Consider the following 72,089-nt stretch of genomic DNA (forward strand, 5'->3'; position numbering starts at 1 on the left):
TTAGTTTGTTTTTTGTATGTATACAAATTTTATAATCAAAGAAATGGTAATGTTATAAAAGCAGATTTGGTTCTTAATATCTTATAATAAAATAAAAATCTTAAATACGAGCAAATTTAAATTTGTTTCCATTCCCATTCTAAAAAAGTTGATTACTTTCCTTTTGTCCCCTACTACCTTAAAAACTTAACATTTAAGAAGTGCATTTATTAGGTAAGTTGTTGCTGCATCGTCTATACATATATATCTCAAGATATGCAGTAACTTCATACACAAATTATAAAGAAACCATCAGTGAAATATACCAGTATAGAAAATGGAGAAGGCATCAAGCATTGTGTTCCCTCTTATATTCTTGTTTTTGTTAGGTTAGGTTTTTCTCCTCTCTCCCTTTTTTCATTAAAGTGTCTTCTTTTTTTCTCTTCTTGTGCTGGTAAAAAATATATCCATAAATAGGAGGAGGTGATTTAAACCTCATATAGTAGCATGCATATCCAATTTCATGAATAAAAGACAAAAGAATAAATTTTTTAATTCTATTTATTCGAATTTGACAAGCTCATCTCAGAGCACAAGATATTGATAATAATAGAATGGACATTTTTGATAGATATAGTAGTTACTTGAAGAACATCTGCACATTTAATATTTATATGTTGCCAATGAATTTTATTGTTGATCACTTAACATTTTATATGGTTTCACAGGTTCACCATCATATATGGTACTGTAAAGACAAGTTCAGAAGTGTCAAACTACGAAAGATTGTACTCCTGCATCTTGCAAACGAGGAATTCTACTTTGTTTAGAAGGAACTTGTATATGCGATGAGCCACCAGCATACCTCGCAAGAGATAGTTTTTTAAGGACGGATGTTGGTCCTTGCAAGCAGAATAGTGATTGTACAGATAAATGTCCTCTTAAATGTCCAGGAGGTTGCTTTAGTGGAATTTGTATTTGTAGTTGTTAGAGCCAAAATTGAGACATGAAAGAGGAGTATATAAGAGACCATTTTATCTTATTGTAAATTTGTTTTTTTTTTCCCATTATTTATCATTTTCGTTTTCTTAATTTATAATTTTCATTTCTAGGAATTTACTCTTAAGAATTTGTTTATTATTTTATGATAGTTTCAAACAATTAATTTACACAAGATACATCATTTGAAATTTTTGCTTATAGTTTCTTTAATTATCATTATTATTTTATTTTACAATTTATGTTTTGTCATTATTTTCTAATAGTTAGGGATGGATTTAACTAATAGTGAATCATCATTTTCCTTGATCTTATTTAAAGCTAAGTCACCTAAACAATATCACGTTTGGTTAGAAAAATGGTTGAAATTTCTTCCCAAAAACTTTTTTCCAAGTTATGAAATCATGATTGTTTTTGCAAAAAGAAGACTACTTTTTTTTTTTACAAATTTGAAGATATTTTTTAAATTTTTATTGCATTATCAAGAAGAATATCGATGTCAACTAGAATTCTGGTCATGGCAGAGAAATCACATCGATGGAAGTGTCAAGACCCGAAACCCACTATAGGGGTCGTGATGGCACCCAGTCTCTAAAATTAGATAAGCTGATCACTTGTCAATATTTAAAGCAACAAAACATGATAGTGTCACGACCCGAAATCCCCACCGCGGGGCCGTGATGACGCCTAATACTGAATGCCAGTCAAGCTAACATAACAAATAATATAAAAAGGAAAGCAATAAATATCTAATAACTAACCGATGACATAACATAAATTATCCTAAGACCTTTGGTGTCACAAGTACATGAGTGTTTAGATCCAGCTAAATACAAGGTTTGAAATAAATACAACATTATCCGAAATGAGAGGAAACAATACAAAGAACTAGAAAATGACTCCAGGCTCTGCGAACAGAGTGCAGCTCTACCTCGAATCACGGACTGGTAGATGCTAAGTACCTCTCGGGACTCCGCTGGTACCAACATCAAAATTTGCACAAGAAGTGCAGAAGTGTAGTATGATTACAACCTACCCAATGTACTCACTAAGTGTCAAGTCTAACCCCGACGAGGTAGTGACGAGGGTAAGACAAGAAACCTACTAAAACCTAAGTAGATATATATATATATATATACACACACACACAGCAATTAAAAAACATGTAAGGCATTTATAAGAAATAATGAGGTAGGGGCATATAAAAGGGACAACAACCAAAACAAATAGTACGGAATCACCAAGTATGTCTCTTTCTGAAATAAGTAACGAAACCGTCAAATTAAATTCACAATTCAAGTATCAAGTAAAAGCAATGGAATCATCAAATTGTACGGCATCACCTTTCGTGCTTTTACTCTCATCCTCACCATATAATATAACAAATGCAACGGCACGACATCACCCTTCGTGCTTTTACTCTCTTCCTCACACAGTATCATTAATGCAATGGTACGACATCACCCTTCGTGCTTTTATACTTATCCTCACATGATATGATAAATGATAATGAAGTAATCAAGTGCACGACATCACCCTTCGTGCTTTAATCCTCACATTCACTAAATCAATAATGACAAAATGCAAATAAGGTACGGCAACACCCTTCGTGCTTTTTACTCTTCCTCACCAAGTAACAATAATAACCCAAAGTGTGAAGCAATGCGGGAAGCAATTTTTAACTTTAACCACGGTATTATGATAAGTAAACTCAACATCCAATTTCCAACAACTTCAAAATAAGCAATAAACACGAAAGTGAATAATTAAAGGAATAGCAATCTAACTAAGGCATGGAAGGCATAGTAAATAAAATAACACGGTACAATTAGATAATTTTCACCCGCATGCTTTATCATGACAATGTATATATACTCGTCACCGTGCATATACTCTGTCCCCACACATAATTCACGTAGAAAATAGACCAACAAGTTCTAGTTCCCTCAAGTCAAAGTTAAATATGACACTTACCTCGCTCCACAACTAAATCAACAATCAATTATGACTTTGCCTTTTGAACAAGCCTCTGAACTAACCGAATCTAGCCAATTATCGATCAAACAATTCAAAATAAGATTTAGAAGCTACCCAAAAATGAAAAAGGTTCAATTTTGATCCTTTTTTAAAAAGTCAACAAAAGTTAACCCCGTGCCCGCTAGGTCAAAATTCGAGATTTGGACCAAAACTCGATTACACATTCACCTCCGAGCTCGGTTATGTGATTTATTTCGAAATTCGACCTCAATTTGAGGTCTAAATCTCAATTCTATAAAATTTCTAAATTCTATCCAAAACCCCTAATTTCTACCATGGAATTCATATATTTGATGTTAAAAATGCATGAAACATAATAGGAAATTGATAGAAAATGAATTAGAGTTGCTTACCAATGAATTTGGGATGAAATGTTCTTCAAAAATCGCCTCTAGAGTGTTTGGGATTGAGAAATGGTGTAAAATGAGCTAAATCCCGACTTTTCCGTCTTTTATCCAGCTGCAGACGTCACATTTGCGTACTATTATTCGCAATTGCGATATCCGCATTTGCGAAACAGTGCATGAGATGTCGCAAATGCGACCAAATGTTCGCATATGCGAACTGCTTACCTATCGCAAATGTGGCCCCTCCGTCGCATTTGTGAGGACCTCTTGCCCCGACTTGAATTGCAAAAGCGATAGAAATATTGCAAAAGCGAAAACGCAGGATCGCATTTGCGACATGTTCTTCGCATTTGCGAAGAATACCACCCCCAGCCAAATATCGCATTTGCGAGTCTAACTTTGCAAAAGCGGGACTTATAATTATGAACAGGCTCTCACAATTGCGAGACCTGCAATCAGAAACCAGCAACGGTTGGGCACCAGCAGTTCCAAACCCATCTGTAACACCTCCAAAACTTACCCGAGTCCCTCGGGCTCCAAACCAAACATGCACAAGAGTGTAATAACATCCTACAAACTTGCTCGCTACCTCAAATCATCAAAATAACATCAAATTACAAGAATCAATCATTAAAACTCAAGAATTTCAACTTAAACTCAATTTTCATAATTCTTCACATAATGTGCTAAACTGCGCTCGGGTCATCCCGGACCCCCAACCAAACATGCGTGCGAGTCCAAAAATATCATACAAACCTACCAGAATCTTCAAAATACCGATCTGAGGTCGTTTACCATAAATGTTGACCGCGGTCAACTTTAGCCTCATTTTAAGTCAAAAAATCTCATTTTCTATAAAAGTTTACATAAAAAAATTCCAAAAAGAGACATGGACCATACACGCAAATCAAGAAACATCAAATAAAGCTATGGAAGGTCTCGGAATACTAAAATTAAGGCTACTACTCAAAATGACCTATCGGGTCGTTACATTATCCACCTCTAAAAGAAATGTCTGTCCTCGAACGGACTTAGAAAAGTACCTAGACGGGTAAAAAGATGGGGGTATCTACTCCACATATCGGATTCAGACTCCCACATAAGCTGACATCTCCATTTCACTTTCACAGAAGGAAAACTCTTGGATATCAACTTATGAACCTCTCGGTCTAGAATAGCCAGTGACTCTTCCTTATAGGCCAAGTTCTCATCAAGTTGAACCGTTTTGAAGTCCAAAACATGTGATATGTCCTCATGGTACTTCCGAATTATAGAGACATGAAATGCCAGATGTACCCCTGCTTGGCTAGGAGGCAAGGCAAGCCTATAAGAAACATCCTCAACTATCTCCAAGATCTCTAACAGGCCAATAAACCTCAGTCTCAACTTTCCCTTCTTCCCAAACCACATCACATCCTTCACAAGAGACACTCGAAGAAGAACCTTCTTACCCACCATGTAAGCCACATCTTGACCCTCCCGGTCCGCATAACTCTTCTGCCTGGACTGAGCTGTGCGAAGTCGCTCCTGAATCACCTTAACCTTCTCCATAGCATCACAGACAAAATCAGTGCCCAACAATCTAGCCTCTCCAGGCTCAAACCAACCAATCAACGAACGACATCCCCTCCCATATAAGGCCTCGTACGAAGCCAACTGGATGCTCGACTGATAGCTGTTGTTGTAGGCAAACTTCGCTAGATGTATAAACTGGTCCCATTGACCCTCAAAATCTATTGTACATGCCCCCATCATGTCCTCCAATATCTGAATAGTGCGCTCAGACTGTCCGTTCATCTGAGGATGAAATGCAGCTGTTACGACGGTAGGTCACCGGGAGTGAAGTAAACTCGGCTCCTGATGTAGCATTCATTCGGACCATTCGACGTTTGATTCTTTCTATCAGGGATACCGATGGCTCTGTGAGAGGGCAAAGCTACCAAGGTGCTTTCCCATGACGGGTTACCCGGTTCAAGGCTTTGTCTTACTAGATCATCTATTGGTAGCAATGATCCAGTACTCAGCTCAACTTACTTTCCCAACTCACGCTGCATGACTCTCCAAAAATGCGATGTGAACTACGTGCCTTGTTTAGAAATGATGGAAATAGGCATGACGTGCATGCGGATAATCTCCAGGGTGTAAATCTGAGCCAACCGCTCTGAAGAATAGGAAGTCATCACTGGGATAAACTGTGCATACTTAGTCAACCGGTCCACAATAACCCAGACTACGTCATATTTCCTTAAGGTTCATGGCAAGCCTACCACAAAATCCATAGTGATGTGCTTCCACTTCCACTTTGCTATCTCCAATCTCTGAGTCAACCCACCCGGTTTCTGATGCTCGTACTTCACCTGTTGACAGTTCAAACACCAAGAGACATAAGCAACAATATTTTTCTTCACTCTCCGTGACCAATAGTGTTATTTCAAGTCACGATACATCTTTGTGACACCTGGGTGAATGGAATAGCGCAAACTGTGAGCCTCTTCAAGGATCAACTATCTCAACCCATCAACATTTGGAACACAAATTTTGCTTTGAAGTTGCAGAATACCATCATCTTCAATCACAGCCTCCTTGGCACCACCCTGGTGCACCGTGTCCCTCAACACCAACAAGTAAGGATCATCAAATTGGCGATTATTGATATGCTCCAACAACGAGGATTGTGCCACAGCGCAAATAAGAACCCGGCTAGGCTCCGAAACATCCAACCTCTCTACTGGTGGTAAGTATGCCAAACTGCCCATGCTCTCAGCCCTCCTACTTAATGCATCAGCCACTATATTGTCCTTCCCCGGATGATATAATATAGCGATATCATAGTCTTTCAACAACTCTAACCATCTCCACTTACACAAATTAAGGTCCTTCTTCTTGAACAAGTGTTGGAGACTCCTAAGGTCGGTATAGACCTCACATAGAACGTCGTATTGATAGTGCCTTCAAATCTTCAACGCATGAACAATGGTTGCCAACTCTAAATCACGTACAGGGTAATTATTTTCATGAACCTTCAACTTATGAGATGCATAGGCAATCACCCTACCATCCTGCATCAACACTACGCCAAGTGCAATACCCAATACATCATAATACACGGTGTAGGATCCCGAACCTGTAGGCAACACCAACACTAGGGTTGTAGTCAATGTAGTCTTGAGCTTTTGAAAGCTCACTCACACTCATCATACCAACTGAAAAGAGTTGCGATGGATGAAAAACCATCCACGAAACTACGATAATAACCCACCAAATCCAAGAAACTTTGAATCTCTATAGCTGATACAGGTCTAATCCAGTTCTGAACTGCCTCAATCTTTTTTCGGATCCACTTTAATTCCCTCATTGGACACCATGTGGCCCAAGAATTCCACTTAATCGAGCCAAAACTCGCACTTGGAGAATTTAGCATATACTTTCTTCTCCCTCAAGGTCTGGAGCACGATCCTCAAGTGCTACTCATGATCCTCCAAGTTGCGAGAGTACACCAATATGTCATCAATGAACACGATGAGGAAGGAATCAAGGTATGGCTAGAACACGTTGTTAATCAAGTGCATAAAGGCTATTGGGGCATTGGTCAACCCAAAAGGCATCACCAGAAACTCATAGTGGCCATAGCGGTCCTAAAAGCCATTTTCGGAAAGTGTGAAGCTCAGATCATCAACTGATGATATCCCGATCTCAGGTCAATCTTCGAGAACACCTTAGTACCCTGAAGCTGGTCAAACAAATCATCAATATGCGATAGTGGGTACTTGTTCTTGATTGTAACCTTGATCAGCTGTCTGTAGTCAATACACATCCTCACGGAGCCATATTTATCTTCACAAATAAAATTAGAGCACCCCAACACGAAACGCTCGGTCTGATGAAACGCTTATCAAGCAACTCTTGAAGCTATTCCTTTAATTCTTCCAAACCAACTCCACTGGTGCTATGCGACATGGTGGAATAGAGGTGGGTTGAGTGCCCAACACCAAGTCAATACAAAAATCGTTATCCCTAACTGGCAGCATGCCCGATAGGTCTGCTGGGAACACATCTTGGGAGTCTTTCACTACTGAAACTGACTCAACGGTAGGAGTATCAACACTGGCATCCCTCACAAAGTCTAAGTATGCTAAGCACCCCTTGTAAACCATCCATTGTTCCTTCAAATAAGACACTACCTTATTAGGCACATAACTCAATAAACCCCTCCACTCCAGTCTCAGCAATCCCGGCATCACCAACGTCACCATCTTAGCATGACAATCTAGAATAGCGTGATATGGTGAAAACATGTCCATGCCCAAGATCACGTCAAAATCTACCATAATAAGTAATAGAAGGTCTACCCTAGTCTCATAACCCCCGATAGAGACCACACATGAGTGATAAACACAATCTACCATAATAGAATCTCATACAGGTGTAGACACATAAATAGAGGCACTCAAGGAATCACAACACATATCCAAATATGAAGCAAAATAGGATGACACATACGAATAAGTGGAACCCGGATCAAATAAAACTGAGGTATCTCTATGGCAAACCAGAACAACACCTGTGATGACCAAATCAGATGATTCTGCTTCAGGTCTAGCTGGAAATGCATAGAAACATGGATGAGCCCCACCAGTATGACCTCCACCTCAATTACGGCCTCTACCTGGTTGGACTTCTCCTCTAATGGTCTAACCACCACCCCGGGATGCCTGCCCCGGCCTCTAGCTGGATGATCGGACGGTGGAGAAACTAGTGTCGGAACCATGACACGAGTACCCTGGTGTGGCATACTGCTCTGTTACCTGGGCAAAACCTCGCGACATGCTTCGAATCTCCACAAGTATAACAAGTACTTGGCTACCGTGACTGCTAACCTTGGAACTGACCCTGTCGACCTGAATAACCACCCTGGTAACTGTGAATCAGAGGTGCACTAACCGGAGCTGAAGGTGTGATGTATTCTAGTTGTTCAGGATGAGACCCATAAAAACCACAACTGCCCAAAGCACTATGTGATACCTGAAGTGCTAACTGAATCAGCCTGCAGGGATAGCCTCTACCAAATGAACCCCTGCCTCTAGATGAGGCACCACTGAACCCACCAAAATAATGAGGCCTCTTCTCAAATGTTGCCTCTCTACCTTGACCACGAATCCTCTCGATCTGTCTAGCAATCTCCACAATCCGAGTAAAAGAAATATCATCCTCAGTCTCTCCGGCCATCAGAAGCCGAATACCATAAGTAAGGCCATCAATAAATCTTTGCACCCTCTCCCTCTCAGTATGGATCAAAATAACTGCATGGCATGATAGATCTACAAATCTGGTCTCGTACTGGGTAATGGTCATGCTACCCTGCTAGAGGCGCTCAAACTGGCTGTGGTAGTCCTCTCTCAGAATAAAGGGGAAGAACTTCTCCAAGAATAGCTATGAGAATTGATACTAGGTGAGTGGAGGTGAACCTGTTGGTCTGCCTCGAACATACTCCTGCCACCACCTCTTGTCCGAGCCATGCATATGAAATACTGCGAAGTCAATTCTATTGGACTCCACTATGCCCATATTGCGCAATACCTCATGGAAACAGTCTAAGAAATCCTCTAGGTCATCTGAAGGTGTTCCACCAAATCGAATAGGAAATATCTTGGTGAACTTATCCAACCTCTTCAGCCCAAGACAGACTAGAGCGTCCTGAAGTACCAGGGTAGCAATAAACCCCTCCTAGACCTTAGCTGGTCCAAATGGCACATTCCGAACAGGGTCTCCTCCTGTTGCTCAATCTGAGGCTCTGCAATAGGTGTTGTTGCGCGTGCTATAGGCTGAGCTCTGGCCCTACCTCGGCCCTGACCTCTACTCCTGGTAGTGGCAGCAACCTGGATCTCCGGATCCTGATCGGTTGTGGATATTATGTGTGTCCTCACCATTAGTGAGACAACAAGAATAGAATAATTCAAACTTCAGTGATAGAATAAAGTCGCACGACAGAGTAAGAAAGAAGTGAAATTTCCTAAAGCCTTATAGCCAGTAAAAGATAAGTACAAACGTCTCTGTACCGATCCTCTAGACTCAACTAAGCTTTCTCATGAATCGTGAGACCTAGGAAACCTAGTGATCAGGTACCAACTATCACGACCCGAAATTCCCACAGTGGGGCCGTGATGGCGCCTAACACCGAATGCTAGGCAAGCCAACATAACAAATAATATAAAAAGGAAAGCAATAGATATCTAATAATTGACCGATGACATAACATAAACTATCCCAAGACCTTTGGTGTCACAAGTACATGAGCGTCTTCATCCAACTAAATACAAGGTTTGAACTAAATATAACACTGTCCGAAATGAGAGGAAACAATATAAAGAAATAGAAAATGACTCTAGGGTCTGGGAACGGAGTGCAACTCTACCTCGAATCACGTACTGGTAGCTGCTAAGTACATCTCGGGGACTCCACTGGAACCAACGTCAAAAACTTTACAAGAAGTGCAGAAGTGTAGTATGAGTAGAACCGACCTAATATACTCAGTAAGTGTCGAGCCTAATCCCGACGAGGTAGTGACGAGGCTAAGACAAGACACCTACTTAAAAGCTGTGCATGTATATATATAATGAAATGTAAAAAAAATAATTAAGGCATTTGTATAAGTAATGGTGTAGGGGCATATAAAAGGGACAACAACCGGAACAAATAGTACGAAATCACCAAGCATGTCTCTTTCCGAAATAAGCAACGAAACCGCCAAATTAAATTCACAAGTCAGGTATTAAGTAAAAGCAATGGAATCATCAAATTGCATGATATCACCCTTTGTGCTTTTACTCTCACCCTCACCATATAATATAAAAAATGCAATGGCACGGCATCACCCTTCGGTCTTTTACTCTCTTCCTCACATGATATGATAAATGCAATGGCACGACATCACCATTTGTGCATTTACTCTCATCCTCACATTATATGATAAATGATAATAAAGCAATCAAGTGCATGGCATTACCCTTCATGCATTAATCCTCACATTCACTAAATCAATGATAACAATAGGCAAATAAGGCACGACAACACCCTTCGTGCTTTTCACTCCTGCTCACCAAGCTACACTACTAACCCAAAGTGTCAAAGAAGTTTGGGAAGAAAATTTCAACTTCAACCATGGTGTCATGATAAGTAAACTCAACATCCAAAATCCCAACAACCTCAAAATAAGCAATAAACATGAAAGCGAACAATTAAAGGAATATCAATCTAACTAAGGCACGGAAGGTATAGTAAATGAAACAAAACGGTACAATGAGATAATTTCCACCCGCATGCTTTAACCCATGACACCGTACATATACTCGTCGCCTTGCATATACTCCGTCCCCATACAAAATTCATGTAGTAAATAGACCAACAAGTCATAATTCCTTCAAATCAAAATTAAACAAGACACTTACTTCGCTCCACAACCAAATCAATATTCAATCGCAGCTTTGCCTTATGAACAAGCCTCCAAACAAACCGAGTCTAGCCAATTATCAATCAAACAATTCAAAATAAGCTTTGGAAGCTACCCACAAATGAAAAAGGTTCTGTCAAGACCCAAACCGATGGGCCATGACGAGTGCCCGAGTCCTACCTGTCGAACACCCCTAAGCATGCGTCTAAGATATAAACATGAATTAAGGGTAGGTCATGAATAACACCTGTCAATAAACTGCTGAATCACGTGAATAACATACGTGAGGAAAAGATGTCCAAAAGACATGTATACATATACATGTGGAATACGGTAGGGCGAGCCGACAAGGCTGCTATAGACAACTATATATCCAAAACTAGAAGCTGACAAGGCCACATACTATCCAACTATACATGACTGTCTATAGACCTCTGATAGAGTATACAACTGTATGAAGGATGGGACTGAGCCCCGTCGTACCCATATCTACATACAAAAATAGCGTACCAAAATTAATAACAGCTCCAGATCAAGTGGAGCACACCAACTCTCACTGATCAAGGATCCTAAAAAGGGGGATCGCCAGCCTGTCTACCTGCACATGCGGGCATGAAATGCAGGCCCCAGGAAATAAGGCGTCAGTACGAATAATGTACCAAGTATGTAAGGCATGAAAATCAGTACATAAAATACATAAAAGAAACATGGAGTAAAGGAATCCGCCTGTAAGTCTAAATAACTTTGTAAATCCTGAAATATTATAAAGTCATGCATGTGTGTATAAATGTCGTATCGTGCATAGTTATATGTGTACATAACATCATCAAGCCTCTACGGGCATTCCATCATATCATATCGGCCTCTGTGGGCGAAATCATCAACGTATACCAACTGATCAGATGGTGGTGCGTATATAATATCGTAACCTTTTCCCATATCCCATATACATATAATATACGTGTATATAATATCATCTGGTCATGGGTCAATATACATGTATAAATGAATGAAATGCATAAGAAGTAAGTTAATAAGATTTCTCGGAATGTCATAAGATCAATATGCTTACGGATAAATTTTATTAACCACATATTTTTCTGAGACCCATGAACAAAAGATATAATAATAAGACACATGGGAATTCAAGAACATAGGCACCCCTAGTGCTTCTATGAATAGAGACATTTATGAAAGTTGTGCGTTTGCTCGTTTCGTTTGTATCATATGGATCATTCCAAAAGGAAAGAAGGGATATCTTTAACATACCTTACTTGACGAATTTATCAAATACTTTTACTTGATCTTGCCAAGAACAACTTTTGCTCCTTCTAAATCTTTGAACAAAACTAAGCACTTCTTATAATCATGGCATACTTTATGTTGTTGAACATATGGAGTATCATGTGTGTACGTTTTTGGCTATGTTCTAAAGTAAGAGAATCCCCAACAATGGAAGTAAAAATTTCAACATCTTTTCTATATCTCAAATTGACAAAGAAGAATAACATGAAGGCTTAAGGGATATGCCTTGCACTTTCACATGTAAACAATGCACATCAAGTGCTATGACTCATCTATGCACATTGGTGCCAACCTTGGCCAACTTAATGCCATGTGGAAGCCCATTAAAAATCCTTATATACTTAATCCTATTTAATACCATAATTATTTCCTTATTTTCCCACATTATTCCCACAATTAATCAATTATTCACATAATTAATTCTAGCACGCAATTTACTTAAATACTAATACACTTCATATACCTTACTATCATGGTCATGTGATACTTTGTATGACACTAGTCTATAAATACGGGGTATTATAGCCTGGACCGTATTTTATCCCAAATTAACAAATTTCAACGAATACTCATTCTTTGATTTGTTTACCCTATAATCTTCATGAAACTCTCTTATCACTTGTTACAAATAACACAAATACTTATAACCTCAAAAATAATCTCATTCCCGAGCTTACGTCGATTAACTTACGGCGAAACTTTAACGTACGAAATGCGGGATATAACATCCTTCCTACCTTAGAAACATTCATCCTCGAATGTTTAACTCCCCGGGATCTATATAAATATTTGGCTCGATTATGTGATTTGTTTCGAAATCCGACCTCAATTTGAGGGTTAAATCGCAATTTTACAAAGTCCTTAAATTTAACCCAAAACCTCTAATTTCTACAGTGGAATTCATACATTTGATGTTAAGATATTCATGGAAAGTAATGGGGAATTGATAGAAAATAAATTAGAGTATCTTACTAATGAATTTTGGGAAGAAAAATCTTGTTCGCAATTGCGATATCCGCATTTACTATCAGTGCCACAATGCATGAGATATTGCAAATGTGACTAAATTTTTGCATATGCGAACTAGTTACCTATCGCAACTGCGGTCCCTCCATTGCATTTGCGAGGACCGCTAGCCCACCCCTGAATTGCAAAAGTGACAGAAATGTCGCAAAAGCGGAAAACTCAGGATCGCATTTGTGAGCTGTTCTTTGCATTTGTGAAGAATACCACCCCAACCAAATATCGCAATTGCGAGTCCAACATCGAAAAAGCGGGATTCGCAATTGCGAACAGGTTCTCGCAATTGTGAGACCTGCAATCAGAAACCAGCAACTGTTGGGCACCGGTAGTTCCAAACCCATTCATAACACCTCTTAAACTCACACGAGCCCCTCGGGCTCCAAACCGAACATGCACACGAGTGCAAAAATATCCTAGAAACTTGCTCGCTACCCCAAATCATCAAAATAACAACAAATGACAAGAATCTTTCATTAAAACTCAAGAATTTTAACTTAAACTCAATTTTCACAATTTTTCACATAATGCGCCGAAATGCACTTGGGTCACACCGGATCCCAACAAATATTCGTACGAGTTCAAAAATATCATATGAACCTACCAGAATTGTCAAAATACTGATTCCAGGTTGTTATCAAAAATGTTGATTGTGGTCATCTCTAGCCTTATTTTAAGTCAAAAATCTCATTTTCTTTGAAAGTTTACATAAAAACTTTCCGAAAAGCGACACGTACCATGCACTCAAATCAAGAAATATCAAAAGAAGCTATAGGAGGCCTCTGAACAATGAAATTAAGGCTAGTACTTAAAATAACCTATCGGGTCGTCACAAATAAAATAAAGCAGAGTTTAACATAAGCACAAAAATAAAGGTAATACAAGCTAAAATGGTGTTAATCAAATCATACCTCCAAAACTAGGTTGTATAGAGTCACAAGCTCTAACTGGTTACATGAGAATAACTCAAAATACAGTATTATTTGAAATACAACAAAATAGTAGAAATAAGGTAAGGAAGGTGACTCCGAGGCCTGCGAACAGAACATGCAGGGACACCTTGAAGTCTCCAATAAGAACAATGCATCCCTATCGATCACCTCGATCAGAAGTACCTGGATCTGTACAAAAATGAGCCGAAGCATAGTATGAGTACACCACAATCGGTACCCAGTAAGTACCAAGAATAACCTCGGTGGAGTAGTAACGAGGTTAAAGTCATGTGACACTCACTAGTCAAATAACATGTGCAATATGTCAAAATAACCGACACCGGAATGTATATTTGAAAACCATAACAACAATATCTTTCGAACCTGTGATAAAAACTCAATATAGTAAAACCCATCTTTGTCAACAAAGCATCATATAAGAGTGGAGCATGTGATAGCATGTCAAATACAGCCAATAACTCCTAGAGGTGCAGGACGGAAACTTTAAGAAACAAGTATATGATCAAAATATCAACCTCGTCTCAACATAAAAACAACATCAAGAAAGACACCCTGAAATATCACATAACTTCATCATGAGCCACCCTTATTTCACCACATGTTCATATAACAATGAAATGCCTCCCTTAGTTTGCCACACGTGCATATCACAACCCTTATTTCACCTCGTGGGCAGCCTGAGATAACCCGCCCTTATTTTGCCTGACGTGTACAACAATAGACACAATCGCACGACAAGACCTTGTGCTAACGCACCCAATAATTCCCCTAAATATATCCACAAATGCCACAATATCACAAAAATAATAATACCTACGTTTCATCAAGATATAAGCTCACATCTCATTAATAAAATTCACAAGAACATAACAATAACATAAGAGCGGAGAGGTGCTAAACAATTAAAGCATGACTATGGCTAAGTCAATATAGTGATCAAGATCGAGTAGTCACAAAGTGGTCTCAACATGTTTCATACAAAGTTTATTATCAAATTAAGGCATATTAATAGTCTACGGTCTAATCCAGTCAAAAGCCACACATAGCAGCCGTGTACATGCTCGTCATCGCATGTATATGTCACTTTTCACATAATAGAAATACAATTAAGGCTAAATTCTATAGGTTATTCCCCACACAAGGTGAGGCAAGATAGTTATCTTAAACAAGCCAAATCAGTACTCTAAAAATTCCTTCCCGCATGAATCAACCTCTGGACTGCTCGATTCTAGCCAAAATAACTTAATAATATAGATAAAAGTCATAGGAAATAACCCCAAACAATAAAGTTATGATCTTGTGTGACGACCCGATAGATTGATTTAAATACTAGCCTTAATTTCTATGTTCCAAGGCCTCTCATAGCTTCATTTGATGTTTCTTGATTTATGTACATGGTCTGTGTCGCTTTTCAAAAGCTTTTGTATGAAATATAAAAGAAAATATAATTTTTAAATTAAAATGAGGCTAGAGTTGACCACGGTCAACATTTTTTATAAACGACCTCAGATCGGTGTTTTGACGATTCTGGTAGGTTCATATGATATTTTTGGACTTGTACGTACATTTGGTGGGGGTCACGAGTGAGCCGAGCGCATTATGTGAAAGTTGAGTTTTAAGTTGAAATTTAGAGTTTTGGTAATCGATTCTCATTATTTGATGATTTGAGGTAGAGAGAAAGCTTGTATGATGTTATTACAGTTGTGTGCATGTTTGGTTTGGATCCCGAGGGGTTCGGGTGAGTTTTGGATACCTTACGGGCTGATTTGGAACTGCTAGTGCCCAGTAGTTGCTGGTGTCCAGTTGTAGGTCTTGCATTTATAAAACCCTGATCACAATTGCGAGCCTCACATTTGCGATGTCAGGTTCGCAAATGTGAAGTGGGAACGGGGGGTTGGGCTCACATTTGCAATCAATCTTTCACTTTTGCGATCTAGTATGGGATCGCTTTTGTGATCCTTGAGTCGCATTTGTGACACTTGGTTGAGTGTGGGAGCTTCGTTTTTGCGAAGTTTGGACCGCATTTGCGAGGGGGTGTCCTTCACAAATGTGAAGGTTATGTCGTATTTGTAATATTTGTGGCTCTGATGCACTGATCGCATTTGCGATCAATGTTTCGCATTTGCGGGCTTCGCAATTGCGAACAAGAATTCGCAATTGCGACGCCTGTGGCTGGGTAAAAGAGGGAAAAATCGGGACTTAGCTTATTTTACACCATTTCTCAACCCTAAACACTTTAGAGGTGATATTTGAAGAGCTTCTTCTCCCCAAATTAATTGGTAAGCACCTTTAACTAGTTTTATCAATTTTAAGTACTTTTTATGAATTTCTAACATCAAATATATGAATTCAAAGAAGAAATTATAGGCTTTAGATAGAATTTAAGGATTTTTAAAATTTAAATTTAGACCTCAAATTAAAGTCAGATTACGAAATAAATCACAAAATTGGGCTCGGGGGTGATGGTTAATCGGGATTTGGTCTGAATCTTGGGTTTTGACCAAGCAGGTTCGGGCTTTACTTTTGTTGACTTTTTCACTTTAGCTAAAGATTGAACCTTTTTCATCCTTGGGTAGTTTCTAAAGTTTATTTTGAATTGTTGGAATGATTATTGGTTAGATTCGGCTGGTTTGGAGGCTTGTTCGAAAGAAAACGCAGTGGTTGATTATTGATTTGATTGCATAAATAGGTAAGTGTCATGTTTAACTTTGATTTGAAGAAATTAGGATTTGTTTGGTTGATTTGTTATGTGAACTATGTGTGGAGACGACGTATATTCAAGGTAACGAGTGTATATGCGATGTCATGGGTCAAAGCATGCGGGTTGGGCTATTTACCTATATGTCATCATTTATTCCATGTTATAACTAGTTACATGCTTTGATTGCTATATTTGATTACTTGTTATTCATGCCTTACTTGTTATCTATCATTTAGTTGTTACCTATTTCGATTCATTCATTTCTCGTTCAATATCTGCTTACCTGCTATTTGATCCTACCTGTATTAATTGTATATCTTCATTATATCATGTCTTTACTTGCCTTTATTACCTTACATTAGTTGTTGCACTACTATGTTATATCCGATTGTATGAGTCCTTTAGCTATTCTTGTATTAATGAATTGTAGAGGTTTGTGGATATGAGGTATTGGTTTTTCTCTGTTAGTACTGGTAGTTCCTTGATGTTCTATACGCTTTAGTTTCTTTTGTGTCGAGTTTAAGAAATTTGGTTGTGATGAGTTGTGCATGTTAATGAGTTGATATTGGGAACGAGTTGCACACCAGAACAGTATTGAAATGAATTGATAACTCTTATTAGATGCTTGTGACTAGCTGTGACACCCGAGTTTTAGGAGAGCTTGTGAGACAGTTGTGGTCATGTAGACCTTGTTTGATATTTATGCACTTTTGATATTTGAGTTATGAAACAGTTAATGGCTTAATAAAATTGAAATCCTTTATTTATGTGAATGTTGGCTTACCTAGCAAGCGGGTTAGGCGGCACCACAGCCTTTGATTGGATTTTGGGTCGTGACAAGTTGGTATTAGAGCTCTAATTTCTAAGAGTCTCATAAATCACGAGCAAGCTTATTAGAGTCTTGTGGATCGATATAGAGACGATGCATCTGAAAGTAAAGGAAACTGTTTGGCAGAATTACGCGTTTCTGCGGTCCATTATGCGATCGCAGAATCATTCTACGGACCGCATAATAGCCGCAGAGTGAGGCAGTTATTAGGTCAGTCTGAGAGCAATTATGCGGTCGACTATGCGGCCCGCATAACTATTCTGCGATGCATTATGCGATCGCAGAACAGTTATGCGGGCCGCATAGTGACCGCATACACGGACAATTTTTTTGGCTGTTTGGTCACCGATTATGCGACCGATATGCGGTCCGCATATCGATTATGCGATCACAGAACCTGTTTCGGAGCTTTATTTTTGGGGTTTTAAACCCGACCTTATTTCGTTAAAACACACCCCATGGACCATTTTGAGCATATTTTCTAATATTTCTAGAGTGAGAGAGAGGGTCCTAGAGGGAGAAGTGATCTTCATCAAGTTGTTCTTCAATTCTCACTTAAAGCTTGAAGGTTATCAAGAGAGGAACCTAGGTCTTCTTCCTAAGAGGTAAGATTCTATCACCCAATCTCTTAATTTTAAAATGTAACTAGAATGGGCCATTAGTAAGGTAATTCATGGGGATGGGAGGGCTTACCTTGCATACATGTATCCTTGTAGTACGTGGGAAGATTGTGAGCTAAAATTGATAGTGAATGGGTTGAAAAAAATGGAATCTTCCACAAAAGAGCCTTAAAACATTGATGCACACCTAGTGTTTGATAGTATGCTCAAATGAGCTAAAACCAAGTTCATCTTCCTAATTTTAGTTCAATTTTGTTATATTGCTAAAGTAGATTGAAGTTGCTAATATTTCGGAACATCGTAGGGTTTTAAGAAGCTCAATTGAGGTATGTTGGCTAAACCCCCTTCTTTTTAGGATCGAATCCCATAGTGTCCACGTAATTGGAGTAAGCCTTTGATCGTTATAGAATTGGCGATTTTTAACGTATTTGTGTTGAAGGATGTAAGTTTAATATTTATTCTAAATGCTTCATCATGTTATCTTGTCATTGAGTATGTGTCTAAAAATGTGAAATATGTGTTGGAAATGTTGAGACTTCATGTCAAGATCGAAATAAAGGTTGTTATGCCAAATTGTATGAAAAGCTTCTATGTGCCTAAGATTCCCAAATTTCTCATACGCGAATTTAATGTCTTTAATGGGGAGCCTTATTGATTTTGATAATGATATTGAATGTGGAAAATGGGCTTGGAACTATGAAATACGGCCATGTGCCAAGAATTACTTTGTAATCGTAATCACTAGTGTCAATGAATCGAAAGTACAGGAAAGAAGTACGATGTGAGATGATTGACTGAAAAAGGTAATGTCTCAAATGAGATGGCCTAGCCGATCGGGCCGAGATCGGACTCCGTATAAGAACACGGTGGTATTGTGAATGGAATTGTGGTAATGTCTCAAATGAGATGGCCTAGCCGATCGGGCCGAGATCGGACTCTATGTAAGAACACAGTTGTATTATGAATGGAATTGTGGTAATGTCTCAAATGAGATGGCCTGGCCGATCAGGCCGAGATCAGACTCCATATAAGAACACAGAGGTATTGTGAATTGTAGAACATCGGTACTAAAAGTCACCTAACCTAGTAATATGAAAATTATCTTGAAAATGTATATGATCCTTAACTTGTTGTTTTATTATTTATTTGAAGCCCCTACTGAATTCTTGAATGTTTCTCTTGTATTATTATTCATTCTATTGAGTTGGTGTTTAGCTATACATACTAGTGCTATTCGACGGTACTAACGTCCCTTTTGCCGGGGACACTGCATCTTTAAATGGATGCAGGTGGTTACATAACAGACAATGCGGATCACAGATAGTGCTGCATCATCTTCTCAGCGGACTCGGTGAGCCCTATTTCATTTCGGGGTCATGTATTGTATATTTTGTTTATATTATGATCACTTTTTGAGGTATAGCCGGGGCCTTATTGCTGACACCATCTTTACTCTCTTTTGTATCTTTAGAGGCTCTGTAGACATTATGTGGGTTGTATATGAGTGTTGGGAATGTTAAACAAGATATGTTGTGTTCGATCACTTGTTCCACTTGAACTATAAGAAATGTGTATTTTGGGACTTAAAAGCGATATGACTAATGAAATGATCTAGGATTGTATGAATGAGACTCCTACTGTATAATTAATGAAATCTCATCTTCTCTTGATCATGGGTTAATTGGGTAGAAAGTATCTAACATGCTTGCTCGGCCGGGTTCACTCGGTTGAGCACCAGTCGCGCTTCCCGAGGATGGGGCGTGACAAAAGCCACGTGAAATTATCTGGTAGTATAATTACATAGTATGGTAACTACACTAACATGTTTGTTTGCCAAAACGTAACTACCATCACCATGTAATTCTCATTGTCATGTTTGATTGGTGTAATTACTTACACACACACACACACACACACACACACACACACACACACACACACACAAATATATATATATATATATATATATATATATATATATATATATATATATATATATATAAATTAATAAGTCTTCCATAAAAATAATTGGTATCTTCCAATTAAGCAATATTGCTGCCAATTCATGTGAATATAAAAGTTAAATCTGAGCTTAGAAAGTATTTTTTATGATAAAGATTATATTAATATTTACAAAAATAAAACTAGTAAAATACTTTGAATTGGAATTGGTGTAATTACTAGGGTAGTTTGCTAAGTCACCTAGTACGCTGTAGTTGGAATTGGTGTAATTACTAGGGTAGTAATTATACAATATAGTAATTACGATAACCTGTTTGTTTGTCATAACGTAATTACAGTGTAATTACAAGCGTACTGTTTGGTTGCACAAGTATAATTATACAGTTAAATTAAATTTTAAATAAAATAATTATCAAAACTTAAAAGTTAATATAATAAATATATGCCTATAAATGATATTTTATAAGTATAAATGATATTAGATTTTGTATTTAAGATGCATATTTTTTCTTGAATATATATTAAGTAGTAATTATATATTTATAACTAATATTATAAAAAAAATAGATATATATTTTGCAAATTAATAATATTTAGTTTAATTAATTATAAAAACTAAAAACACACATTTTGATAGAACATCATGGAATGCATGTTTGATAAAATAAATTAATATTTATAAATATAATATCATAACATTATTCAAATATTTGACAAAACTAATCTATCAATTCTAACTAAAACATGAAATAACAAAATATAACACAATTTCAAAATCCCCAATAAAAATAGTGTAACATATGTCAAATTCCAACATTATAAAAATAAGTTCCAATACAACTTAAGATTAGGAAACATAATAAGTTTATAACCTCATTGAACAACGAAGTTCTACTTTAAGAACATCACTCATTATATGCCAAGTTTATTAATGACTCATTATTTCTAATATTAGGAGGTGTAGTTTCAAAAACTAAAATAATAACGCAGTTACACAAAATGAAGAAAATAAAATATACAAGCAATTACATGGAATCACAAGAAGTAAAGGAAGAGAAATAAAAAATAAATAATGTACAAAGAAAAATATATTTTAAAGTTAAATAAGAAATTAAAAAGTAAAAATAAAATAAAAGGAATAAAATAATGAAAATAAAAAGTTATAAAGAAATTAAAAGAAAAAGAAAAAGAAAAGAAATTTAAAATTAACCTTATAATTACACAGTATAATTACTAACAATTATCACCTCCCTTCAGAATTGAAGAATATAATTACACTTGTTTAATTATACCCAATTCTATGTAGACAAGTACAAACATGCAAAAGTGTACAATTATACTCGATTACACTAAAATTCAATATCTAGGTGACTTTCCAAACATGTTCCAAACTGTATAATTACCGTTAATTATATCCGAATCCAATTCACATGTAGCTTTACAACCAAGTTCTAAACCATTTAGAAGTCGGTCACTAAAATCTACTACTATATATATATATATATATATATATATATATATATATATATATATATATATCTGCTCTGCCCAACGTAAATTAACATCCTCAGAAACTTTGTGACCACACGATTCTAGTACTTTGTGAATCTATTGGGTATCCAATTTCTCTCCTCTACATCGACACAGCTGAATCCCACCCATGGCTGAGAACCCTAATTGCACTATTTATGTTGGTATGTCTTTTTTTTTTCCCTCTCCTTATCTATGCCTTTTTTTACATGATTTTTATTCTTCATGCTCAGATCTAATGTTGCATCTTTCTTTTGTTTGATTTCTGAATTTATTTTCCTTTTTAATAAGCAAAGCAGCAGTTATTAGCTGTAAAGTGTCTTTTTTTTTTTTTGTGGTTATGTTTTCCGATTTGCTTGGTCATGTGTTTACGTTCTGGATTTTTGGGGTGGGGAGGTTGGGGGAGGAACAAATTTTAGCTTTATCTTTTTGGGGTTTTAAACTCTGAATGTTTAGCTCAGTTTGAGGATTTACTTCTAATTGTCCTCTATGAATACTATAATTGCAGATTGGTTATGTTTATGCGTGCAAATAATGTGGATTAACATATAAAATTTTAGTTTTACCTTTTCAATGAATTGTTTTGGCGGCGTTTAGCTTTGCAATGCTTAAATAGCGGAAAAACATCTTTTACAAAAAAGCTTCTTTTTTGTTCGTGAAGCAGTAAGAGTTCAGTTACAATTTTACCCTCCACCAAAGGTTTGTGACTGGGACTTGCTAGGCTACTTAGTTATCACCAATATATTAGTTTGGTTGAATTATTTACTTAGTTGCATACAAGTTTGGTTAATCTGTGTTTATTATGATAGCTATTCTTGTTGAGGTTTCTCACATGGAAAGTCCAGGCTCTTTGCTTTTCTTATTGCATGTTTGAGTTATCTTTGGGAGAGTGCGTTTAACATATGCATTTCTGATTGATAGCAGATTTAGTTTGTGTTTTGTTGTGAATGATTTGCTAACATAGGTTTGAAACCTTTTTGTTGTAGGAAATTTGGACGAGAGAGTAAGCGATCGTGTACTGTATGACATTCTAATTCAAGCAGGGCGTGTTGTTGACCTGTACATTCCTCGTGACAAGGAAACTGATAAGCCTAAAGGTTTTGCCTTCGCTAAATATGAGACAGAGGAGATTGCAGACTATGCTGTGAAGCTTTTCTCTGGTTTAGTGACGCTTTACAATAGAACATTAAAATTTGCGGTAAGTCCTTGTTATCGGTCCCTTGAGCTGGCTAAAATTGTCAGTTTTATTGATATCGTTTGGTGAATTTATGTGTTCTGGTATTATAAGCTTCTGTAGCGCTTGCAAATCTAAGGTATGGGTTTACCTCCTATCCAACAGAACCAGCCTATGCATAGATAATAGATAATCTTGGCAGTGAGATGTTCTTCGGTAGAGATCCTCGGAGTGTCTATTGATGTTGACTTATGAATTGAGAGATACGACAGACATATGTTCTTTCAGTTAACACTGTGGGCTGGCAGTTGGAATTTGTGGTTTTGAGGAGGCAAAGTCTACAGAAGCATTTTGATTTGCTTATGTTGTGTATTGACGTTTAATTTTTCTAAACAGATATCTGGGCAAGACAAGCCCTCTAATAACTCATCAATTGCGACACCACCACCTACCTTAAATATCCCCTCCAGACCAAGGCCTCTTCATGTACCTTATAATGATAAGGAAATTTCACCAAATTCTGTGAGATTGTCAACTTCATGCCGGTTTTCAGAGCACCAAACTAACTTCACACAAGGTGATGCATGCTTTTTTAGTGAAGTCATTATTTTATGCTCTTAGTCCCTTTTTGTTTTTACTTTATTTTTGTTGAGTCTTGACTTACATGTTTATAATTGTTTTTTCTCTATTCAGTTTCAGTTCCTCCTGGTGTTTCAGTAAACCAATCTAATGGGTATAGATCGCCTTACGATGGATATAGATCACATTATGATGGCAACAATTATGATTACGGTCGAAGAGTATTTGGGGATGCTTTAAATAGTATAACACGCTCTAGGTTGGGCCGATATGATACACGTAACCCGACCAGTCATCCTTCTTATTGATATTTACCTTAGCTCTTGGTCTTGAGAGAGCTCTGACCTGTCTTCTTCTAAGTTGTGTAGGTGTATTGGTACTTTGGGGAGCTTGTGTGAGGTGCTTTAGATTTAGTTTTGTGTCTGTTTGTTGTTCATTGTTGCGGTAGTTTGTCTCCGGTTATGCTCCCGATGTCTGAACTCTTGAATCTGTGTGTTATTGTTCTTTAATGCATCTGTATAATATGTATTTCAGTGGCCAGAACTGCATCGTTGTAATTGTCTGTCTGAAAGGTTCAAAGATTTGGATCTTGCTTCTGCTATCTTTCCTCTTTCCTTCACTTACCTACTCAAGCGCAGCCCCAGCTCTCACCCCCTCCTCTTTTCCCTCAAAGATCTGTGGAGATGGACATATTTAGATTTTGCTTATTTGTGATGTGTGCATCGCTTATTGGTTCTTGGAGATTAGAGTTGCTTCCTATCGGTGTGTGGTATGACGTTATGAGCTTTGGCATGTATGTATACTGATACTAGAATAGATGTGCTGTAAGAGCAATTTCCTTTGCATCATTAAAAATTTAGCTCCTGAGTTTAAGGAGTGTGAATGCTCATTATCATATGTGAACAGCTGAGGAAACTATGTTCTTTTCCCTATCAGATTTTGTATAGTTCATGAAATTGCAGTCAGGTGTTCATTAAAGTGCTTTTCTCTTTATGTGAATGAGTGTTGTAAACCCTGGTCAATGAGTTGGCGTGCTTGCGTGTAAGTTTAACTAATATTTGGTTACGAACTCCACTGCTATGCACAAGTAGTTATATAACTTGCATGGATGAGATATTCTAATGTGTTGGTTTAGTTTTTCTACTATTTGGAAGATTTTAATATCTTCCTTTTTAGCATTTGTCGAATAATTAATTAATCAACTAAACTAGTTGGGGTGTGCAGAAGATAAACCTTGGGCACTTGGAATAAAATTGGATGAGATGAGGATTGCCTAAAGACCATGTAAGGAGAAAACAATCCATTCCATCAACCTACATGAGATGCTCCAATACCAAAAGTTAACTCAAGTTAACATAATGAGCATGGACAACTGGGGGTTGATACTCCGTTAAAAAGCCGGACTTTGGCTTAACTCAATACCAAAAGTTAACTCAAGTGGGATGCATGAATCTTGGCCTAACTCAATTGAGCAATTCTAAAAGTTAACTCTTCTTGGACACTTAAATCCCTCTTGCATGCCATATTGGATAACTTAGACCCCAATATTGGATAAATCAAGAATGGGATGCTCGGATATCATATTAAGATGGATGTATGGCCTAACTTAATCCCAACGCTAGCTCATGAGGTGAGAATTACGCATGACCATAAATGTGTTAGCCTCTTTCCTCAACCAGTGACGACTCTAACAAGGTATAAGAATCATCTTTTTTCATTTGTCTTGTTAGGGATTATCATAATAAAGTTATGTTTATTCTTAATCTCGTTGACAATCTATCACAATTTTCCTCCTTTAACCATTATGAGACTAGCTAAGCAAATCTCATATATGGGTTTCTTGTTGGTTGTATAAATTTGTACTCCAGTAGACATAGGTAGTAAGGGAGGTTGCATAATAACCCAAAACTTTAAGGGGTCGTTTGGTATGAGGTATAAGAAGGTATAGTACTGGTATAAAAATTTAATACCACCTTAATACTTTGTTTGGTTAGCAAACCTGGTATAAGGTATTTCGGGATTAAAATTAGTACCGGGGTAACTTATACCTTGTAGAGGGTGGGGTAATTAGTGCCGGGATAACTTATACCTTCTTAGAAATTATGCAATTGTCATTTTTAATACAACATACCAAACAATGGATAAAAAACAATACCAGGATAACTAATCCCAGCATAACTTATCCCGACATAAGCCGTATTCAAACCAAACGACCCTTAAGGCAATAGATGGAGTGTCAATAGATGGAGTGTCTGAATATCAATGAAAAAATAGATGGAGAGTCACAATGTTTTTCTATAAACTCTTTTGGATGTCCTCTTATACAAAAAGGTGGGACAACTATATAACTCAAATCCCTCATACATGTGTAATCTAATTTGGGGTTCACACGTGGATCTTAATGTGGACTTACAAGTGTGAGAGTGTGCTTGCTATAGGTCGACTCTAACATGTGAAAGAATTTGAGTATCCAGTACAATTTTAATACAATTTGTGAAGCAGTCTAATAGCCTGTTTGGCCATACTTGTATAATCAAATTGCTTTTCAAAAAAATACTTTTTGTGAGAAGCAGTTTGTGTTTGACAAATTAATTGGAAAAACACTTTTGAGTAGTATCTAGTGTTTGACCAAGCTTTTAAAAGTGCTTTGAAGTGTGTTTTTTCTCAAAAGTGCCTTTTGGGGAGAATCTACTTTTTTCTACTTCTCCAAAACTGCTTTTGCTTCTATTCAAAAACACTTTTTTTTTCCTTCTAAAAGTTTGGCTAAACACTTTTCGCCAAAAAAGCACTTTTCGCCAAAAAGAAGCTTTGGCCAAACAGGTTATAAGACATTTCAAATCACTTCTATGCTCTTTTATACCAGATGTGGAACAACTATGTAACTGTAAACTAAACTGTTTGTTGAAGGAACTTGATTTGAAAACTATAATGTCTGATACCAGTGGTAAGAATGAGTTGCATCAATGTGAACCTCCAATATGTTGGTTCAGCTTATTACTACCTTCTTTCCCCCTTTAGTATTGTGTCTTTTTGAATTATTGGTTTAGGAATATGTTTGTTCCTGTATTTTGAGAATTTGGTGTTCCTTTCTGGTTGCTTAGTACATTTATATGTGATGAGTGCTATTGATGTGAATTGTTTAGTATGCTTACATGGAAAACCTTTGGGAAGTAATTATTAAGATGGTGGACATTGCTTACTTTTATTAGCATATACTTGATAGCTGATTATATAGTGATCGAGGAGAATGTGACAGATGAGTCAGCTGTATGTATCCATTTGGAACTATCATGAGTCTGGGTTTTCCATCCGTTTGGAACTATCATGAGTATGCTTGGTCCATCTATTTGGATGTGCTTTTACTACTTTCTTGACATGACTAGAAAGCAGCCCAATATTTTTGTTCTTTTTCTCCTTTCTCTTAGGGGTGGGGGATTGGGGTGAGAATGGGGAGTGTTTTCTGAAAGCCAAAACCTGTGTATTCAATGATTTAGACTTGTCCTAATTTTAACATATGGGTTTAATTATTTGAATATGGGCTTGTTTGTAACTGAAATCATTTTGAGAGGATGGGAGTTTATAGGATCAATATTACTTCAGTTTCCTTCCTTTCTTTTTGTTGTTTGTTTGTATCCATATGAAAATGCACCCCTGATGAAGTTCCAAATGTGTAAATAGCAAAGGCAGTATCAACAGCCTATGGTGGCTACACAGTGAAGGATTATCTAGTTAAAAGTTCTTGTTGATTTTAATGCAAGAAGTAGATGGAGTGTTCTTGTTAGTATTCTTATTTTAAGTACTTTGATTCAATTGTTCAACTGGTCTGCTTATTTGAAATTCTGGTATCCATGCTGCAGTACGTTTACTTCGATGATTATGGACCTTGTTCGAGTACGTGGTTAAGATGAGATGAACTGTTTCTCTTCTCTTTAATCGGGGCATTTATATGTTTTGAAGGCGGGAAACAAAATCTTAGAGATCTTCTCATTGTCCATGTTGTACATTATTCTTAAAAGTTGAATTTCCTGTTTACCCCCTTTTCCAATCTATTAAGTTCCAGTTTTCTCACGAGTCACGATTTATAATTCTCTCTGCTTGTTTCCCCTCTTGTGAGTACCCGACTTCCTCTTCGCTACCTTCAAGCACGCCTGTTCGTTCCAAACCTCGAGGAGCTTAGTAATCCTCTCCTTGTATATGGAACAATTGCTGCTGCTTCTCTGTAGGGTCCTCCCGAAAACTATATTGTTCGCTTCCACTTTTATGTTATAAGGATGGGAGGCTAATTGGTTTCTGTTCACAGCATTGCATTTGTCCAACCCACCAATGGGCTAGTGTCTATCTGCTTTGGATCCATCACCTCTCTAATCTGTCTGATCCAATTATCTGAGGTAGGATTGAAGTGGTGTTGACTGTTTTTATTGTAACAAGTAGGCAATATTTCTGCAGTTGCCACTTAATATATTCAGAATATATCAGAAATACTCATTTGCTGTACTCTTATCATCGCGTTAAGCTTGAGGGTGAAATAAATGATCATGTTTTCTCAAAGTTCGTCCTTTTTCCATCGTTATTTCTGTTATTGTGCCCCTTTCCCCTCCTATTCCTCCTACTTGCTGATCTTATTTGCCTTAATCCTCAATTGGATCGTGTCTCATGCTTCTACCCCTCCACGTTTTCTTTCTTAGCTTTGGGAGTACACTTGACTAATTATTTTGGTAGGCTCCCCGTTCTCCTGTCTAATTTTTGCTCCTTCATGGTTTCTGTCAACTTTCTTTTGAGGTTGGCCTTTGGTCTCATCAGTCTTGTATATGTTCTTGCGAGAAGATAACTTGTGGTGTTGAATCTCCACCTCCCCGTCCCCCTCAAAAAAAAAAAAAAAGGAAGAAAAAGAATAAGAAAAACGATGGATAGATGGGAAGCTAGAAAAAAAAAGGAAACGGTAAGGCCAGCATACTTGTGAGGGTGCCGCAATATTCTTAAAAATAGGTAAACAAGTTAAGTGAAACTTGACCAAGGCAAAATATATGAAGCAATTAGGGAAGTTCAGTTTAGGAGCACTCTGCTCTAGGTTATATAGCCATTAAGCAAAAATATAATCTAATGGTACTGCTACTTTTAGAGGTTCAAGGTCGTGAAAATTGCCGTCTACTTTTCATTGTATCAGAAAAGTCTTTCTATTACATTAACGACAGAGCTTGCTGGGACTTGGATTTAAAAAATAACTTTTATTGAGGAGAAGAATATGAGAGGTCGTTTGAAAGTTTCAACGCCTCTTTTTTAGAGCCCGTTTGGACGGAAGATTTTTTTCAACTTTTTTCGAATTTTGTTTACTTTTTTTTTTTCAAAATCAGTGTTTGACTATAAAAGTTTTAATTTTCATTTGCAGATAAATTTTGGAATTTTTCAAAAATTTTAAAAAATTATTTTTCAAAATTCTCTTAGATCACTCACAAAACTTTAAAAATAACCCAAATTATATTTATGTCCAAACACAATTTTAATTTTCAAATACTATTTTCGCTTGAAATTTTTTTTAATTGTTTTTGAAATTTTACAATTGTTATGTCCAAACGCCCAATTAGTTGTTGGTAGTGACGGCAAGTTTTGTACTTTGCACTCAAACGTGTTTTTGTGATTTTTGTAGACTTATCGTAGGTCCAATTTAAGAAGAAAGTTTCTGAGCTAGTTCACATTTTATGAGGTGATATTGTAACTTTTGCGTTGATCTTAAATGGCTAGGATTTCACTAAGTTTTCTGCTTGTGTAATTTTTCCTATTTAATTATCAGATGTCTTCTGCTAACTATTCTCCTATTCCGACATAGTTCCTGTAGTGGCCATGTTAAAGTGTAAACTTTCCGTATTAGATGATTGCCAAAAGAGTAGTGCATGTTTTATACAGCAGTAACAGTAGATATTGATGTTTCGGCTGGTTTCGTTGAAGGTGGAATTAGAGGGAGGTCTACTTACATAAACATTGATAAAGTCAAAATAGACTGCCATTACCACCAACTTTTTGATATTACTAAGTACAGTAAACAGGACATCATCATATTGGATGGACAAAATAATATGCCAACTAATACTATTCAGCCTCGCTAAGCATTTTCTAAGTTAACTATTTAATCCCTCTGTTGGAGAGTACATCTAACCTAAATTACCAAAATTCTTAAGTCTTTTTGAAAATTATCCTCAATTGTACATCGTTATGCACAAAATCGGGAAGCTTTTATTCAACTTTTATTTTATTAAGATATGTGCATTTTGAAACCTTTTTGTTTCTGTGAATCGATTGCTTATTACCCACCTGCTGTGTGTTAAATGTTAATTAGTGCAGTAGCAAAAAAGAAAAATCACAAAAACTATTTAATACCTGAAGACTTCGTAGATTACATTCAAGAATTGGGGACTAGAAACAAATGAAAATGAACTGCAACAAAGTAAACTGAAGGGATAAGGGTATCGGTCTTGACAATAAATAGACTAATTCCTTATGATGAAAAAAAGAGACTAATTCCTTTTAGTGGTAGTATTAGTTTACAATGGATAACTTATCATTCACTTTTCTGGAACGTCCGAGTTTGGTTTTTTCCCGAATGTCTTTTAAAGTCTCTAGACAAATGCTTGATAGAGTATCTCAACTTGTTCCAATTTCTCAAGGTATCTGGTATATTTGTTGCCTTATCACTCACCTTAGTTATAAATTTTCTTGTAACGGGTTAAATAATACTATAATTATTTACTTCACAGCTTGACGGTAACAATTTCCCTTGATTTTTGCAGGTTACTAATTCTTCCTTTTGATGGTGATTTTATAGTTGATGTTGATGAAGGTCGTTGTGAAATGAGACATTGCTTGTCCTTTTGCCACGGGCTAGACATGCAAAGAACCCTGAGGTGTTGATCCAAAAGTTTACTCGTGCTTTGGTTCTCAAATTAGATGGGCTAGAATAAACCTGTTTAATGGACCGGGTTGACCCGGTTCCGGACCGGCCCAGACCGGTATTAAACCGGACCGGTGGTAGGGAGCCGGGTAGGGTTGGGTTTGGGGGTAAGGGGCTGGGTTTGGGTTGGGACGTTTACATTTTCCTTACCGGTTAACCGAACTGGTCAAACCCGGCCAAGGAAAATCACTGTTGAACCGGTTAACCGGACCGGCCCGGACCAGTTCAACGACTATTTTATGATTTATTTTTAAATTCATTTGACCGTTGGCAACTGTCAGCTTCCAATTTGACCGTTGCTCAGCGGATATTTTGCAAGAATGGCCCCTTTTTTGGGTAATTTTTTAAAAAAATAACACTTTTAGTAATTACTAATTTAGCACTTTGAAAAACTATAAATACTATAAATACACCCCCCCCTCTTCTTCATTTCTTCACTCATCTCTCATTTCTCAAACTCAAATTCTCAATTGTCATTCTCTCATTCTTCACCTAAATTGCAATAAACTATTTGACTCTCTTTTTTTTTGGAATTTAATTTATCGTATTATTTGAAGCTTGAAGTTTGAACTTTGAACAATTTACGTTTCTTCGTGGTAACATTGGAGTTGCGAAAATTATCAAGTGTTCAATTTATTGCGAAATTTGGTGCACTCCCTCCAACTCTCTCTCTTATTTACAATTTTATTTGCATATTTAATTTTTGTTAGTAATTAAATTTTCACAATATGTTTAATGCTGCAAAAAGAGTGTGTAATAAGGTTGCTAATCAGGGAAATAAAAAAAGAGGTACTACTTCAACATCTGGTAGTAATTTAAATGACTCTACACATGTTTCTGAAATATCACCTGATAATAATATAGATTATGAACAATTACAGGAAGATTTCGGCATAGAAGATAATGAATTAGAAATTGAAGATGAGACACCACTTACACATAGTAGTGTTGGAGTTGATAGCAGGGGTGGCGGTCGTGGCGCTAGTAGTAGACCACCTATGGCTCCGACTACTAATCAGAGGAAAAGAAGTAAAGTTTGGAAATATTTTGACGAAATAGAGAATTCTGATAGAGTTAGATGCAAACTTTGTAAAAATGATTTTAAACATAAGAGTGGAGGAAGTTTAGGGAGGACTGGAACACTTAGTAGACATATAAAAATTACTCATCCTATAGAATGTGGCTTTGATTTAGATGAAAATCAAGGAACTCTAAACCCTAGTACTGGAGGACTTATGAAATATGATAAAATGAAGAATCGTGAGGAGTTAGCAAAAATGATTGCTTTGGTTGTCCACCCTTTTCTTTTGCTTCTTCATCATATCTGACTATGTATATTCAAAAGATTTATAATCCCTTATTTAAAGGTATCCCTAGAAGTACTTGTTGATATGATATCTTTAGATTTCATGGACAATATCAGACATACATACGTTATTTGTTTGACCACCTTCCTTGTAGAGTTTCTCTAACTTCTGATATTGGACATGCTGTAAATGGAAATGATTATTTGACAATTACATGTCATTGGATAGATAATAATTATTGTATGCAAAAACGTATTATCACTTTTAAATATGATGAAGATCAAAGCCATACTGCTATTTTTATAAGTACTACTATTTGTGAAGTTGTTGAATTTTATAATCTTAATAAAAAGTATTGTGTATGTCTTTTGATAATGCTTCTAACAATAATGCCGCCATGTCAATATTAAGACTGCATTTGAAATCACCACTAGACGAAACTTTTCATGTTAGGTATGCATGTCATGTTTATAATTTAATTGTTAAAAGTGGTCTTGATTTATTTTCGACTGAGATTACTCATATTGGAAGAGCAGTTGGTGTTATTCAAGAAAATAATAGACAATCTAGAATTAAGGAATTTAAGACTAAGTATACAGAGCATAACCTTAAACCCAGATTCATGCCAGATGAAATTGTTACTAGATGGAATTATACATACTTATTTTAAAAATATTGCTACAAATATAGATTACCGATAACTGAAGTTGCTAATGTGCATTGTACTGATCCAAACCGTATGATAACAACTAATACTTGGGAGACCATTAATGATGTTCAGTTTTTACATAAATTTTATACAGCTACTGTTGTGTTTTCTGGAGCATATTACCCTACTGTTACTATGGATTTAGTACATATAACTGAAATTTCTTTTCTACTCTCTGAATTTAAGAAGAAAGAAAAAATTAAGGATGCTGTTGAAAAAATGCAAGCCAAATTCAAAAAATATTTCTTTCCAATTCCTTTTATTTACTTAATTGGTGCTGTTTTAAGTCATTCTATTAAGATGTCTAATTGTCACCAATTAATCCATGCTTTTTATACTTATATGGAGATTGGACCAACTGAAACCCAGATATATATTGTTGTATGAACAAGCTAAATGATTATTTACAATAATTATATAATTATTATGTAAATATAATTGATGATGAAGCTATTAATGTAGGCAATGTTAATCCTACTATGCATTGTGCTACTTCTACCATCTGCTACTAGGATGAAGATGAAGACATTAATGATTATAATATTTGGTCTACATTTCCTTCCACTCAAACCAGTAGCAGGAATATTGATGAACTTCAATTCTACTTCAAAAGCAATCAGGGTCTCGCACAAAGGAATTTTCACCATTGGGATGGTGGCATGAGAATGAAAAATAATTTCCTGTTCTTTCCGCTATGGCTCGGGACGTGCTGAATGTGCCAATTTCAACTGTTGCATCAGAGAGTGCATTTAGTCAAGCAAGACAACAAGTAGGAGACATCCGTCACTCATCGGGAAGCAATGCTTTGGAAGTTTTAGTATGTTTCAGAGATTGAATTAGATCGGAACGAAGAAATCAGGGGCGTGAAGATGTTGATAAACCAGAAGACAAGGAACTTGGAGATATATTAACACATGGTCATCCATCTGAATTTAACACTCCAGAAGATGACCAAGAAGTTCATATTGATTATGAAGAACTTACTAAGGCAATGCAAAACCTTTGAATGTAAACTTTAATTTGCAAATTTGAAATAAAAAAAGAACTTACAAATTATAAGTGCAACTTTTTTCCATCTTTATTGTATTCTATTATCTTAAATTCTTAATGAAATATTCAAATATAAGAATTTTAAAGCCTTTGCATCCTTTATTCAAACACTCTTTTTATAAGATTATTTTTTTATTTTATATTTTTACTTTATCTTAATATAAATTACGGTAGTTATACAAAATACAAAAAAAAAATAATCAAAAACCTGGCCCGGCCCGACCCCTTTGGCCCGTAACCGTTCCGGTTCAATAAAACACCGGATGGGCCCGGACTCGGTAAACTCGGTTGGGAAAAATGGTAGTGGCTCGGATTGGTGACCGACCGGTCACATTTTTCTTAGACCCGGCCCGACCCGTCCCCCTGTCACGCATACGCTAGAATGACTATGTTTTGCGCTTTTTCTTCCGGCTTGGAGGCTCAGGTAGTTACTACTTTATACGAAAGGGGTACGATGAAACATATTATTGTGATAGTAATTTTATTATGATAGCGTAAAACGGAAATAGTGAATTCCCCTGCAATATTACTAGTGGCGAAATCAGGAAATTCAATAAGGGTGTTCAAATTTTGAACACCTTTTGTCATTGGGTTATGCAAGGGTGTTCAAAGTCTATTTTTAATCAATAATAAGTAATATTTTACCTTATACGTAGTATAAATTTTCGGCGAAGGACCACCCTTGGGCCAACATAGCTTCGCCCCTGAATATTACTATAATCTTACTCATTATACAAGAGTTGTACTTTAATGAGAAAAATTATAGTAATATAGCAGGGGAATTCTCTATTTCTGTTTTCCGCTATCACAATTAGGGGTGCTTATCGGACGGATAATTACACTTAACAATTTGGCTTATCGGTTATCGGATTATAAATGTAGTAATCCGCTAGCCATCCAATAAGACAATGTGCAGATTGGTATCAGATTAACGATTATCGGGTGGTTATTGAGGGGTTTATCGGCTAAACCGAATAGAAATTTTGTAAACAATCCTAGTCTTGTGAATACCAAATGGCCAACCTAATAAAGTGACTCGATTCCCTCGTTAGTATGTCCTGCACTTTCTAGTTTACCATGCTTATTAACATCTCTAACATTGTTATATGATAGAATCTCCTGCACTTTCTAGTTTACCAGGCTTATTAACATCTCTAACATTGTTATATGATAGAATCTATTAACGCTTTGTAGTTTGTACTGCATTAATGCATTTATTATAAGTATTTCTTTTGGTTGCAACTATAACTGTTTCATGTCAAAAAAAAGGAATGAATAACAACTGATCAAACTGATTGAAAACTTATATACAATCAAGCATGTACATCTAGGTGGTGTGCTTATATATAAATCCTTTTGATGTCTTCAGAGGAGGTAGATCCACATATAGTTAATGGGCATAATTAAAGATATGTTTATGTTAGTGTGGGTATGATTTGCCATGTGACGATGGATTGGCCTCATCAATCAAAACTGCATAGTTTACTAGCTTTTATACCTTTCTTTTGTGGGACTCCATACGAGGACCTCCTCTTTTAGAGGCTCTACTATTCTTATTTCAACTAGTTGGTTTGGTGATCAGATTACTCTTAATTGGTCATTTACATGTGTTACCCCAACGCAGTTGGTGTCCAAGATCATCAATTCATTAGTCCGAAGCATCAACCAAAGCTAAAGAATATCAGACAAGTCATGTAGCAAAACGTCAGTTAGAGTTTAAATAGTACTTTATATACATAAGGGTAAAAGTGTAAATATAAAAATTCTTAACGGGTTAATAGTTTATCCGATAAGAAAATTGAGTAATCCGTCCCAAACTATTAAGCCGTTAATTATAAAATCTCAATCCGTTCACCAACCATTATCCCGATAACCCGATACCAATAAGCCATCGGTTCGGTTAACGGTTACGGTTCGATTTTGAACAGCCTTAATCACAATACTACCCTATATTTCATTTAGATGATACATTTCTCTTATCGAGAGTCAATTTGACTAAACTTTGAATCTAAATTGGATTAGCTAAACTCAATATTTTAAAATTAAATTTTAGATATTCAAAAACTATATGAGAAATAGTATAAGTTACAATTTTTTTCATGTTAATATGATAAAAAAATGGCAGAATACATAGTTTACCCATCAACCTTGTAACGGAAAACCTTTTACACACTCAACCTTTCAAAAGTGTGTCTAAGACACTATTTTTGACCAGATAGCATTTGCGTGTTTACACACAAAAAGGCGCGTGAAGCCCATAAAAAATCCCATTTTTTGTCTCCCTTCCCCACAGGAACCCCTCCCCTTCCCTCTGGTCTTCTTCCTCATACCACCCTCTCCCCATCTTCTTCCCAAATAGAATTTTTGAAAGAACATAAAATTTTAGATCTAAAATTGAACGATTTTTATTGGTTTATTGTCTAAATATTGTGAAAACTATTTATTTGAGATTGATTTAAAAGTTTTAACAATAGTATTGAAGGTTTGGTAAAACAAATCTAGAATCCACCATTGTTGGGGTATCGAAAAAAGCTTGTAAATTCAATTGGGTCTTGTTGATTATTAGATTTTTGAACTCAATTTGTTACTCGATTATTTTCGGCTAGTTGTTTAGATAGTGTGGTTGAATTTTGATGTTGGAAGCTTTCTCACAAATTATGGCGGCAACAACAATGATGCTTAAGATAGAAAATGAGAAGATATAAAAAATTGGAAGATGAAGAAAATGGGGTTTAATTGTAATTTCTAATATATTTTTTTTCTTTTTAAGGTCAATGATACATGTCACAACCCTATTAGGGCGTGAATTTCACGTTATTTGAAAAATTGGTCAAGCACAAAAGTGATGTGTCTTAGACACATTTCTGAAAGGTTGAGTGTTAAAATGTTTTCCGTGATCGAGAGGTGTGCACAAGAAATTTCGCTGCAAGGTCGATGGGTAAACTATGTATTTTATCTAAAAAAATATATTTTAAAATGTTGGTCAAACTTTATACCGTTTTACTAATATATCATCTAATTTGAAATGTAAGGATTAATATGTTTCATCGCACATTGTACAAGAGTTGTACTTTAATTTTCCCATTATTTCTGGTTTTGTGTCCAGTTAGGAGACGTGATTTCGAATTTTCAACTAACGTTCTTTTAGTTGTCGATACTCGATGGTGCGCATACTTTGAGTTTCTTTTTTAATTTGGAATTGAAATTACTAAAAATCTTGGGCAACTCATCTTACATGGAGGAATTTAGCAAAACTTGCACCTTTTATTGTCTAAACATTTATCTGAATTGTTTTATTAAAATTTTGCACGTAGCTCTCAAGTATATTATTCTTAAGTCGAAAAATAAATCACAAACCTCGAAAATTCATGTTTTTAGAGTAAGAAATAGAAATTCTTTCATATTTCGACTTGAATTATTATTTGCAAGCTAATGTTTGTTCTAATTTTCCCCCCCCCCCCCCACGTATTTGGGTGCCCCTCAAATGATGATTCCCCTCCCAATCCCATCACTTTTGTTCACTTAGAATGTCTGAAAGGAGTTTAATTTTTTCCCTCTTCCAATGTTTGAGGAGTACGTGCAGTATTTGTTATGATTGGAGAGTAGAACTTTGTTAGAAATTTGAAATGAAAAGAAAGGATAAATACAGAAATAGATAGTAGTAAGGAGTTCTTAAATTTCAAGTCCATGAATAAAGCAAATACAAGCAGGGGTGTGATCCAAGATTTTAGGTTCGTGAGTGCTTAACATAAAACTAAGTTAATGAGGAAATACATAGTATTAGTATTTATGATATGCCATGAAATTGTGATGAAATAACAACCGGTGAGAAAAAAGATTCGTGATTTTTGCCGTCTTGGAGAAACTGTTCACCTAAAAATCCTTTTTTAAAGCAGATTTTCTTTTTCTTTTTTTTGCCATAGTGAATCGGATAAAGTAAAAAAAAAACTAAATTAAAAAAAAAGGTAAAATAAAAGTCAGCAAAAAAGAATAAGTAGCCTTGGGTCAAAAATTGGTAAGTGAACAACGAAGAAGACCAAATTGGGTTAAAAGGGCTTGTGTGGAGGAGCAGGATTCGATCTCTCGCACCTTACTCCCATAAAACCTCCAGCACCATAACAAACTAAAGCACCCATAAGAGTTTTTCTTTCTTGGGTGCTTGCCGCTGTTGCGGAAACTGAATATATAGAGAAGGATTAAATCACAACTACTATATCTAAAGGTAGCTAATAAATAGTAAATGAGACAATAATAAAAAGAACACCAGAAATTAGCGAGGTGCGGTAAAATTTTATTTTTGCCTAGTTCTCGGACACAATCAACTCAAATTTATTTTACTCCAAAAATACAAGTGAAATACTTAAATTTATCCATGTGTTATGATTCCAAGTCGTGATTTTAGTGAAAAACTATTATGTCAAATTGTGTAGAGATTGTGATTGAGATTACACATCCATCCGCATATATTGGGGTGAGGCGGAAGAGCCGTTTTGTGTATGATTTTGGTATTGTTTTTGCACCACCACCCATATATACATATTGGGGGTGAGGCAGCATGACCGCTTTGTGTAGGTATTGGTATCGTTGACGCATTTATACCCGCATGTATTGGGGGGAGGCGACATAGCCGCTTTGTGTAGGTTTTTGGTATTGTGGTTATACCTCCACTCACATACATTGGGGTGAGGCAGCAGGGCCGCTTGAGTAGAGTTTTGGTATTTTGCTTACACCTCCACCTGCATACATTGGGGTGAGGCCACGAGGCCGCTTTGTGTGAAAATGGTTATAGAGTATCTCATCTTAAGTTCTATAAATGTTTTCGAAGTGTGAATTTTGGTTGAAATCTGTCACATTCTTGGGTTATGTAGTCTCTAGTGAAGGGATTATGGTTGATCCTTAGAAGATTGCGGCCGTGAGGAATTGGCCGAGGCCTACAACTCTAACAGAGATTCGCAGTTTCTTAGACTTAGCTGAGTATTACAGAAAATTTGTGAAGGGGTTTTCTACCCTTGCCTCTCCGTTGACTAAATTGACTCAGAAGGCAGTTAAGTTCCAATGGTCAGATGCTTGTGAAAGGAGTTTCTAGGAGCTGAAATCAAGATTGACTACGGCACATGTGTTGACCTTACCAGAGGGTGCAGATAGATTTGTGGTATATTGTGATACTTCAAAAATTGGGCCTGGGTGTGTATTAATGCAACATGGCAAGGTGATAGCTTATGCTTATAGGCAAATCAAGAATCATGAAAAGAATTATCTAACATATGACTTAGAACTTGCAGCGGTGATATTTGCATTGAAGATTTGGCGTCATCACCTTTATGGGGTCCATGTGGATATATTCACGGGCCATAAGAGCCTTCAATATATTTTCAAACAGAAAGAGTTGAATTTGAGATTACAACATCGATATCCCGTATCACTCGGGAAAAGACAATGTTGTGGCGGATGCTCTTAGTCGAAAATCTATGGGTACTTTAGCACACTTGGAGGCATATCAAAGGCTATTGGCTAAGGAAGTTCATCGATTGGCTAGTTTGGGAGTTTGTCTTGCGGACTCTAGTGAATGAGGGGTGATTGTACAAAATAGAACTGAATCATCGCTTGTTGTGGAAGTCAAAGAGAAGCAATACAACGATCCATTATTGGTACAATTGAAGGAGGGGATGTATAGACATAAGACTATGGTTTTTTCTCTCAGCTTGGATGATGGTACGCTAAGGTACCAAGGGCGGTTATGTGTTCCAAATGTGGATGGTCTCCGGGAAAGAATTATGACTGAAGCTCACACTTCTAGATATTCCGGGCATCCGGGCTCTACAAAAATGTATCATGATCTCAAGGAAGTCTATTGGTGGAATGACATGAAGAGGAATGTGGCGGACTTTGTGGCAAGATGTCTGAATTGTCAGCAAGTAAAGGCCGAACACCAACGGCTCGGTGAGTTGGCATAGAACATAGAAATTCTAATGTGGAATTGGGAAATAATTAATATGAACTTTGTGGTAGGATTACCGCGCACTCCACTCAAGTTTGACTCAATTTGGGTGATTATGGATTGACTTACACAATCAGCACACTTTTTTCCGGTTAAGGCTACCGACATAGCGGAACAGTATGCTCAGTTGTATATCAAAGAAATAGTCAGGTTGCATGGCACTCTAGTTTCCATCATTTCTGATCGGGGAGCACAATTTACTGCTAATTTTTGGAAGAAATTTCAGCAAGGTCTGGGTACTCAGGTGAATCTTAGTGTAGCCTTTCATCCGCAGACTGACGGGTAGGCAGAGCGAACTATTCAGAAGCTTGAGGTTATGTTGCGCGCTTGTGTTCTAGACTTCAAAGGTAGCTGAGATGATCATTTGCCACTCATAGAATTTGCCTACAACAATAGTTATCATGCTAGCATTCAGATGGCACCATTCGAGGCTTTATATGGAAGGAGATGTAGATCTCCTATTGGGTGGTTTGAAATTGGGAAAGCAGAATTGATCGGGCCGGACCTCATGCATCAAGCTATGGAAAAAGTTAAGATCATTAAGGAGCGGTTGAAGACTGCTCAGAGTCGTCAGAAGTCATATTCAGATATTCGTCGTAAGGATTTGGAGTTCAAAGAAGATGATTGGGTATTCTTGAAAGTTTTCCCCATGAAAGGTGTAATGCGATTTGGTAAGAAAGGTAAATTGAGTCTGAGGTATGTCGGATCGTACAGAATCATTCAGAAGATCGGTGAGGTGGCGTACAAGCTTGAACTACTGCCTGAAATATCATTAATGCACCCGATGTTTCATGTGTCTATGTTAAAGAAAGTAGTTGGAGACCCGACACTCATTGTTCCGGTTGAGAATATTGAGGTTAATTAGAAATTGACTTACGAAGATATTCCAGTTTCTATTATTGATCGGCAAGTCAGAAAGTTGAGAAATAAAGAAATTGCCTCCATGAAAGTATTATGGCAAAACCAGCAGGTTGAAAAGACTACTTGGGAGGCCGAGGAAGAAATGAAGAAAAAGTATCCTCATTTATAAAGTTGTGTTCTATGAAACATTCTAAGGGTTACCTTCTATGAATTATGTATCATTTGTACAAATTGACGTTAAAGGTGTTCCTTTCTGGTAATATATTGCTTGTGAGGCCACAATTGGTGCTGTTTTGTGTATATGTTGTTAGGATGTGTTTCTGGGATTCTCTAGCAGATGGATAAGCCCAGTTACAAGGGAGACTCCAGCGATTGTTTTAGAAATTTAGGGAGTTAGCCAAATTTTGAAACTACTGGTGAGTGTGAATTAACAGTTGGGCCACATTTGATGCTAATGACGGATTTTGACCCTCATTCGAGGATGAATGATCCTAAGCGGGGGAGAATGTAATACTCCGGAAAATTTCGAAGTACTTAAGTGTAACGCCCCAAATAATTTCGCAAATGAATTCAAGGTTTCGTGGTGCCAGAGTAGGCTTACGTGTTTGAGGGCCGCGACTCAGACTTTTTGGGTTGAACAATGCACTGGAAAGTAAAGAAAAAATTTAGGCAGAAGAAATGCATTTCTGCGGCCAACTATGTGGCCGCAGAATCACTCTGCGGACCGCATAATGGCCGCAGAGTGAGGTAGGGAACTGGGGAATGTTTTTTGTCATTTCGCGGTCCATTATGCGACAACAATATGATTTCGCGGGCCGCACACTGATCGCAGAACCAACTTGGATATTTTGCAGAGGGAGGTTCTGCGGTGCGTTATGCAACCACAGAACAGGTCTGCGGAGCATTATGCGACCGCAGAACAGGTCTGCAGACCGCACAATGGCCGCATGGTGGGGCAGGCAAGCCCAGTTCTGGAGGGCCATTTCGCGAACCGCATAAGCATTATGCGGTCGCATATGCGACTGCAGAGCATGTTCGGGGCAATATTTTTTGGCTTTTTATAACCCGACCCGACCTTACTTTGTTAAATGGACAATTTGTCCCATTTTTGAGCTAAAATCTGACATTTTGAGAGTGAGAGAGTGCCCTAAAGTGAGAGAGTGATCTTCAACAAATTGTCCTTCAATTCTTGCTCGAATCTTTGAGGATTAACAAAGACAACTCACTAGGTCTTAATCCTAAAGGTAAGATTCTACACCCTAACCCTCAATTTCTAATTTCGTCTAGAATTAGGTAATTACTAAGACAATATTTGGGCAAGGGAGTTGTTTGTCATGCCCTAAAATCGAGGAGCGCGACCGACGCTCAACCGAGTGAACCCAACCGAGCAAGCCTGTTAAATTACTTCTACCCAAATTTAATTCGTGAATAAAGAGGAGATGTACTCCGTTAATCAAATACTGAAGAGATTTCATTGACCGCTTCCATTTCATTCCTATTAACAACATCATTCAATATTTTCAAAATAGTATGATTTTATAGATTTAATGAAAAATATGTTGCCAAATACCAACAGTTCTAATCCAATTCCCAATATCAAATACCACCCACAACCTGTCTATAGAGCCTCTAAGTACAACTGAAGAGTACTATGGAAATGTCGTCAACAAGGCCCTCGGCTATACCTCAACCACAAAGTACATGAGAAACAAAAGATACATGACCCCGAAATGAAGTGGGGATCACCAAATCGGTTGAAAAGAGTGCGCTGCTATCACTGATCAATGCCACCTGCTGTAGAACCACCTGCATCCATTAAAGATGCAGCCCCCCCGGCAAAAGAGACGTTAGTACTGTCGAATAGCACTAGTATGTATAGCTAGAAATCCTCTTTCAAAATAGAATGCCCATATGATCTATACGTGGAACACATAATATAATGTAATTGAAACAACTTGTACAAACAAGGACAACAAAAGGGGGCACCTATTATCTGCATCAATAATGTGTCTCATTAGACCGTCCTTAGTGTTCACCTATCATATTATACACTTGTGCGTTTCATAGACCGTCCACAGTGTTTATTCATACCGTACATCTATACCTCTTATACACAATGCACCTATGCGTTTCATAGACCGTCCACAGGATTTCATATCACAATGGATTTCATAACACAATGTACCTATGCGTTTCATAGACTGTCCACAGGGTTTCATAACATAATGTACCTATGTATTTCATAGACCGTCCACAGGGTTTCATAACACAATGTACCTATGCGTTTCATAGACCGTCCACAGGATTTCACCTATGCATTTTATAGACCGTCCACAGGGTTTCATAACACAATGTACCTATGCGTTTCATAGACCGTCCACAGGATTTCATAACACAATGTACCTATGCGTTCATAGACCATCCACATGATTTCATATCATAATGTACCTATGCGTTCATAGACCGTCCTCAGGGTTTCATAACACAATGTACCTATGCGTTTCATAGACCGTCCACAGGATTTCATAACGCAATGTACCTATGCGTTCATAGACCGTCCACAGAATTTCATATCATAATGTACCTATGCGTTCATAGACCGTCCACATGGTTTCATAACACAATGTACTTATGCGTTTCATAGACCGTCCATAGGGTTTCATAACACAATATACCTATGCGTTCATAGACCGTCCATAGGGTTTCATAACACAATATACATATGCGTTTCATAGACTGTCCATAGGGTTTCATAACACAATATACCTATGTGTTTCATAGACCGTCCATAGGGTTTCATAACACAATATACCTATGCATTTCAAAGACCGTCCATAGGGTTTCATAACACAATATACCTATGCGTTTCAAAGACCGTCCATAGGGTTTCATAACACATTAGAAACAAAAGTACAAATATGTACATCTCATAACCTTTCACATCACATATCACCTAATCCGTACTTTCAACCACTTACAATATTATTATTATTTCATTAGCTCTCTTGGACATACATATGATTCTTTATTCATGGCACAATGGCCGTATTTTATATTCCACACTTTCATTTCTTCCCTTTCATAGATCATCATCATAATTATCAACAAGTAGAATATTTCGGAAATCACAACTTTAAGTTCATTAGTAATGAAGGCTTTAAACATAATCGATTTATTTCCAATAAATGGAGTAAAATGATTGGCAATCGAAGCACAAATTATAATCATACACAATTTTCATTCACGAATGTGTAAGAATGCAAAGCACATTGAAAATTACTTATAAAGCAAAGCATTAGCTAAAACAGCTACATATGGGCATCACTTGAGTTCATAAACTTTTAGCCAATTATATTGTCGAAGTAAATTTTAGAATAGTTGAGTCAAAGTTCATTTCATAACCTTTCTCACATTATTTCATTACATCGGCACCATTGGCCACAAGTATACCTTTCACTATTGACACGTTGGCCACACTTTATATTCCCAATTCACTGATGTCACTTCCAACCATCTTTATAGTTTATCAACAATAAGACATTCCCAATCAAGACTTTAGGTACACATATGAGCAATTAAGAGTCTTAAGAATATTGAGATTTTCTCACACAATTTGGCATACTAGCTTTCATTTGAAATACGATTCAAAGCCACAACATTTTAATACGCAACCCATACTTTGAAACTCACGGTAACATTATGGAATTCAATTCCAAGAGAGAAAGTTTAGCCAACATACCTCAATTGAGCTTTCCTTAAATTACTACAACCTTCTGGATATTCTAGTAATCCCAATCTATTTTGAGACATAACATAATTTAACAACAATTAGGAAGATATTCATGGTCTCAGCTCATTTGAGCATTTTATCAGACACTAGGTGTGAAATTTTAACCACAAGGTTCTCCTACAAGATTTCCTTCATTCCACAACCCAATCCTTACTTATTTCAGCTCAACAATCTTCCCACAATTCTTATTGGTACATGTATGTATAAATAATAATCTCATACTCATGAATCATACTCCTAATTAACCATCTTCTACCCAAATTCGAAATTGAAAACTAGGGTATGGAACCTTACCTCTTAGATGAAGAACTTGTGGGTTTTCCTCATTAATCTTCCAAGATTTGAGCTAGACTTGATGAATAATTAGCCTAGGATTTTCCTCTCTTTAAAACACTCTCCCTTCTCTCTAAAATATCAGATTTTTGCTCAAAAAAGACCCAAAGCGTGTATTTAATGAAGTAGGGTTGGGTTTTAAAAACCCAAAAATGGAGCTCCGGACAAGTTCTGCCGTCGCATATGCGACCGCATATCGGTCGCATAATTGGTGTCCAAAATGACCAAAAATCTGCCTGAGTCAGCGATCACTATGCGGTCCGCATAACAGTTATGCGGTCGCATAGTACACCGCATAACAGTTATGCGGTTGCATAGTCGACCGCATAATTGCTTCCAACAGACCCAAATAACTGTGTCACTCTACAGCCATTATGCGGTCCGCAGAGTGATTCTATGGTCGCATAATGGATCGTAGAAATGCACAGTTCCGCCAAAACTTTTCCTTTACTTTCCCATGTATTGTTCAACCCAAAAGGTCCGAGCCACGACTCGCAAGCTCGCCGCAAAGAATTTCGATAATCCTCAAACACGTAAGCCTAATCCGGCACCATGAAACATTATTTTCTTTGCAAATTTTACCTGGTTTTACACTTAAGTTCTTCAAATTTTTTCGGGGTGTTACATTGTCCATCTTGCATGCATGTATTATAAAAGGTGTAATAAGGTTGTTGAGCTAAAAATGGTAAAGAATGGGTTGTGAGATGATGAAATCCTCCCTAAAAGGACCTTGAAACTTTAATGCACACCTAATGTTTGATAAAATGCTCAAATTAGCTAGAACCATGATCATCTTCCTAATTTTGATTCAACTTGTTATATTTCTACAATAGATTGAAATTGCTAAGAATTCCGAAATATTTTAGAGTTTAAGGAAGCTCAATTGATGTATGTTGGTTGAACTCTTCTTTAAGAAATGGATCCCCAATATCCTTGTAAGTTTCAAGATATTTATTACAAGTTGAGTATTCCGAATAAGTTTTGTGACAAAGGTATATGTTCAATTCATGTTTCAAATGCTATTATCATATTGTATTATAAATTGAGAATGTGTTCCAAACTATGGATTGTGTATCTATGTGTTGTGATTCCAAGTCGTGATTTATGTGGAAAACTATTATGTCAAATTGTGTAGAGATTGTGATAGGGGTTACACCTCCACCCGCATATATTGGGGTGAGGTGGAAGAGTCGCTTTATGTATGATTTTGGTATTGTTGTTGCTCCACCACCCACATATACATATTGGGGTGAGGCGGCATGGCCGCTTTGCGTAGGTATTGGTATTGTTGATGCATTTCCACCCGCATGTATTGGGGTGAGGCGGCATAGCCGCTTTGTGTAGGTTTTTGGTACTGTGGTTATACCTCCACCCGTATACATTGGGGTGAGGCGGCAGGGACGCTTGAGTAGAGTTTTGGTATTGTGCTTACACCTCCACCTGCATACATTGAGGTGAGGCGGCAGGGCCGCTTTGTGTAAAAATGGTTACAGAGGATCTCATCTTAAATTCTATAAATATTAATGACAGCCCTTGATAAGCTTGCTTTGGTTTAAACGGATATCTATGCTATTCTATTGTCACTCTGGTTGATCATATTCATATTGTATTTTCGAGTTCCTAAATTGGTGTTTTGTTTTCATACTAGTACTATTCGACATGTACTAACGTCCCTTTTGCCGGGGGCACTTCATCTTTAACGGATGCAGGTGGTTCCACAACGGAGGAAACTAACCAGTGATAGAAATGCTCATTCTTCCCAGCTGACTTGGTGAGCCCCATCTCATTCCGGGATTGTGCATCTTTTATTTCGTATATGTTATTGTATTTTGAGGTATAGCCGAAACATTATTGCCGGTACTATCATTGTATTCTTTGGTATTTTAGAGGCTCTGTAGACATAGTGTGGGTTGTGTATGTGTATTGGCCAAAAGTGCTTTTTTGGGCCAAAAGTGCTTTTGGCCAAAAATTGAGGTGTTTGGCCAAACGTTTAGAAGGAAAAAAATGCTTTTGAGGAGAAGCAGAAGCAGAAGCAGATTTTGAGAAGCAGAAAAATGTAGCTTCTCTCCAGAAGCACTTTTCTGAGAAGCACTTTTGAAAAAATACACTTAGAAGTAGTTTTAAATGCTTGACCAAACACTAATTACTGCTAAAAAGTATTTTTCAAGTTAATTATACAAACACAAACCGATTATCACCAAAAGTAATTTTTTGGAAAGCACTTTTCAAAATAAGCAGATTTTAGAAGCTTGGCCAAACAGGCTATCAGCAGGCAGCGATAGCCCAACTGCATAACCGAAACCGCGCTCCCAATAGAGTTGAGGCCGAATCATCCCGGAAAAACACTCACAGGAATGAACCATCCGCAGATAGGCCAAATGAAGTTGAACCCGGAACTAACCCCGAACTAATAAAGATGATTGAGGAATTGAAAAAGAGGGTGAAAATGGGAGAAAAGACTATTGAAGCTAACGACAAGAAGGTGGAGAGTTACAACTCCAGGGTTGACCAAATTCCCGGAGCGCCACCGATATTGAAAGTCCTAGACTCCAAGAAGTTCATTCAGAAACCCTTCCCTCCGAGCGCAGCCCCGAAGTCGATCCCTAAAAAGTTCCGCATGCCTGAAATTTCTAAGTACAACGGGACAACTTACCCAAATGAACATGTGACCTCATATACTTGTGCCATCAAGGGGAATGACTTAGAAGATGATGGGATCGAATCTGTCTTGCTGATAAAAATCAGAGAGACCTTGTCAAAAGGAGCTATGATAAGGTATCACAGCCTACCTCTTAACTCTATTGACTCGTTTGCTATGCTTGCAGATTCCTTCGTAAAAGCACACGCCGGGGCTATCAAGGTTGAGACCAGGAAGCCAGACCTTTTCAAAGTGAAACAGAGGGATAATAAGATGCTCAGAGAATTCGTGTCCCGGTTTCAGATGGAACAGATGGACCTGCCTCTGGTCGCGCACAATTGGGCCGTTCAGGCCTTTACCCAAGGGCTCAATACTCCAAGCTCATTGGTTTCGCAGCAGTTGAAGCAAAATGTGGTAGAATATTTAGCCGTAACTTAGGCCGACGTGCATAACCGATCTCAGTAAAAAATTAGAGTCGAAGATGATCAGCTTGGATCTCCTTACGGGTCTCTTTATCCTATCCGAACCAATGACATACCAAAAAGGGACATTGATCGCGAATCGAGGCCAAATAAGGACCGATATCAGCCGTATATCGGTGATCGTAGGAGTAACGGATTCGGACGAAACCCTGCGAGAAATGAAAGTAGAAGCGATCTAAGTCAAAATAACTGGGGACTCATAAGCAAAAAAGGTTTTGACAGGCCCATCGGGCCTAAGGAAGCACCAAGGTTATCAGAGTACACCTTCAACGTCAATGCTGCTGCTATCATAACCACCATCGGGCGCATCATAGATACCAAGTGGCCTCGAACTCTACAGTCCGATCCAGCCCAAAGGGATCCTAACCAAATGTGCAAATATCATGGCACTCACGGCCACAGAACGGAGGACTGCCGGCAATTAAGAGAGGAAGTAGCCCTGTTATTCAACAACGGATATCTCCAAGAGTTCCTCAGCGATTGAGGAAAGAATGATTTGAGAAATAGATATTCTAATAAACAGATCGAGCAGGAGGAACCTCAACACGTCATTAACATGATCATCAGCAGGGTCGACGTTCCCCAAGGGCCGATGCTGAAGCGCACCAAAGTATCCATCATAAGGAAAAATAGACTCGGGATTATGTGCCGAAAGGAACCTTGTCTTTCAACAACGAGGACGCTAAAGGGATCATGCAGCCCCACAATGATGCACTGGTAATATATGTACTCATAAATAAATCTCGAGTTAAGCGTGTGTATCCAGTTAGCTCGGCCAACATCATCAGATCAAGGGTCGTTGAACAACTCGGTCTACTAGATCAGATCATGCCTGCAGTCCGAGTTCTAAACGGATTCAACATGGCATGTGAGACTACTAAAGGGGAGATAACATTATCGGTAAATACCGCCGGGACCAATCAGGAAGCCAAGTTATATGTAATCAAAGGAGACATGAGGTACAACGCTCTGTTCGGAAGGCCATGGATCCACAATATAAGGGGGGTACCCTCGACTCTGCACCAAGTGATGAAATTCCCAACGCTAGGAGGGACAAAAACAATTTACGGAGAATAACTGGGTGCAAATGAGATGTTTGTGGTCGACAAGGTGGTTCCAGTATCCGCACTTACACCGACAAAAGGTCTAGGTTCAGCCTCCAAGCAAGAAGACAAATAGCAATTACCTACACCGGCCCCGACCCAACCGGAGAAGCAGGGGAACGATGAAAACGATGATTACAGGGTTCCCAGGTATTTTATAGCCCCCGATGATTCCGATGCTACCAAATTGACAGTCGAGGAACTGGAGCAAGTCGTTCTGATTGAGCACTTGCCCGATCGAAAGGTATACCTGGGTACGGGGTTGAGTCCTAATATCAGGAAAAAACTCATTCAATTCCTTATGGCTAACATAAATTGTTTCACTTGGTCCCACCCTGATATGATAGGGATCCCGTCAGAAATAATCACTCACAAGCTATGCCTGGACCCAAAGTTCCACCCGGTCAAGCAGAAGAGGAGATCTCAGTCCGAGGTCAACTATGCATTCATCAAGGACGAGGTATCTAAACTCCTTAAAATAGGGTCTATCCGGGAGGTTAAGTACCCGTATTGGTTAGCAAACGTAGTAGTAGTCCCTAAAAAAGGAAACAAATTAAGAATGTGTGTAGACTATAAAGACTTGAATTAGGCATGTCCCAAGGACTCTTTCCCTTTGCCTAACATCGATCGCATGATCGATGAAATGGCCAACCACAAGATTCTCAATTTTCTCGACGCTTATTCTGGGTACAACCAAATTCGGATGGACCCGGACGATCAAGAAAAGACTTCCTTCATCACTAAGTACAACACCTACTGCTATAACGTAATTCCATTCGGACTAAAAAATGTCGGTGCCACTTACCAATGCCTAGTAAATCGGATGTTCGAAGAACAAATAGGAAAATCAATGGAGGTTTACCTTGACGATATGTTGGTTAAGTCCATCCGAGCAGAGGACCATTTGAAACATTTGCAGGAAACCTTCAGCATATTGAAGAAGTACGCTATGAAGTCGAACCCGGAGAAATGTGCATTCGGATTCAGGTCCGGGAAATTTCTCCAGTTTATGGTATCCAACCGGGAAATCAAGATTAATCCCGATAAGATCAAGGCCATCGAAGATATCACTGTTGTGGATAATGTCAAGGCCGTTCAAAGGTTAACCGAACGCATAGCCGCCCTGGGGCAATTCATCTTGAGGTTCTCCAACAAGAGCCACCGTTTCTTCTCACTGTCGAAGAAAAATAATAACTTCTCATGGAACCCGGAGTGCCAATGAGCCTTGGATGAACTCAAGCGGTATATCTCGAGCCCACTTCTACTTCACACTCCGAAGATAGACGAACAACTATACTTGTACTTAACAGTATCCGAGATAGCGGTAAGTTGAGTCCTGGTATGGAAGAAGAAGGTACGCAATTTACAATCTATTATATTAGCAGGACTCTAGGTGAGGCCGAAACTAGATACCCTCACTTAGAAAAGCTGGAGCTCGCTTTGCTAAGTGCCTCTAGGAAGCTAAAATCGTACTTTCAATGTCACCCCATATGTATTGTAACTACTTACCCATTGAGAAATAAAATGCATAAACCGGAGCTCTTGGGATGATTGGCCAAATGGGCCATTGAGATCAGCAGGTACGATATAGAATATCAGCCCCGGACCGTATCAAGTTTCAAATTTTGGCATATTCGTTGCCGACTTTACGCCGGCCCTAATACCCGAGGTCGAAAGAGAGTTGTTGTTAAACTCGGGGACATCTTTAGGAATCTGGACCCTCTTTAAGGACGGCGACTCAAACGCAAAGGGGTCCGGACTTGGCATTGTATTGAAGCCACCAAAAGGTAATGTAGTTAGACAATCTATTAGGACTATAAAATTAACTAACAATGAGGCCGAGTATGAGGCCAAGAATGTAGGTCTCGAACTGGCCAAAAGCTTGTGGGCAGAGGTAATCGAATCTAAGTGCGACTCCTTCCTTGTGGTGAACCAAGTTAATGGGACATTCGAAGTCAGAGAGGAACGAATGCAAAGATACCTGGATAAACTACAGGTAAATTTACATCGGTTGAAGGAATGGACTCTACAACATGTACATCGGGATCAAAACAACGAGGTTGATGCTCTTGCTAACTTGGGATCGTCGGTCAACGTAGATGAGTTCAACTTGGGGGCGGTCGTACAGCTCATGAGATTGGTAGTGGAAGAAGGTCACGCCGAGATAAACTCAACAAGCCTGATTTGGCACTGGAGAAACAAATATATAGAGTATCTGAAGACTGGAAAACTGCCCTCAGACCCTAAGGAATCGAGGACTCTGCGTACGAAGGTGGCCTGGTTCAACTTGTCTGAATAAGGTACCTTGTTCCGGAGAACGTTCGATGGCCCACTCTCAATATGTCTAGGACCAGGAGACACCGAGTATGTTCGGAGGGAAGTCTACGAAGGCACCTGCGGAAATCATTCAGGCACCGAATCATTAGTTCAAAAAATAATCAGAGCCGGCTACTATTGGATCAACATAGAAAAAGACGCGTAGGAGTTCGTACGAAAATGCGACGGATGTCAGAGGCATTCTCCGATGATTCATCAGCCCGAGGAGCTACTACATTCGGTCTTGTCACCCTGGCCATTCATGAAATGGGGAATGGACATCGTCGTCCCCCTTCCATGGGCACCCGGTAAGGCTCAATTTATATTGTTTATGACTGACTATTTTTCTAAATGGATGAAAGCCTAGTCATTTGGGAAAGTCAGGGAGAAGGATGTCATTGATTCTGGGACCACATAATATGCCGGTGCGGAATGCTGACCGAGATCATGTGCGACAATGGGAAGCGGTTCATCGGCAGTAAAGTAAGCAAGTTTTTCGAAGACCATAGAATCAAAAGGATCTTATCGACACCCTATCACCCTAGTGGGAACGGGCAAGCGGAGTCCATGAACAAAACCATACTCCAAAACCTCAGAAAGAGCTTGATTGACGCCAAAGAAAAATGGAAAGAAATCTTGCCAAAAGTCCTATAGGCATACCATATGACCTCAAAGTCTAGTACCGGGGCCACCCCGTTCTCGTTGGTTTATGGCGCCGAGGCGCTAATGCTGGTTGAAGTGGGAGAACTGAGTCTCAGGTTCCGATATGCAATCGAAGAGTCAAACGACGAGGCCATGAATACAAGCCTAGAACTGTTAGATGAAAGGCGCGAAGCCGCCCTCGTCCGGTTGGCCGCCCAAAAACAATGGATCGAGAGGTATTACAATCGAAGAGCCAGCCTTTGACACTACAACATCGGGGACTTAGTATTAAGAAAAATCACACTAAGCACCCCGAAACCCGAACGAAGGGAAACTGGGGCCGAACTGGGAAGGTCCGTATCAAATTATCGATATCACCAGAAAAGGATCGTACAAACTTGGAGCAATGAACGGTGAGCGACTACCAAACAACTGGAGTATAACTCACTTGAAACGATACTACTGCTAAGGTATGCTCCCATTCATTTCTTTTATTTATTTATATTTTGGACTAACGCTTGCAGGTGACCGTCAAAGAACGATACAATTTTTAGGCCTGAAAGCACGCGTTGCACTCTTTCTCCCTTGAACCGGTTTTGCCCCAAATGGGTTTTTTAGGCAAGGTTTTTAACAAGGTAACAGTGGATCGTGCTAACTTAGAATCGAAGACCGGTTGTGAACCGATGTGAAGGATCACATCAACAGTATCCGAGGCTTCTCAATGATCAGCCTCGAACACTAGGGGCATCACCCTCGGATAATAATTTTAGCAAGGAAAGAAACTTTGTGCTCGAATAGTCTAGGTGTCACGACCAAAAATCCTAACCTGTCATGATGGCACCTATCGTGGTACTAGGCAAGACGAAATTTTAAAAATATTTCCAACACTTTTAACAGAAAATGAATTAAAGCAGTTCAAACAATAAAAATTTCATAAACGGGATAGAAACCCAAAATACAGTGCGGAAGTTCCCAACCACCGGGGTGTCACAGAGTACATGAACATCTATACATCACAAGTCTGGAAATACTGTCGATGATAATCAAAAACTAAATATAATGAGTAGAAAGATAGGGAAGGAGAAACAAGGTCTGTGAAATGCCAACCAGCTACCTCGATAGTCTCCGAGAATCCGAACTCCACAACTCAGCAACCGCCGTGACCGGAAGCACATGGGTATGCACACAAGGTGTTGGGTGTAACGTGAGGACAACCAACTCAGTAAGTAACAAGACTAAAAAAAGAACTGAAAGTAGTGACGAGCTTCACAGTTCAATTACAGTGATTTCAACATAGGAAAGTAGGCATGCTCTCAAGTTCGGTAAATTAGGTCAAACAGTTACTCCATGACAAGTTTAAGTGAAACAGAGTGTAATATCTTTAAGAAATTTCAAGACAGTGATACATGGAAGCTAAGTGCAGAAATAATGAAATCAAATGCATCCTCTCAGGGCCACAGTCACTCAAACCTCCCACTCTCTCAGCACTCATCACTCGACACTCGCACTCAGTAGGTACCTGCGCTCACTAGGGATGTGTACAGACTCCGAAGGGGCTCCTTCAATCCAAGCGCTATATCAAGCCAATCATGGAATAAATCAATAAAAATATGTTGCGATCTGGATTCGCAGATACAACTCACGTGTTGCACGAACAACTCATGTACTATAGTATAATATCTGTATCCGCAGGGACAACTCACATGCTGCACGGACAACTCACGTGCTATAGTATCAATATCTCACAATCAGGCCCTCGGCCTCACGCAATCATCAATCTCTCCAGTCTCCCGGGCTCTCAGTAATCATGAAAGTCAGCCCCAACAGAAATGATATAATGTGTCAACAAGGAACAATAGAGGCTGAGATATAATAACAAGTAAAACTGTGACTGAGCACAAAACAACCATTTAGCAGATAATTCAACATGTACACGATATTTGTGGGTCCTTACAGTGCCAACTTATAGTCTAAACATGATTTCTAACATGATTTATGGTTCAATTTCTCTGCTACATAGAGAATGTACAGATAACAACAGACTATTCAACTACACGGTTCCACGGAATTTGACCAAGTCACAATTCCTATGGTGCACGCCCACACGCCCGTCACCTAGCATGTGTGTGCCCTTATTGACGTGTTTCGAGACCTTCATTAGCTCGATTTAGTATTTCTCAATTTACGTGCGCAGTCCGTGTGTTTTTCCGAAAAAAGTTTAAGTGAAAATTTGAAGAAAATATGATTCTTGGCTTTAAAAATAACTTGAGTTGACTACATTCAATATTTTGTGTAAACGACTCCGGATCAGTATTTTAACAATCTCGGTAGGTCCGTATCATGATTTTTGGACTTGGGCATATGCCTGAAATTGAATTCGGAAGTCCCTAACTTGTTGACTTGATTTGTCGAAAGCTAGTAACTTGAAGGTTTAAATATTTCCTAGTTTTGATCGTAGGTTGATATGGCTACCGGGTTCGAATTTCAGTTCCAGAACTTGGTATAGGTTCATTTTGATATTTGAAACTTGTCTGCAAAATTCGGTGCAAAACGAAGTTGATTTGATAAGATTCGGACGCTCAGTTGTAAATTTGGAAGCTCCTGAGTTTCTTTGAAAATTTCATGCATTTTGATGTCTGATTCATAGTTTTAGGTGTTATTTTGATCGCGCGAGCGAGTTCGTATGATGTTATTACACTTGTGTACATGTTTGGTTTGGAGCCCGAGGGGCTTTGTGAATTTCGGATAGGCTACAGACCTTTTTGAACTTAGAAAATGTTGGTTTCAGCTGTTTTTTGGTGTCTGTTGATTGGGGGAGGATTTCTTCTATGCGAACACAGGGAAGCAGTCATGAACGCGGAGCAGTGGAGGGATTACCCTTTGCGAATGCGACCGTTCCCTCGCAAACACGATGGGTTGTGGCATTTGGGGGTAGACTCGGCAGTACTCTACGCGAACGCAAACCGAGGCTCGCGAACACGAAGGCCAGGGGTGAGGCCATCGTGAATGCGGAGGGTACATAGTGAATGCGCATGCCCTTTTGGTCGTTGTGCATCGCGATCGCGTCAGGTGCTTCGCGAATGCGAAGAGCACCTGGCGCCTAGTGTTATAAACTTTAAAAATAAATGGGATTTGAGTCATTTTTCACCATTTTCAAGTTTGAGCTAGGCCTAGAGGCGATTTGGAAGAGATTTTTCATCCCAACTTCATAGGTTAGAAGATTTTAACTTGTTTCCTTACATTTACATAAACACCCATTGATTTTAACCTTTAATCTATGCTTTTTTCATGTTAGAAATTAAGGATTTAGGTAGAAATTAGGAATTTTGAGAAATTGAGATTTAGACCTCAAATTGAGGTTGGATTTTGAAACTAATCACATAACGACCTCGGGGGTGAATGAGTAATTGGGTTTTGGCCAGAATCTCGGGTTTTGACCAAGCGGGCTCGAGGCTGACTTTTGTTGACTTTTTTCAAAATCATTAAAGATTGAATCTTTTTCACTCGTGGGTAGTTTCTAAAGCCTGTTTTGAATTATTTAAACTATATTTGGTTAGATTTGATTGGTCTGGAGGCTAATTCTAAAGGAAAAGCTGCAGTTGAGCATTGATTTGGTGGTTGTGGAGTGAGGTAAGTGTCGTGGTTAACCTTGACTTGAGGGATTAAGACTTGTTGGTTTATTTGCTACGTGAATTATGTGTGGGAATGACATATATGTGAGGTGATGAGTACATATGCATTGTTATTGGGTTAAAGCATGCGGGTGGGAATTATTTCTTTGTTCTAAGTTGTTTATTTGACTTTGTTTTTCCATGCTTAGGTTAGATTATTTGTCTCATATGTATTGTTTATTTTGAATATGTTGGGAATTTTTGAAAGTTGAGTTTGATATCCTGGCACTATAATTGAAGTGAAATTGTTTCCCGCCTTGTATTTATTATTTTAATTTGTATTGTTGATTTGGTGAGGAAGAGTGAAAAGCATGAAGGGTGTTGTCGTGCCTTATTTGCATTCATTATCATATATTAAGAGATGTTGAGAGTAAAATCAAGAGGGGTAATGCCGTGCCAGTGAGTAAAAGCACGAAGGGTGATGCCGTGCCATTTCATTTATGATATTACATGGTGAGGACGAGAGTAAAAACACGAAGGGTGATTTCATACCATCTTCATTTCATTGCCTTATTTGATTTCCGATTTTGGTGATTTACTTGGTTATATTGTTGCCTATTTCGGAAGATGTTATTTTGTGATTTCGTACTTGCCATTTTTATGATATTTTCCCTTTCGCATGTCCCCTCCCAGTTAATATTTTATCGTTCTACTTGTTATTTTGCTGCTTTATATATTTGTACATGGTTTTTACGTAGGTGTCTTGTCATAGCCTTGTCAGTACCTTGTCGAGGTTAGGCTCGACACTTATAGAGTACATTGGGTCGATTTTACTCATGCTACACTTTTCACTTCTTGTGCAGATACTTTTATTGGTCCCAACGATGCTTAGAGGTGTATCTGCTCAGATAACATTGCTTCAGAGACTTGAGGTATATCTACTGGCTTTCGCAGACCTTGAAGTGCTCTTCCATTTCCTACCTTTACTGTTTATCTCATTCAGACAGTTGTATTTATTTCAAACTATACTTGTAGACTTCTAGTTTCTCATGTACTTGTGACACCAGACTTCTAGAGTTGAGTTAGACTACATTATGTTATGGGTTTATTTCATGTATTTCAGCTTTAATCTTCGTTAATAATTGTTATTATTCTATTTTGAACTGCTTAATTATTAAATTGTTTAACTAATGTTTGTTTGCCTAGCAAGTGGACATTAGGCGCCATCACGACCCCGAGGTTGGGATTCCGGGTCGTGACAAGTTGGTATCAGAGCACTAGGTTTCTTAAGTCTCGCAAGTCATGAGTAAGCTAGTAGAGTTTGGAGGATCGGTACGGAGACGTCTGTACTTATCTTCTAGAGGCTACGAGGTTTTGGGAAAATTTGACTTCTTTCTTTCCCTATCGTGCGATTTATTCTATCATTGATGTTTGAATCACTCCATTCTTGTTATTTCGTAGATGGTGAGAACACACATAACTTCTATAGCCGTGCAAGAGTCGGAGCCCCCTATTGCAACCTTTACCAAGGGTAGAAGCCGAGACCGAGGTCGAGTCAGAGGCCGAGGTAGAGGCAGAACTCATGCTAGAGATTGTGCACCAGCACCAACTGTGGAGCCTCAGATTGATCATAAGGAGAAGATCCCAGCTTAGAATGCACCAGTCAGACCCGCTCAGGTCCCGGAGGGATTTATTGCCACTCCCGTACTTCAGGATGCTCTAGTCCGTTTAGTGGACCTTATGGAGAGTGTGGCCCAGACCGATGCATTTTCGGTGGCACCAACTGTCTCTTAGGCTGGGGGAGGAGCACAGACTTCCGCTACTCACACTTCGGAGTAGATAGCTCCCATATATTCTCTACAATAGTCCAGCCAGTTGGGGTAGTTCAATATGTTGTTGCTACACGGACCGGGGAGAGGCCCGTGATGTCTTCTGAGAGATTGATGAGGTTGGATAAGTTCACAAAACTCTTCCATATTCACTTAAGTGGTGCACCTTCTGAGGACCCACGGGATTATTTGGACCGATTCTACGAGGTACTGAGCAACATGGGTATTGTAGAGTCCAATAGAGTAGACTTTGCAGTGTTTCAGATGACCAGTTCGGCAAAGAGATGGTGGCAGGATCATGTGCGGAGCAGACCAACTGGTTCACCGCCGCACACTTGCGATCAATTTTCACAGTTATTTCTGGAGAAATTAACTTCCGTCACTTTGAGAGAGGAGTACCGTAGGCAGTTTGAGCGCCTTCAGGCGAGTAGCATGACTGTTATCCAGTATGAGATCCGATTTGTAGACTTAGCTCTCCATGCAGTTATCTTACTCCCTACTGAGGGATAGAGTGAGGAGATTCATTGATGAACTTACTTTCAGTATTAGGCTACAGATGGCCAAAGAGATCGGAGATGATATTTATTTCCAGATGGCCGTAGAGATTGCTAGACAGATCGAGATGGTTCGTGGTTAGGATAGGGACAGTATCTAAGAAGAGGCCTCGTCACTTCGATGGTTTCAGTGGTGCCTAATATGGAAGTAGAAGTTCATTTGGTAGAGGCTATCCTCCTAGGTCGATTCAGTCAGCGCTTCAAGAATCCCACGATGCTTTGGGTAGTCGTGGTTCTTATGGGTCTCATCCTGAGCAACTAGCCTACAGAGCACCATCAGCTCCTATTGGTGCACCTCCGATCCAGAGTTATTAGGGTGGTATCCAAGTCAACAGGGCCAGTTCCAGGGTCAATAGTCATAGCAGCCGAGGGCTTGTTATACTTGTAGAGATCCGAGGCACGTTTCGAGATTTTGCCCTATGTCACAGGACGACATGCCACATCAGGGTTCTCGTGCCATGGTTTCATCACCGGTTACTTCACCGCCCGCTCAGCCAGCTAGAGGCGGGGAGCAAGCTACTAGAGGTGGAGGCAGACCATTAGAGGTGGAGGCCAGCCAGCTAGAGGCCGTCCGAGAGGCAGAGGTCAGAGTGGTGGGCCCCAACGCCATTTTTATGCATTTTCGGCTAAACCTGAGGTAGAGTCATCTAACGCCGTCATCACAGGTATTGTTTCAGTTTTCCATAGAGATGCTTCAGTTCAATTTGATTCGGGCTCTACATATTCCTATGTGTCGTCCTATTTTACTTCATATATGGTTATGCCTCGTGATTCTTTGAGTGCTCCTTTATATGTATCCACACCTGTGGGAGATTCTATTATTGTAGATCGTGTTTATCGCTCGTGTGTGATTTCTATCGGGAGCCTTAAGACTAGTGTAGATCTCCTACTTCTTGATATGGTAGACTTTGATGTTATCTTGGGCATTGATTGGTTATCATCTTATCACGCTATATTGGACTGTCACGCCAAGACGGTAACCTTAGCCATGGCGGGGTTGCCTCGATTAGAGTGGAGAGAGACTCCTGGCCATTCTACTAGCATGGTTATTTCTTATGTGAAGGCTTGTCATATGGTCGAGAAGGAATGCCTATCATATTTGGCATATATTCGTGATCCTAATGCGGAGGTTCCTTCCATGGATTCAGTATCAGTTGTGCGTGAGTTATCAGAGGTGTTTCCTGTAGATTTGTCGGGGATGCCACCTGTTGACACTCAATTTTGACCATTCGTATTTTAAAATTAACTTCTGTAGGCTTCCTAGTAAAAAAAGATAAAAATATAGTTTTTTGCACATTATTTGACTTTAATGCAATTTATTGATCATTATTCTTATTTTCACAAAATATAAGAATTTTTATCATTTTATTGCAATTAGTTGAATACTACCATTTTGTGCATTAATTCTCCTATTTTTAAATATTAAGATATTCTATCATTTTATTGTCTCTTAAAAATAAAACAGTAATGACAACAACACAATTGTAGTAGTTACATTTTTAATAAATATACCAATCATATTTTTCATTAAATAATTATATTTTAATTTTATAGCACATTTTATTAACTACATGGAAGCAATAAAATTTACTTCAAAATACAGATCAAGTTCAGTCAAACTCGACGTCCTATCTGATGCGACAAGACATTCAATGTGACAAGACATCATGACATGACATGACATGACATAACATTGACATGACTAGACATTTGATGCGACATGACCTTTGATGGGAGTTTTAACTGATTGGGGTCTCGATTTTACTCGGTATTGCGCATAGTCCTTGATCTGCACATCCCAACTCACATGAAAAACAATGTGTATTTACAAAGTCAATTAGTAAAGTATTGGTGAGGATGATTGGTTTAAAGTGCATATATAATACTCCCTCCGTTCCAATTAATGTGAATCTGTTTGATTGGGCACAGAGTTTAAGAAAAAATGAAGAGTTTTGAAATTTGTGGTCCTAAACAAGTCAAAAATGGGCACAGAGTATTTGTATGGTTCTCATTAAGGGTAAAATTGTAAGTTTAAGCAAAATTATTTCCAAATTTAGAAAAGGATCATTCTTTTTGGAACGAACGAAAAAAGAAATAGGTTCACGTAAACTGGAATTGAACTGTAATGAGTTTGACTTCAATATACTCAAGTTATTATTGTTGTTAAAGACTAAATGGCAAGGTTATGTTGACTAGATGAGTTTGATTAGGAAGTAACTGAAACTACTTATTAAGCTATTCATGTGAGTGGTTGGAAAACATGCGGTTGGATGACTTAGAACACGAATTTGTTTCCTTCTAAAATATCTAACGACCAAGAGAGTCTCTAATTTTTATTAAGAAATGCAACAGTGCACTACAACAAAAGGGGAAATGGATATTCATGTTGGAAACAATCAATGACAACGAGGTGGTAATTAAAATAAAATTTTCAAGTTATGCTACTCAAAATATTAAGGTACCGCGCTGATGGTAGTGAATTTTGCGATGTTTTCAATTGAATGGAACCAATTAAGTTGATAATTGGCAAGGTCAATGTCAAGAAAATAATCCAAAGTAAAGAAAAATGATAAATATATTCCAGTAATATCAATTACATCAAGCTAAACACATAGTATATAATAGACTCCATAAGCTCGCAAGTTTATTCATTAATAGAGCAAACAAAACAAAAAAAAGCCAAGCCAAATAAGTTGATTCAATACAATTCATAAACATACGCACTTTTCAAGCCAAGACTTCTTCAAGGGTATATTTCAATAAGAGACCTTGTTCCTAAAGTGGGAGTTATTTTGTATTCATTGAAACCAGCATCAGTGAAGAGCCTCTCCCAATCCATTTTAGTTCTCTGTTTGGCAGCATAGCAAACCATCATTAACAAGTCCATATAATGCTGTGCTCGAACAAACTCATTTCTCACATTCGGATTTTCGAGCACTGTCTATGATTATCACCTTCCTTCCTTCTTCCCTACTCGGAATAGACTCTTTGCATTTCTTCAGTATCTTCACACAGTCTTCGTCGCTCCAGTTATGCAGAATTCACTGCTCAACCATGAATATTTTCGAGTAGATAAGATTTTAAAAGTCAGAAATTGTTAATTGTAAATTATCACAGAATAGGATGAGGCTCAAATAGGATATAACTCTAAAAAGAAGTAATAAAGATAATTCCTGAAAATCATTTAGCTGCATGTTTGCACTAAACTAAAATATAAAAATAGCCACAAGATTTGAATTTTCGTGGCAAACAAATTAAGTCTTTTGCCACAGTCAAACACCTTGTGGCACAATATAAAGATTGCTATATAGTTTATTTGCCGCGGCAAAGGACTAAGATTATTTGCTATGAGTATATATTTCGTAGCAAAAAAGTATTATCAATATAGCTACAACACAGAAAATATTCATAGCAATAAGTATTAGTCCTTAGCCACGGATCATATAAAGTTTGTAGCTAACTTTTAGTTACGCTATATTTTGCTCCAAAAAAAAATATTGTGGCTAAAGTCTTTAACTACTAAAATTTTTATATTTAGCTACAATGTACTTTTTAGCTACATAGGCAAAATGTTGTAGTGTTGGCTTCTGTAATGAGAAGAAATAAACGCCCAAAAAGAAAAGTATAAGTGCATTCAATTGGAAATTTATTAGTTGACCATGAGTTGTCAATAATTTGTGCAGGGCAGCATAGAATAAGGACATTTTACAAGGAACAGTACAGGAAACATTGACATATCAATATTGTCGTGGAAATGATGTTGTGTTCTATACTACCTGTAATTAAGGACGAGGAAATTTACCAAGAGATTGATCAAAGTACATATCTTGGAAATGAGTTTCGCTACATTTCACATAAATTGACGATATAATTGATTTACCTGTAGATATCCTTTAGATGATCTGATTGTTTCACAACGACGATGCATATAATTTAAAAGAGTGATGCTTAAAAATAAGAGACACACAGTAACAAAAGTTGCTACACTTGTACCTTGAGTAAGATTGCATTAGCATTAGGAATCTTCTCATACTTCCTCCGACAAACTCCACATTCCCACTTCCCTTGAAGTTTCCAATTGCCACAGTGCCAGTGCCGCCTCCAACATCCACCAACGACGTCAATCCCTCAAAAACATGTTTACACTCCGTAATAAGAACATTGGAAATCAATCTCGAGTCACTGGCCATTGCCTCATTGAAACTATCACCTACTCTTGGTTCTTGCACATAGTAATCCCATAAAGATATCTCATGTGTGTCGCACCCCTTTTTTTACCCGCAAAATAATATTGTGTGAATTAAAGAGTTTTTCCAATTAAAGTGACAAAATTGAGTATGGATTATTTTATTTACAGAGTCGCCACTTGGAATTGATTTTGTTGGTGTTCCAAGTCACCTTTTATTTGAATCCCTAATCAAAGAAAGATTTGACTCTATTATTATTGGTCTGCGAAAACAAAATCCGGGTAAGGAATTCTGTTAACCGGAAAAAAGGTGTAAGGCATTCCTCGAATCTCATGGTTCTAGCACGGTCGCTTTTATTGACTAAAATTTGGCTTGAATTATTTTTGGATAAAGTGTGTACTATTTGCCTTAAGTTACTATTGTCTAGTGCTGCTTAATAATTAATAATTTTGGCCTAGGAGCGTGCAAGCACACAAAATTCTTATTTGATTATATGTATTAAAACAAAGAACGTGTCGGTACACATGGTTTAAATACAATTAATATTGAAAAGTCAAGGAGCGGGAATGCACACATGACTACTTTATTAAAAAAAATATTGACCAAAGACCGTGTATGAACACATGGTCTACATCTCAAATGTGCCTAAAATTGCCTATCGCTTAAATTAATTAAAAAGCGCTTCTTTTTTATTTATTACTTGTTTGACTGGAAAAAAAATATTATTATTAAAAATAATTTTCACTAATGCAAGACATTAAACCCGGGTAAGCTTGTGTTAAACTTTCATGGTATTGGACCACTTATTTTATTTAACAAAAGATAACTTATTGGTTTTAAAGAAAATGTCCATCTTACTTTCTATTGTCATTGGGCCTACAAATTTTAGCTTACTTGGCCCATGTTGCTTAAGAGCCTCGATGACCAAGACAACACAAAATAACAAGTATTCTTCTAAGCCCAAATTGCTTCTTACATTGATGTCCAAACTAAAAATTATTTTTTTTCATAAAAAAAACTTATATGCTAATTATTATCTTTTATCTTCTTAACCAACTATTTCTTAAGGACTAACATAATATTTCAACTCATCTACACCAATCATGGCACTAATCAAACTACACCCATTAACAACATAAAAACCACGACTAAATATAAAAACTATAAAAAACGGTAATACTTCAATGCTAAAGAAAAGAACTATATTAAGTATAACATTATGTTGACTATAATTCAAAGCATCAAAACATTTGAAGCTAGAAGTCTTTCTTAGATAATTATACATGAACCACGAAAGTAACTCACGAAAAAGAGCCCAAACTAAACAAACATGGTTAAAAGTGAGGTTTTTATCTTTTCCTTAAACTAAGTAATCTTAACAGAATGCAATTTCAATCACATATATAAAGAAGAAAACGATAATTTAACTAATTTTTAGCAGATTTACATGCTGATAACACTAATATAACATTCATCTTGAAACAAAATCAGATCTAATATGTTCCATCAACCAAACCGGGATCAAATCCTTCTTATTATCATCAAGAATATGCAATATAAGAATTTAAAATTTACCTGGTTTGTAGAATAATAAAATATAGCAGTGCAGCAACAAAAAAACTCAGCAGCAAATACAGTAGAAATAACATCAACTCAAGTGTTAAGACAACCCAGAAAACTCAACAAAGATGCTTGAAACTGGTAGCTATCAACTTCACAAATTGCCTAAGGGATTTTTCTATTTTTCTCGAGGTTTTTGCACTCAAATAATCCTCACAAAACTCTGAAATTTCAGCTTGTTATATGTATTAAGCAGCTTATTTTTCTCAAAGATATATGTCTTTAAGCAACTCTCCAAGATGTGTCTCAGTATAAGATAGAGTGTGTAATAGAGTGTCCCCCCTTTTCAGTGAGTAAAGAGCCCTTTAAATAGGCAAATAAATCAGATTTTTTGGACAGATTTTGGTTCACCAAAAGTCTGTCCAAAAGACTGACTTTGTGTGCTAAACACTGTTCAAAAGCTGTCAAAAAGTATTGTACTTGTCACCACACAATGACTTTTGAGTTTTGCACTCCATAGTCTTTGCACAGTAAAAACAACCAAACTTGTACTATTCCTTCTTTAATTTCAGCTTTTATCAACACAAAAATTCAAATACTCAAATCTAATAAAAACAAATTCACTAAGTACTTGAAACTTCTATCATAAACTATCATGACTAAGCAAATAGCTATTTCAAAACTAATGAATAACTAATTATCAGTGATTAATAACTATGAACGACTAAGCTAACATAGATTAAACATAACTAATAATAATAATAAAAATAAAAAAATAAAAAAATAAGAAATTATGCTAGACATAAACTAAATACAATACAATTAGAAAAAATAGACAAAGGAAATGAGAATAGGGGTATACCAAACGAGGGTGTTCGGGGTGGTCGCCGTAATTTGGCCGGATTTTTAGTTGCTAGATTTTCGGGATGGAATTGACATCAATAGGTAGGTCTTGATAAGCTCTATCCGTTGATGTAGGTATTGTGGGGTGGTAGTGGCCGGAACTTCAAGGTTTTGGGCAAAAAAGTAGCGGCTAAAGTTTCCTAGATCTACAATTCAAGGCGTTTGAGGGGGGTTTTGAAGGATTTGGTTTAGAGATATGGAAATAGGAGGTTGTAGAGATTACATGGTGTGAATTTGGGGGTGTTTGGAGGTTGGCCGCCGTCGGTGGGTGATTTCCGGCGGCGGCGACGGAGAGAAGAGAGAGAAGAGAGAGAGAGAAGAGAGAAAGAGTTATGGGGGAAATGAGGGAATTTTTTAGATTTTTGAGGCTTTAAATACCTCTTGAGAGATCAAATATGGACCATTAGACCAAAGGGTGATCAATGGGTGAGATTTGATCTTGGGTCACTTAATGAAACGACGTAGTTTTGAGGCAAAACTACGTCGTTTCGGTCCCTTTCAAGGGCACCCCCTTATCTTGCACTTTTGGCCACTTTCTCTTTCAAATTTGGCCCAATTTATTTCTTAATCCTACTTATTAACCTAAATTTACACAAACAAATAAATTAATTAAGTAACTTATTCAAATGATCAATTAACTATATTAATTCATCAATTGAATAGTTAGTTAATTCCTAAAATGCACAAATAAAGAAAGAACTATTTTTTGGTATTTTTATGATAGGAAATATGCAATCAAAGACACAAAAATTGGGAAATATAATTAAAGCAACAAAACACTAATAACTTTAGGAGGTATTAAAACAGTACAAAAATTAGGTATTCACAACTGCCTTTCTTTGCTCGAGAACATGAAGAGTTTTCGTGCAAAAAAAGTGAATGCCATGGCTAATTTTGGCTCACATATCACTCCAATGAAAGCATTTTTTTTAAAAAAAAAATTGTGACTGAACCCTGCTTCCGAGGTAGCCTACATATCCTTGTTTAGAGGAATCAGGTCAGTGTAGTTCTGGGAAAATTTGGTAGCTGGGACTACCAGAAACTAGATTTAAGACTGTTGTTGCTGTTGTTGTTGCTGTTACTATTACTTGCTGCTTGCATCAAAAGAAAAAGAGAAAGAACTACATGTCTCGAAACTAAGAGTTACAAAATTCCTAATCTATGTGTCTTGTGGAGTTAAATCTTGATTCTTGACCTGCTCGCTTGTGTTGACCTTAGATTGGATCTTGATTCTCTTTGAGGAAAGGATTATGGCTCATTCTCAATTGCTTGCTTTCCGTATCAGAGTTCGAGAAAATGAAACTCGAGAAGCTAGGCTGCTGACACATTATCCAAGCTAACTCCAACTATCTTGTGACCGAAAAACTTCTTTATTCTAATGAGAAAGCTGAAACTGCAAGATTTAATCGTCACTTGTGCTATGCGGCAGGGCCTGCAAAGCCATCAAAGACGAACAAAACGAACACAATTTTTCTGCCCCAGTTTGGCACTAGGAAAATTTTGTGAGTTAGAGAAAGCTAAAGTATCTAATTTGTTGAAATGAAGACAACGGGAGTAGTATAAACTAATATATGAGGATATGCAACCACGAGGGGAAGTAACTTATGTTACCAGAGGAAATGGAATTAGAGGGTGGTACCGTGTATTACGAAAAAGGGAATGTAACCAGGGGTTGGTACCCTGTATTATCGAAAGGAAATATAACCAGGGGTTGGTACCCTATATTATCGAAATGAGTGTAACCAAGGGTTGGTACCTTGTATTACCAAAAGGAATGTAACCAGGGGTTGGCACCCTGTATTACTGAAAGGAGTGTAACCAGGGGTTGGTACCCTGTATTACTGAAAGGAGTGTAATAGAGGCTGGCACCCTGTATTACTGAAAGAAGTGTAACCAGGGGTTGGCACCCTGTATTACTAGGAAGGAATGTAACCAGGGGTTGGTACCCTGTATTACTGAAAGAAGTGTAACCAGGGGTTGGCACCATGTATTACTGAGAAGGAATGTAACCAGGGGTTGGTACCCTGTATTACCGAAAGGAGTGTAGCCAGGGGTTGGTACCCTGTATTACATAAAGGAGTGTAACCAGAGGTTGGCACCCTGTATTACTGAAAGGTGTGTAACCAGGGGTTGGTACCCTGTATTACTGAAAGGAGTGTAACCAAGGGCTGGCACCCTGTATTACTGAAAGGAGCGTAACCAGGGGTTGGTACCCTGTATTACAGAAAGGATTGTAACCAGGGGCTGGCACTCTGTATTACTGAAAGATGTGTAACCAGGGGTTGGCACCCTGTATTACTGAAAGAAGTGTAACCAGGTGTTAGCAACCTCTATTACTGGAAGGAATGTAACCAGGGGTTGGTACCCTGTGTTACTGAAAGAAGTGTAACCAGGGGTTGGCATCCTGTATTACTAAGAAGGAATGTAACCAGGGGTTGGTACCCTATATTACCGAAAGGAGTGTAGCCAGGGGTTGGTACCCTGTATTACATAAATGAGTGTAACCAGGGGTTGGCACCCTGTATTACTGAAAGGTGTGTAACCAGGGGTTGGTACCCTGTATTACTGAAAGGAGTGTAACCAGAGGCTGGCACCCTGCATTACTGAAAGAAGTGTAACCATGGGTTTGCACCCTATATTACTGAGAAGGAATGTAACCAGGGGTTGGTACCCTGTATTACCGAAAGGAGTATAGCCAGGGGTTGGTACCTTGTATTACATAAAGGAGTGTAACCAGGGGTTGGCACCCTATATGACTGAAAGGTGTGTAACCAGGAGTTGGTACCCTGTATTACTGAAAGGAGTGTAACCGGGGGTTGGCACCCTGTATTACTGAAAGGATGCTGAATCCCCTGGGCGAAAAGGTTCTACCTAGGTTAAACTGCGAAAAGCAAACCTGGGCGAAGAGTACTTCTACCCGAAAATATGAGCTGGAACCCCTAGGGGAAATGATTCTACCTGGGTTATGCTACGTATAACAGGCTGAGCAAAGAGTACTTCTACCCGGAACTATGAGCTGAATCCCCCTAGGCGAAAAGGTTCTACCTGGGTTAAGCTACGAAAAATAGCCTGAGCGAAGAGTACTTCTACCCGGAAACTATGAGTTGGATCTCTCTAGGCGAAAATGTTCTACCTGGGTTAAGCTATGAAAAACAAGCATGGGCGAAGAGTACTTATATCCGAAAATATGAGCTTGATCCCCTAGACGAAAAAGGTTCTACTTGGGTTAAGCTATTGTAAAACATCTGAGCGAAGAATACTTCTACCCGGAACTATGAGCTGGATCCCCCTAGGTGAAAAGGTTCTACCTGGGTTAAGCTACAAAAAACAGCCTGAGCGAAGAGTACTTCTACCCGGAACTATGTGCTGGATCCCCCTAGGCGAAAATGTTCTACTTGGGTTAAGCGACAAAAAACAAGCCTGGGCAAAAAGTACTTCTACGCGGAAATATAAGCTGGATCCCCTTAGGCGAAAAGGTTCTACCTAGGTTAAGCTACAAAAAGCAACCTGAGCGAATAGTACTTCTACCCGGAACTATGAGCTGGATTCCCCTAGGCAAAAAGGTTCTACATGGGTTAAGCTATGAAAAGCAAGCTTAGGCGAAGAGTACTTCTACCCGGAAATATGAGCTGGATCCCCCTAAGTGAAAAGGTTCTACCTGGGTTAAGCTACATAAAATATCCTGAGCGAAAAGTACTTCTACCCGGAACTCTGAGCTGGATCCCTCTAGGCGAAAAGGTTCTACCTGGGTTAAGCTACGTAAAACATCCTGAGCGAAGAGTACTTCTACCCGGACCTATGATCTGGATCCCCCTAAGCGAAAAAGTTCTACCTATTTTAAGCTACGTAAAAAAAGCCTGGGCGAAGAGTACTTTTACCCGAAACTATGAGCTGGATCCCCCTAGGCGAAAAATGTTCTACCTGGGTTAAGCTATGAAAAGCAAGCTTAGGCAAAGAGTACTTCTACCCAGAAATATGAGCTGGATCCCCCTAAACGAAAAGGTTCTACCTGGGTTAAGCTACATAAAACATCCTGAGCGAAAAGTACTTCTACCCGGAACTATGAGCTGGATCCCCCTAGGCGAAAAGGTTCTACCTGGGTTAAGCTACGTAAAACATCCTAAGCGAAGAGTACTTCTACCCGGACCTATGAGCTGGATCCCCCTAGGTGAAAAAGCTCTACCCTGAGTTAAGCTACGTAAAACACCCTGAGCGAAGAGTACTTCTACCCGGAATTATGAGCTGGATCCCCCTAGGCGAAAAGTTTCTACCTGGGTTAAGCTACGTAAAACAACCTGAGCGAAGAGTACTTCTACCCGGAACTATGAGTTGGATCCCCCTAGGCGAAAAGGTTATACCTGTGTTAAGCTACGTAAAACATCCTGAGCGAATAATACTTCTACCCGGAATTATGAGCTGGATCCCCCTAGGTAAAAAGGTTCTACCTGGGTTAAGCTACGTAAAACAACCTGAGCGAAGAGTACTTCTACCCGGAACTATGAGTTGGATCCCCCTAGGCGAAAAGGTTCTACCCATGTTAAGCTACGTAAAATATCCTGAGCGAAGAGTACTTCTACCTGGAACTATGAGTTGGATCCCCCTAGGCGAAAAGGTTCTACCTGTGTTAAGCTACGTAAAATATCCTGAGCGAAGAGTACTTCTACCTGAAACTATGAGTTGGATCCCCCTAGGCAAAAAAGTTCTACCTGGGTTAAGCTACGTAAAACAACCTGAGCGAAGAGTACTTCTACCCGGAACTATGAGTTGGATCCCCCTAGGCGAAAAGGTTCTACCTGTGTTAAGCTACGTAAAATATCCTGAGCGAAGAGTACTTCTACCTGGAACTATGAGTTGGATCCCCCTAGGCGAAAAGGTTCTACCTGGGTTAAGCTACGTAAAACATCATAAGCGAAGAGTACTTTTACCCGGACCTATGAGCTGGATCCCTCTAGGCGAAAAGGTTCTACCTGGGTTAAGCTACGTAAAACAAAACCAGCCTGGGCGAATAGTACTTCTACCCGGAACTATGAGCTGGATCCCCCTAGGCGAAATATTTCTACCTGGGTTAAGCTATAAAAAGCAACCTTAGTGAAGAGTACTTCTACTCGGAACTATGAGTTGGATCCCCCTAGGCGAAAAGTTTCTACCTGGGTTAAGCTACGAAAAGCAACCTGAGCGAAGAGTACTTTTACCCGGAACCACGAGCTGGATCCCCTAGGTGAAAAGGTTCTACCTGGGTTAAGCTACGAAAAACAGCCTGGACGAAGAGTACTTCTACCCGGACCTATGAGCTGAATCCCCCAAGGTAAAAATGTTCTACCTGGGTTAAGCTACCAAAATGATCTATATGAACAATAGTGATGCATGCTGAAAATAAAAGAAAATGGAGATTTTGTAGAAACTTACCTTTGGTGACATTCGTCCTTTAGGAATCGACATTCTGCACTACTTTGTTCCTACTACAAATAAAGAAAAAATGTTAGTTTTAAAAAGTGGTGGTCGATTTGTGGCCTTGATGCCTTTGGCAGCTTGGCTTTGTGCCCATCTTTCTTTTGATGATGATTTCAACCTACCACTAGATGTTTCCTGAATACCACTTGCATTTCTGGCCCCGGAGTGATGTTTCCAACTTTTACATAACGGTTGGTCGCGTGGGACTTAACTTTTTCAACTTTATTTTTTCTTTATGGAATTTCACTTTCGACTTCTTTCCTCCGAAACTTTCAATTTCTGAGAATTGGGGAACCTTTGGCTTTTCAAACTTTGCCAAAACAGTTAGCCACTTGGGACTTAACCTATTCAACTTCATTTTGCCTTATAGGCACTTTCAATTTGATTTCCTCCTTACAAGAGTTTTTGATTTCTAAGCATCAGCCGCCATAGCCAGTCGGGGTTGACTTGATGTCGTTGCCGAGTCTGGGTGCCTTTTTTGCATATTAGCTTGTATCAAACGAAAGTCCTGTAAATCAGTCTTGTTATCCCTTCTTTGCCTTAGTTTTGGAACAGAGTTAGACCAAAATGGATTCAAAGAAAAACAAACAATGGAATGGACAATGAATTTAGACAAGAGGTATCTCTTTCGAGAAAGGAAAGAATGACTTATCTGGAGTATATGCGGACTTCAATGAACATGACATGCCTTTTGGACTTGATATCTGATTTGTGTAAACCGTCCGACTCTTAGAAATTCATCACAACTTTTGCCTCAAAACCTAGAAACATTGCCTAGGATTGTCAATACCAATGGATGTGAAGATCCTCTTTTCGATCAGCAGTGCCCTTTGCGGGTTTTCACCAGCTAATCTCTCTCATTTCTCTTCTCACCATCGCCTTATAGTGCCCTTTGCGGGTTTTTACTAACAAGACTCTCTCATTTTCATTTTTTTTGCTCGTCATCGCCCTATGGTGCCCGTGAGGGTTTTCACCAATAAGACTCTCTCATTTTATTTCTCTCATTTTGGTGGCATCAAATCCAAGTGATTGTATCCTCTAATTCTTGAACATTTTCGTTGATTGATCGGAAGGACTTGAAAATGATTTGGGTAAAATGGATTTGGATTGAATTACAACGTTGGAACCTCTCAGGCGAAACCATCGCCGAACCATTATAACACCTGCCCCAGTTTTAACTTTTGGGGGAATGTAGATTTTTATTTTGGTGTGACTGAACCCCAGAGAGAGGCTGCCTACGTATCCTTTTGGAATCAAGTCGAACGTAGTTCGATTAACATGAACTTGTTTGATTTTTTTTTTTAAAAAAATTCATTTTTTTTCATTTTTTATTTGTTCCAAAGAGGGTAATCAAAGAAAAGTAACCGGCTCAAAAGGGTTTGCAAAGGGTTGATAGTGTTTGGGTAGCGAGAATGAAAGCTTTCGTCATCCCAATCAAAGAACATTAAAGATACGTAAAAGGGTCAAACATAATACCTTTTGACTGTGTCTGTATAGACAGTTGTCTCGGAGACATTTCCTTCGAACTTTCTAGGCCGCACTTTCTTGTTGTAGGCACGGGCCATTCTTTGTTGGTACAACTGCCCGTGGCAAACTGCGGCCATACGTTTTTCATCAATCATAGTCAATTGTTCCAAACCGGTTCTTGACCCAATCTTTATCCTCAATCTCGGCTTCGACAATGATCCAAAGAGAGGGAATTTCAACTTCTTCCGATTTCATTTGGATCTTGGCTTAGGCCTAGTGTTCCACTTCTTTGCTTATTTTCTCACAAGCCTTATCTTCAACACATTCTGCTTCTTGATTCATTATTTTGAGGTTTGACGGTGTTTTAGGATATGGGCATGAAGTCCGCAAGCATGTCATGTTATTAAAATCTGCATTAACATAACTGAAAAGAGAATAAGAAAGGTGACAAGATTAAGAAAAGAGACATTCCTAGACAATGAAATATTAATTTCATTTAATTGATTTTTTTTTGAATTTGATTTTTTTTTTGAATTTTAAAGATAGAAAGGTTTACATCGGAAAGTAAGACAATAAAGTAAAACATCCGGATTACACCCTGAAATAATCCGGACACAGAAAAGATAGCAAAACTGGCTACCGAGACTCCCGTCTGATGGGGGACTTTTAGGCTTGGCGACAGTTTTTTTCCTGTCTCGGCAATGGCTGTAATGGCCTTCAGTGCTAGATCAAATTCCTCATCTTCGCAGATTATTCTGACTACTGGCCCATTGGTGTGAGTATGCAGAGAATTGTTCATCATATTAGGAGCTTTTTCATCCCTAGTGGCACTACTGTCTTAACCTCGATAAGGTCTTTCATTTCTCTCTTAAG

The 72,089-nt window shown here is 38.2% G+C and overlaps 2 protein-coding genes across 4 annotated transcripts; one reads left to right on the top strand and one right to left on the bottom strand.

Moving 5' to 3' along the window:
- The first annotated feature begins 21,738 nt into the window (after nucleotides 1-21,738).
- Nucleotides 21,739-30,796, top strand: LOC107806640 (uncharacterized). Of its 3 annotated transcripts, none has more exons than XM_016630837.2 (4): nucleotides 21,739-21,893; nucleotides 22,716-22,927; nucleotides 23,300-23,480; nucleotides 30,265-30,796. In XM_016630837.2, exons 1-4 carry the CDS (start codon nucleotides 21,860-21,862, stop codon nucleotides 30,270-30,272), a joined length of 435 nt encoding a protein of 144 aa, XP_016486323.1. In that variant the 5' UTR covers nucleotides 21,739-21,859; the 3' UTR covers nucleotides 30,273-30,796. The 3 variants fall into 3 exon arrangements, with proteins under 3 accessions (XP_016486323.1, XP_016486322.1, XP_016486321.1); XM_016630836.2 differs by lacking the exon at nucleotides 30,265-30,796 and adding an exon at nucleotides 27,340-28,030; XM_016630835.2 differs by lacking the exon at nucleotides 30,265-30,796 and adding an exon at nucleotides 23,597-24,082.
- A 29,595-nt stretch (nucleotides 30,797-60,391) lies between these two features.
- On the bottom strand, nucleotides 60,392-61,838 carry LOC107806639 (myricetin 7/4'-O-methyltransferase 2-like). The gene is made up of 3 exons (XM_075251032.1): nucleotides 61,642-61,838; nucleotides 61,529-61,595; nucleotides 60,392-60,496 (listed from the first exon to the last, which is right to left on the bottom strand). Exons 1-3 carry the CDS (start codon nucleotides 61,836-61,838, stop codon nucleotides 60,392-60,394), a joined length of 369 nt encoding a protein of 122 aa, XP_075107133.1.
- Nucleotides 61,839-72,089: the final 10,251 nt, after the last annotated feature.

This window comes from Nicotiana tabacum, chromosome 4, assembly GCF_000715075.1.
Source record: "Nicotiana tabacum cultivar K326 chromosome 4, ASM71507v2, whole genome shotgun sequence".
NCBI classification, from domain to species: Eukaryota; Viridiplantae; Streptophyta; class Magnoliopsida; order Solanales; family Solanaceae; genus Nicotiana; species Nicotiana tabacum.

Bases quoted from the DNA above. Each gene is read 5' to 3' on its own strand.
- LOC107806640 (XM_016630835.2), top strand. From the start codon at position 21,860: ATGGCTGAGAACCCTAATTGCACTATTTATGTTG. The intron at 22,928-23,299 runs GTAAGTCCTTGT...TTTTCTAAACAG, and splicing joins ATAGAACATTAAAATTTGCG to ATATCTGGGCAAGACAAGCC. The intron at 23,481-23,596 runs GTGATGCATGCT...TTCTCTATTCAG, and splicing joins CCAAACTAACTTCACACAAG to TTTCAGTTCCTCCTGGTGTT.
- LOC107806639 (XM_075251032.1), bottom strand. From the start codon at position 61,838: ATGGCCAGTGACTCGAGATTGATTTCCAATGTTCTTATTACGGAGTGT. The intron at 61,596-61,641 runs GTACAAGTGTAG...CTTATTTTTAAG, and splicing joins CTAATGCAATCTTACTCAAG to CATCACTCTTTTAAATTATA. The intron at 60,497-61,528 runs GTAAATCAATTA...GCTGCCAAACAG, and splicing joins CATCTAAAGGATATCTACAG to AGAACTAAAATGGATTGGGA.